The sequence below is a fragment of the Urocitellus parryii genome, chromosome 6 (genome assembly GCF_045843805.1).
Source record: "Urocitellus parryii isolate mUroPar1 chromosome 6, mUroPar1.hap1, whole genome shotgun sequence".
Lineage (NCBI taxonomy): Eukaryota > Metazoa > Chordata > Mammalia > Rodentia > Sciuridae > Urocitellus > Urocitellus parryii.
The window spans coordinates 175,038,075-175,099,672 of NC_135536.1; the positions used below are offsets into that span (position 1 = coordinate 175,038,075).

At 48.9% G+C, this 61,598-nt stretch overlaps 1 protein-coding gene across 3 annotated transcripts; it reads right to left on the bottom strand.

The window, feature by feature from the left end:
- Positions 1–39,363: 39,363 nt before the first annotated feature.
- Commd7 (COMM domain containing 7) lies at positions 39,364–59,200 on the bottom strand. Of its 3 annotated transcripts, none has more exons than XM_026402081.2 (9): positions 59,073–59,200; positions 51,857–51,910; positions 51,666–51,768; positions 43,334–43,390; positions 43,220–43,257; positions 42,377–42,467; positions 42,119–42,168; positions 40,935–40,983; positions 39,364–40,068 (listed from the first exon to the last, which is right to left on the bottom strand). In XM_026402081.2, the coding sequence occupies exons 1-9, from the start codon at positions 59,154–59,156 to the stop codon at positions 39,992–39,994; spliced, it is 603 nt and encodes a 200-aa protein (XP_026257866.1). In that variant the 5' UTR covers positions 59,157–59,200; the 3' UTR covers positions 39,364–39,991. The 3 variants fall into 3 exon arrangements, with proteins under 3 accessions (XP_026257866.1, XP_026257865.1, XP_077655744.1); XM_026402080.2 differs by having other exon boundaries at positions 43,334–43,453; XM_077799618.1 differs by lacking the exons at positions 42,119–42,168; positions 42,377–42,467 and having other exon boundaries at positions 43,334–43,453.
- Between the last annotated feature and the right edge of the window lie 2,398 nt (positions 59,201–61,598).

A 61,598-nucleotide genomic window follows, 5' to 3' on the forward strand; every position in this document is an offset into this window, starting at 1 on the left:
CTGCAGTTGGTCACGCTGCCACCTGGACCGTCTCTAAGGGCATCATGAACCCAGGTGAAGCGCTTAGCGGGGTCTGGCCTGCTTTCAGCAGGGGGTGAGGGTGGCCTGGCTCCAGGTCTCCCCTCCTCCTCCCAGGGGCGCTGGCAGCAGCTCCCTGAAGCTGGCGCTCTGAGGACGACTGGAGAGGTGAAGGGACTTGCCCAAAGCCACACAGCTACGCAAGACACCTCCCTGGGTCCCTGGAGTGGAATGAAAGGTGAACTTCTACTGCAGGCGGAGTGCTGAACCCGTCACCAGGGAGGAGACCGAGATGAATTTGGGACTCAGGCTGCCTCCAAGGGGCCCGCACTCTGGAAAGGGAGGAGCATCAGCAACGGGGCCCATCCGAGGGGGATCCCAGCGCCTCTCCATGTGGGGCTGCGGGGACCCTCAGAGGGGGTGAGCTGCTGCTTGGTGTTGGAGCTCCGTCTGCAGAGCGGGTCGTGGAGAAAGGTCCCTGATTGTATTTGGAGGGTAGAAGGGCATTGAAGAGACCTCCCTGGTGCTTTGGAAAGTTCCAGCAGTCCCTGATGCCCCTGCAACCTGCCTCTGTGGCTCTGGGGTTGGTCACCCAGGTATCCGGGAGGTCCAGGCCCAGATGCAGTGATTGTAGAGACCACACTGCCCATGAACCCTTCCGTGTCCACTAAGGGCTGTAATGCCCCCTCTTCCAGGTAGCCAGGCAGCCACTGGGATGGGGGCTTCAGCTGCCCGTGGTGGTGGAGGGGAAGTACAGTGGCAGTAAGAGAAATATGAGAACCTTTTTTTTTCTTTTTCTTTTTTTTCCTGCCAGGGATTGAACTGAGGATGGGCTTTACCACTGAATCACCTCCCCAGCCCTTCCTTAGTTATTTAATTTATTTTTTAAATAGAGAGGCGTCTCATGTGCCTATAATCCAGTACTCAGGAGGCTGAGACAGGAGGATGGCAAGTTCAAAGCCAGCTTCAGCAGCTTACCTAGACCCTGTGTCAAAATAAAATATATATTTTTTTTAAAAAAAGGGGGCTGGGGCGGGACACAGTGGAGCACGCCTGTCATCTCAGTGGCTTGGGAGGCTGAGACAGGAGGATCGCGAGTTCAAAGCCAGCCTCAGCAATGACAGGCCCTAAGCAACTCAGTGAGCCCCCGTCTGTAAATAAAATACAAAATAGGGCTGGGATGTGGCTCAGTGGTCGATGAGTTCAATCCCTGGTACCATTGATGGAAACCATTGGAGGCTGAGAACCCCAAGTCCGATGGCCTCTCTGGGAAGCCTGGGGTCTTAGGCAGCCAATCAAAGCAGCTAGGGGTGATGGCTGGGTCACTGGCCCCCGGGGAATGACGCCATCCCGTTGTCCTCAGAGATCAGGCCTCAGTCAGACCAACGGGGCAGCGGTGGGCCCGGGCATGGCAGCCCTGAGAGCTTGTCTGTGCCAGCCAGGGAAGCCAGGGGACATCGGCCCGCCCGCCCCGACCTCCCCAACCCGCGCACCGAGCCGGCCAAACGCTGGTCTGGGGCGCCGCCTGGCGGCCGCGCTGCACACAGCGGGGATGCGGCAGCTGTTGACAAGTTTATTGGCTGTCAAAACTGGAGGACTTCAAAGGGGACCAGCCTTCCCACGGTAGAGATGGGAAAACCAAGGCTGAAAGGAAGTGGCTGCCCAGGGTCACTCAGCAACGCAGTGGCTGAGCCAAGAATGGAAGGCCCGGCACGGGATGCAGCTGGGCCGAGAGCTCGCCCAGGCGGCCGGAGCCCGGGCTCCATCCCCGCGCCCCGCCCTTCTAGAATGGCCTCTGCAGCCCGGGGACTTTTCTTGGAGGGTCTCAAAGCATTGCACGCTGAGGGAGGAGAGGGGACTGTCCAGGAAAATCCCCAGCGCACGTGGGGCTGAGCAGCGCTGTGCTGAGCATGTAACTCCCCACCCTGGACAGAAGGGGGCCCTGCCTCAGAGCCCAGGGCTCCCACGTTGGCAAGGGTGGGGCATTAGACCCCCCTGTCTTTCCCTGCTGGAAGGGAACCGTGAACAGACCAGTATTTTCCGAATTCCTAAAAGGGCCTTTCTATAGCTAGTATCATATATAATGGTGAAAAAAAACTTGATACATTCCTCCTGAGATCAGGAACAAGCAAAGATGTCCACTCTCACCGACTTCATTATTATTATTTTGTTCCAGGGATTGAACCCAAGGGTGCTGAAGCATTGAGCTGCATCCCCAGCCCTTTTCATACTTCACTTAGAGAAAGAGTCTCATAGATTGCTTACAGCCTCGCCAAGATGCTGAGGCTGGGCTTTGAATTTGCCATCCTTCTGCCTCAGCCTCCCAGACTGCTGGGATGATAGGTGTGCACCACCACACCTGGCCACTGTCACCACTTCTCTTCAATACTGTACTGGAGGCTCCAGCCAGGGCAATTAGTCAAGGAAAAAGAAGTCACCCAGATTGCAAAGGAAGAAGTAAAACTATCTCTATTTGCAGATAATGTGATATTTGTATATAGAAAATCCTAGGCAGGAATGGAGGTGCATGCCTATTATCCCAGCTCCTTGGGAGGCTGAAACAGGATGATCAAAAGTTTGAGGGCCAGCCAGACATGGTGGCACACACCTGTAATCCCAGCAGTTTGGGAGGCTGAGGCAGGAGGACTGCGGGTTCAAAGCTAGTCTCAGTAAAAGTGAGGGGCTAAGTAACTCAGTGAGACCCTGTCTAAATAAAATACAAAATAGGGCTGGGGATGTGCCCCTGAGTTCAATCCCTAGTACCCCCAAAATAAATAAATAAATAGATAGATAGATAGATAGATAGATAAAAGAAAGTTTGAGGCCAGCCTCACCAACTTAGCAAGACCTTGTCTCAAAATTTAAAAAGAGGGAGACAGGGGCTGGGAATGTAGCTCAGTGGTAAAGTGCCCCTTGGTTCAACCCCTATTACCAAAAAGACAAAGAAAATTTTAAAGAATTCACTAAAAAAATATTAGAACTAATAAATGAATTTAGTAAAGCTGCAGAATATATTTTTAAAAAGCTGTATTTTTTTTCACTTGCAACAAACACGTCAAAATGTAACTAAGACAATAATTCCAGGGCTGGGGTTGTGGCTCAGCGGTAGAGCGCTCGCCTAGCACGTGCGAGGCCCTGGGTTCGATCCTCAGCACCACATAAAAATAAATAAAGAAAGGTCTTGTGTCCATCTACAACTAAAAAATAAATAAATATTTTTAAAAAGACAATAATGCCATGTACAGGGGCTGGGGAAGTGGCTCAAGCGGTAGCGCACTCGCCTGGCATGTGTGAGGCCCGGGTTTGATCCTCAGCACCACATACCAACAAAGATGTTGTGTCCGCCGAGAACTGAAAAAAAAAAAAATAATAATAATGCCATGTACACTAACATCAAAGAGAATAAAATGCTTAGGAATAAATCTAACAAAAGAAATAGGAAGCTTGTATTATGAAAACTACAAACCATTGTTGAAAAAAATTAAAGATGACCTAAATAAATGAAAAAACACTCCCCATCCATGGATCTGAAGACCTAATATTGTTAAGATGGCAAGACTTCTCAAACCGGTCTTCAGATTCCCACGATCCCCAGCAACATTCCAACTTGGTGTTTTGTTTTGTTAATGGTACTGAGGATGAAACCCAGGACATTGCACATGCTAGGTAAGCCCTCCTCTGAGCCACAGTCCCAGCCCCACAACTTGGTTCTTTGCAGAAACTGACAAGTTGATTCTAAAGTTCAAAGGGAGGGGCTGGGGCTGGGGCTCAGTGGTACAGAGCTTGCCCAGCATGTATGAGGCTCTGGATTCGATTCTCAGCACCACATATAAATAAATAAAGGTCCATTGACAACTAAAAGAAATATTTGTTTAAAAAAATAAATACAGTTCAAAGGGAAATTCAAGACATTCAGGATACCCAAAACAATCTTTTAAAAAGAACAATGTTGGGGGGCTGGGGATATAGCTCAGTTGGTAGAGTGCTTGCCTCAAATGCACAAGGCCCTGGGTTCAATCCCGAGCACTCAAAAATAAAAATAAAAAAAGGACAATGTTGGAGGACCACACTTCTAATTTCTAAAGTTAGTACCAAGCTAAAGTCATCAGGACAATGTAGTAGTACGTAAGAACAGAACTGGAGGTCAATGGGACAGAATTGAAAGTCCTGAAGTAAATCCTCACTTTTGTGATCACTTGATTTTCAACAAGGTTGCACAGACAATTTAAAAGAGAAAGGACAATTCTTTTCAATAAACGGTGCTGAGACAGTTGAATATCCACATGCAGAGAAAAGAAGGTGGGCCGGATGTGGTGGTGCACTCCTGTCATCCCAGCGGCTTGGGAGGCTGAGGCAGGAGGATAAAGAGTTCAAAGCCAAAAAAAAAAAAAAAGAGTTCAAAGCCAGCCTCAGCAACAGTGAGGTGCTAAGCAACTCAGGGAGACTCTGTCTCTCTCTAAATAAAATACAAAATAGGGCTGGGGATGTGGCTCCGTGGTCAAGTGCCCTTGAGTTCAAACCCCACAACATTAACTTCAAATGGATCATATTCCTACAGGTAAGAGCTAAAACTATAAAACTCTTTTTTTTTTTTTTAATATTTATTTCTTAGTTCTCGGCGGACACAACATCTTGTTGGGATGTGGTGCTGGGGATCGAACCCGGGCCGCACGCACGCCAGACGAGCGTGCTACCGCCTGAGCCACATTCCCAGCCCTATAAAACTCTTAGAAGAAAACATTGATTTAAATTTTCATGACCTTGGATTAGGCAATACCTTCTTAAATAGGATGCCAAACGCATAAGCAACAAAGAAAAAAAAAAGCTGATGAATTGGGCTTCTTCAAAAATTTTAAAAACTGCTCTGTACAGGACATCATGAAGGTTACAGGCGGCTCACACCTGTCATCCTAGCTACTCGGGAGGCTGAGCAGGAGGATCACGGCTTTGAACGCAGCCTGGCCAATGTAGTGAGCCCCTGTCTCAAAATAAAAAAGTAAAGAGTTGACGGTCTGGGGGTATAGTTCAGTGGTGGAGCACTTGCCTAGTATGGGGAACACCTTGAATTCAATCCCCAGAACTACAAAAAAAAGAAGGAGGAGGAGGAGGAGGAGGAGGAGAAGAAATAAAGAAAGAAAAAGACAATGATCCATAGAATTAGTGTGTGTGTGTGTGTGTGTGTGTGGTTTTGTTTTGTTCTGCTGTGCTGGAGATTGGACCCAGGGTCTCCCACCTGCCAGGCCACTCTACCACTGAGCTACATTCCCAGACCTCAAATCATAGTTATTTTCCCCCCTTTGGTACCCAGGGACACTCAACCACTGAGCCACATCCCCAGCCCGATTTTGTGTTTTACTTAGAGACAGGGTCTCACTGAGTTGCCTAGTGCCTCGCTGTTGCTGAGGCTGACTTTGAACTGGCGATCCTCCTGCCTCAGCCTCCTGAGCTGCTGGGATGACAGGTGTGAGTCCCCAACACCCAGCTCACAACTCGTATTTCTGATAAAAGATTGTAACCAGAGTATATAAAGAACTCAGCTCGATAATAAAACACAACCCAATGAGAAAAAATGAAAGAAGGGATCTGACTAGACATTTCTCCAAAGAAGACATGAACAGCCAATAAGCAGATGGAAAGATTCTGGAAATCCTTATTACTCACGAGGGAGATGCAGAGCAAACCCACCCGGGACTCGACTTCACACCACCGTGGTGGCCCTGACGAAGGCAGGTGATGCAGACATTGACAAGGATACCCAGACACCATGGCCTCAGACACTCCCAGCAGGAGTGTGAACTGGAGCTGCTGCTTCAGAAACCAGTCTGGCAATTCCAAAGGTCACACGGATGCCCATAGACCCTGAAAATCCACACCTAGAAGGCAGATGCCAAGAGAAATGAAAACATACATTTGGAAAAACAAAACACCCTTCCATGACTCTCCATAACAGCACTGTGCATGACAGCCAAAAAGTGGAAACGACCCAAAGGTCCCTTAGCTGGTGAGTGGATAAAGGTGATACCCATACAACGGAACATTACTTAGCAATAAAAAGGAATGAGGTGCAGGATCGTGCTATGATGTGGAAAAAGCCATGAAAGTATTAGGCTTAGTGGAGCCTGGTGCAGAGGTGCACACCTGTAATCCCAGCAGCTCAGGAGGTCGAGGCAGGAGGATCACAAGTTTGAGGCCAGCTTCAGCAATTTAGTGAGACCCTAAGCAATTCAATAAGACTTGGCCCAAAATAAAAAATAAAAAAGGCTGGGGATGTGGCTCAGCATTCCCTGGGTTCAATCCCCAGTGTCTTTCCTCCCCACCCCACCCCCAAGTGTGTATATATATATATATATATATATATATATATATATATATATAGTGCTTGGTGAAAGAAGTCAGTCACACAGGACTGGATACTGTATAACTTCATTTCTATAAGATGTTCCACACCGCAAATCTGTAGAGACAGAAACCAGATTGGCGGTTGCCTGGGGATAGAGGAGATTGGGAGAAATGGATGTGGGGTTCTTAGGGAATTGGTGAAAATGCTCTAGTGTGAAGCATGGTGAGGGGCATATAACTCTGAATATACTGGAAACCTTTGAATTGTAAATGTCAAATATTAACTACATGGTATATGAATGGTATCTCAATAAAACTGTTTTGGGTGGTGCTGGGAATTGAACCCTGGGCCCACACACAGGCTAGGTGAGCACTCTGCCCCTGAGCCACTTCCCCAGCCTTTTTTAAATTTTAAGACAGGGTCACACTAGGTTGCCCATGCGAGCCTCAAGATCTCTGTCCCCCTCCGGGTTGCCACGGTGACAGGCAGGCCCCACAGGCCTGTCTACTGTGCCCACAGCTCACTTTCAGAAACTTTATTATAAAGTGGTGCACCAGGAAGGATGTGTGATGATTTTCATTGCAGGAGGGGAGCGTGGCTTACTGGTAAAGCAGCACACGTGCACACACGCACACACACACACACACACTCATCTACACAACCACATTTTTTTTCATTACAGAATTATTTGTAACAGCAAAAGCATGAACATAGCTTAAGTGCCCGTCAGAATGATCAGTTATGTTCATTTCTATGAGGGAACAATGGAGTTATTAAAAATGATGCAGAGGGGCTGGGGACATAGCTCAGTTGGTAGAGCGCTTGCCTTGCATGTGTGAGGCCCTGGGTTTGATCCTCCACACCACATAAAAAGAAATAAATAAAATAAAGATATTGTCTCCAACTACAACTAAAAAAATATTTTTAAAAAATGGCGGAGAGAGCTAGGCATGGTGGTGCTCACCTATAATTCCAGTGGCTCGAGAGGCTGAGGCAGGAGGATCACAGATTCAAAGCCAGCCTCAGCAACTTAGTGAGACCCTGTATCAAAATAAAAAGGTCTGGGGATGTGACTCCGTGCTTAAGCATCCCTGGATTCAATCCCCAGTACCAAAAACAAAAACAATCAAAAAGAAAAAACCTGTAGATTAAAAGGTACTTAGGGGCTGGGGCTGGGGCTGGGGCTCAGAGGTAGAGCGCTTGCCTTGCAGATGTGAGGCCCTGGGTTCGATCCTCAGCACCACATATAAATAAATAAATAAAAATAAAGATATTGTGTCCATTTACAGCTAAGAAAGTATTTGTTTGGGGGAAAAAAAGATACTTAAGGGCTGGAGATATAGCTCAGTTGGTAAAATGCTTGCCTTGTATGCACAAGGTCCTGGGTTCAATTCCCAGCACCACCAAACAACAACAAAATATTACTTAAAACGCCTTTCTTTAAAAAAAAAACATCTAAGGAGACACACTTGGGTGAAGCAGCAAGAAAAGTTGGGTAATGGTTAATTAAATGGTGAATTCGGGCAGGAACTTATGACTGAGACCGGCCCAGGGGTCCTGGGGAGGCTCACAGAGTTGTGTTAACTTCATTGGCTTCTTTGGGGCCTTACAATAATTCCTGTGACTGAGCAATGATTTTATATGTGCTTTCTGCATGTTATATTTTATAATAAAAATTTTTAAATAAAATGTACTCATTCCAGATTTTTATAAGCAAGCAATATAAGATTCCATTCTTAGGGGGGAAGGAATCTGTGTGTGCACACGCCCCAAACCCCTGGACACTCAGGACGTGGACTTTCCCTTTCTATTTTTTCCTTGGTCACCATACATTCTGATCCGGCTCTGACACTGTGTGAGCGAACAGCTGTGAGACACTGGAGCCGTGGGGACAGGGCAGGAGATGACCACGGTCCACTGCCTGCCCCAGCGGGACCCAAGGCCCAGTTCCTACTGCGGCTTCCTGGTGCCTCCGGGGAAGCTGGGGCAGGTGTCCTCAGCCATCGCCCACCCTGCCCCAGAGATGATCTGATGAAGGCCACCCGCTCCCACTGCGTCACCGTCCTAGGTGGGCAAGGAGGGGGTGCTGCAGGCAGGAGGCCTGGCGTGGGGCAGGGGGAGCGCCTTGCCCGGAGCTCAGAGGGCACCTCAGGCACCCCAGGCACCCACTCGCTATTTCCCAGATTAAAACACTGAGACCGAGAGAGGGAAGCCACTCGCCCCTGCTCCCGATGACCCTGGGACAGGATGAGGTGCAGAGCCAGAGCCTGGCCAGACGTGGTGGCACAGGCCTGTCATCCCAGCTGCCGCAGTCTGGCTGGGCACAAGATCATGAGCCACTCACAGCTTTGTAGATTCAAACAGCAATTCTTTATTCCCGAACTCACACCGGCACTGTACAAACACGTTCTGGGGAAATCCAAGTTCTGCCGCCCAAATTCACATACTCCACCAGGCTTTGAATCCCCCAAATTTTCTGAATTCCACGAGAACTCAACGGGAACTCAGGCAGCAGGATACGCCCTATTCCCAGCAGCAATAACCTTAAACCTGGAACCGCCCTAAACCCAGATTGTCCTAAACCGGGATACTTCTAAAACCTGCAGGATACACCCTAAACCTGGATCCACCCTGGTCCTTGAGCAGGGTCACCTTTCTCAAACACACATGCAAGGTCACAGCAAATGTCCAAGGCAAGTTCATTTCCACGAGTCCTTCCTCTAAGCAACATGGGGTACGCTGGCAAGGAAATTTCGATGCGTCATTCCTACTTGGCAATGGCCCTCAGCACCCAGCAGCTTGGGAGGCTGAGGCAGGAGGACCTTGAATTCAAAGCCAGCCTCAGAGACCCTGTCTCCAAATAAAATACAAAATAGGGCGGCAATGTGGCTCAGCGGTTAGGCCCCGCTGGATTCAACCCCATACCAAAAAATATGCAAAAGGCCAGAGCCTGCGGCCTGTGCTGCTCTGCAGGAGCCTCGCCCACCTGGAAGGTGATGTCAGTGATTGTACTGTGATCCCCAGGGCACAGGTGACTAAGTGCTGTCATCCACCCCATCTCCTTGGCTCCTCTCAGTCTGAGTCTAACTTTATTTCCCCCAATTTACACCTGAGGCCGAGGGACCCGAGTGGCAGGTCGAGGGCGAGGTGTGGGTGGTCTCCGGCGCCACCTGTTCCTGCGAGGGTGGTCGTGGGGCAGCTGGGGGAAGCTGGCCTAGGCTGTGCGGCAGGGGGACAAACAGCAGCTCTTCGGACAAGCTGGGTCCCTCTCCCAGCCCATCCCCAGCTGCAGCGTGTGCCCTTCCAGCAGAGAAAGGACACCGAGTGACAGAGCCACGGCGTGCTGCCAGGGACAGCTGCCAAGGTCTCAGGGGACCTGTAACCCTCTACTGCCTCCCCGGGCAGCCTCAGCCCAAGACCAACCCCAGCCTCTCCGTCAACCAGTGGCCAGCTCACACCAGGCAGCTCAGACCATGGACAGAGCCTGGCCCCTGCCAACAGGAGGGGCTGCTTCGTCCCCAAGGCCGACCACCTACCCACACAAGGGAATCTGGCCCGAACCCCAAAAAACCCTTCCAATACTTTACATCAACCCCATTTACAATATTTACAGAAGAGACAATGGTGGCTCAGAGAGGGCAAGTGAGTTGTCCAAAGTCACACAGTCAGAAGTCCTCAAAGTTCCTGGTTGTCAATTTAGGCCAAGAAGAAGGAAAAGAGGAAAGGACCCTGTGGGGTCACTCAGAGGGAGGAAATGAACCTGCTGTGGGGGGGGACGGGGGAAGGGGGGTCTGTGCCACCCGTTCCGTCCCTCTCAGCACGTGACTTCATCCAGTCACTCTTCTCCACAGAAGGACCCGCTCCGCGTGCCAGTCCCTCTGCTGGACACTGGGGAGGACTCAGAGATCAGCAGGGCTCCTCTTTGCTCTCACAGAACTCAGTGTTGAATGGAGAGGGAAACTGAGGCAGGCAGGCAGCACCGTGTGCCTCCATCCGCTGGTGTCCCCGAGGGTCTGCGAGGCCACGCTCAGTGCTGGACGGCGAGGGCACCAAGCACATGGGAAACCCGAGACCCTGCCCTCCTGAAGCGTGTGTTCTAGAGGTTTCCAGAAACCCTGCTTGCACAGGCCCTGAGCTCTGAACACCACGGGGACTTGGGAAGGCCGGAGGTGACGCAAACCTGGGGACTCTCTGAGTCACCTCAGGCCTGGTTCCAGGCTGCAAGCAGAGACCAGGAGGGTGGGGAAGGCGGACTGGTGCCTCCCCAGGGACCCATCAGGGCCTGGGGAGGCCAGAGCTGTGCAGAAGGGTCACCTGAGTGACTGGAAGGTCAGTAAGGGCCACCCAAACAGGGTGCAGCCATAGATTCCTGGGGCGGGGGGCACATCAGAGCATCTCAGGGCGTCTCAGGGGATCCCTGGCTCCTTTTCCTTTATTTTTTTATTTTTATTTTTTTGTTCTAGGGATTGAACCCAGAGGCCTTAACCACTGAGCCCCGTCCCTCTCTTATATTTTTACTTTGAGACAAGGTCTTGCAAAGTTGTTGAGGCTGGGCTGGAACTTGCAATCCTCCTGCCTCAGCCTCTGAATTGCTGAAATTTCAGGTGTACTGAGCCCAGCTAGATTTATGTATTTTTATTTATTTATTAAATTAGTAGTAGTAGTGGGGATTGAACTCAGGGGCACTGAGCCACATCCCCAGCCCTATTTTGTATTTTACTTAAAGACAGGGTCTCACTGCATTGCTCAGCACCTCACTGTTGCTGAGGCTGGATTTGAACTTGAGATCCTCCTGCCTCAGCCTCCCAAGCATCTGGGATGACAGGTGTGCGCCACCACACCCAGCTAAGTGGAATTTTTTTTTGTTGTTTTTAAAGAGAAGAGAGGAGAGAGAAGAATTTTTTAATATTTATTTTTCAGTTTTCAGTGGACACAACATCTTTTATTTTATTTTTATGTGGTGCTGAGGATGGAACCCAGCGCCCTACGCATGCCAGGTGAGTGTGTGACCACTTGAGCCATATCCCCAGCCCATGGAATTTTTTTTTTTTAATTCTCAAATTTCTTTGGTTTAAAATAAAAGAATAATCCAAGTAGGAAAATGAACAAACAAATGGAAGAAAATAACTAAATTATTAATAGGAAATTATAATTCTATTAAATAGTTTCAAAGAAAACTGTAATGCTCTGAGGGAGTGTTGGTGATCTAATGTAGTGTGGGGAGGCCAGCTACAGAGCAGGATGACAATAGAAATGCACTCATGTCCACGGGGGTGGTCTGCACAGGAAGATAGGACTCGGGAGAAATAGGATGGGCACCAACTACCGCCATCTCTGGGCACTGTGGGGACAGATGATCGTCATTTTCTGCTTCTACCTTTCTGTAGTTTCCAGATTTTACAATGAGTATGAATCATGTTTATAATTAGACATAAAACAAACAAGTTTGAGCTGGGGCCAGGGCTGGGTGGACCGAGGAGAGGGCAGCCGGGCCCAAGCCCATCCCCTGAACCCCTGCGTGGAATTGGGTGGCCGCTGGGCTCTGTCCTCAGGAGGCCAAAGGCAGCCAGCAGCGAGGTTGTGCGGCCCTCCAGCCCCCTCTGCCAGGCAGGAACCTGCTACAGGACGGAGGAATCCAGCCCCTGCCCTGGAGCCTCGGGAGGGTCACCTGGAGGCCATACATTTCCTGATAGGGACACCTGCCAGGATGAACCCCTCAAGGGTGCAGGACCAGAACATGGGCTCTTGGCTGGGTGTGGTGGCACACGCCTGTCAGCCCAGTGACACGGGAGACTGAGGCAGGAGGAACACAATTTCAACGCCAGTCTCAGCCACTTGAACTTAGCAAGACTCAAAGCAACTTAAGGGGCAAGAGGTAGCGTGCTCGCCTGGCATGCGTGCGGCCCGGGTTCGATCCTCAGCACCACATACCAACAAAGATGTTGTGTCTGCCGAGAACTAAAAAATAAAGATTAAAAATTTTTAAAAAAGGGGGGGGGCTGGGGTTGTGGCTCAGTGGTAGAGCACTTGCCTAGCATGTGTGAGGCACTGGGTTGGATTCTAGGACCACATATAAATAAACAAAAATAAAGGTCCATTGGCAATTTAAAAAATATTTAGAAAAAAAATAAAATAAAAAATAAAAAGGGCTGGCGGTGTGGCTCAGTGGTTAAGAGCCTCTAGGTTAGATCCCCAGTGTCCCCAAAAACCAGAACAAAAAACCAGTCATCTACTACATGAGAGCTGCACCACCCCCTCCCCCTCCCCCTCCCCCTCCCTCTCCTTCACCAGATTGAACCCAGGGAGCCAACCTCAGCCCTTGTATATATTTTACTTAGATTGAACCCAGGGGCACTAACCACTGAGCCACACCCCAGCCCTTTCCTTTTTTGTTTTTATTTGGGGACAGTGTCACTAAGTTGCTTAGGTCCTGGCTAAGTTTCTGGGGCTGGATTTGAATTTGCGATTCTCCTGCCTCAGCGTCATCTGGGATTACAGGCCTGGGCCACCGCTTCAGCCAGCCACCTCCTTTGTTCCTGGCTCTTCTTCAGGGAAGGGGCAGTGGCAGGGCTGGGGGAGAGCTGGACCTCCCAGTCCTCTCCCCAGGGACCTGGGCAGGCGCTCAGCTTCCCCGTGTGGGAATGGGGTGCCCGCCCTACCTGGTCTCCAGACCCCCTTTCCACCCAAAGGCTCTCGATTTCTTCTAACCTGGGAGGTGAAGGCCAAGGGTGCTGGCTCTGGCTAGACCCTCCAGCTGGCTCCCGAGACCAGTGTCGGGGAAGCAGGGTGGGAACCCGGTTCCCGCGCCCGGGAGCCCTCCAGCGCCGCCTGGTGGCAGGTGCCTCCTCCTGCAGCCCCTCCTTACTCACCACTGGGGAGAGACCTGACCTGGGTCGCAGGTATCTGGACAGGTGGCTCCAGCTCTCCAAAGCCAGAGTTGGGAAAGACCCCCAGATGGTCCCCTCACCTCCTTCAAGCCTCAGGAACAGCCCCTTCTAGGTGCTGACAGCTTTTGCCTTCCTTGGGGGGTTTGTTGGCCATCTGGTTGCCTGGTGGCTCCCTGGGACCCTGGGAGCCCTTGAAGCCCACAGATGTTTCTCCCAGAACAGGGGGTGCTCCCCTCCCCCCAGATCTGGCCAAGGGTGTGGGCCAGGATGAAGAGAGGACCAGAAACCCTCGGTGGTCCTCGGGAGTGTGAGCCCCCTTGCTCAGGAACCCAGGCCCGGCCCTGGCTTTGGTCCCCCCTGGACGGCAGCAGGCCTGCAGATGTGGCTGGCCGTGGGGTGGGCACTGGTCACCAGGACGACTCACCGGGCCCCAGCACCTATGTGCCACCCACACAGCCTCTCCTCTGGCGTTTGCTGCCCCAAACAGTGAGCAAAAAATCCTCTTTTAGAGTGGAGCTGGACAACCTTCCAAGGTCATGTGCTGCACAGTGGGTGGAGATGGACCTGGGGCTGCCCAGTGGAGCCCGCTGCACCCTGCTGCACTGGCAGGTACCCAGGGTCTGGTACCTGGTGCCTGGCCCTTGACCCTGGCTACAAAATGAGGTCTTGTGATGAAACCTGAGGCAGCCTTCAGCCCCTGCTCAGCCACACAGCAGCTTCCCAGAGCCCAGCGCAGGCCCAGAGCCCCTCTCTGATAGCCCCTGAAACCTGCTGGCTCAGGTTGGGGTGCAGCTCCTTGTAGAGCTTAGCCCGGGTGCCCACCTCCAGCACCCCAAATAAAGATGAGTAAATGAATAAATAGGAAAAGAGAATGGAAACACGGTTGCACACGCCTGTAATCCCAGTGGCTCAGGAGGCTGAGGCAGGAGCATGGGGACTTACTGAGGCACTAAGCAACTCAGCGAGACCCTGTCTCCAAATAAAATATAAAAAGGGCTGGGGATGTGGCTCAGTGGCTAAGTGCCCCTGCGTTCAATCCCTGGTACCAAGAGGGGGAAAAAACAAAAAAGGTAAAAAGAAACGTGGAATGAATATTAATAATGTTTTTTATGTGACACAATATATCTAAGGTAGGATTTTAATGTATAATCAGTATAAAGATTTTGATGAGATAGGTTACACCCCACACATACACTTTTTTTTTTCTTTTTTCTTTTTGGTACTACAGCTTGGAGGTCCTGTCCTGCCTTTTAAATGGACAGCACCTCTCCATCTGGACTGGCCACACTTCAAGCGCTCAGCAGCTACACATGGCTGGTGGCCACTGGATGGGATGGCGTGGGGTTAGAGCAAAGAGGACAAACTGTGAGATGAGCCAGAGAGGTGGCCAGGGCTCACCCCAGATTTGATTCCAAGAGCTCAGAGAAGGCACGGGAGGGTTTGAAGCGGGTCAGGGTAGGAGCTGGGGCCTTCTTCGGAGGCTGGCCCTAGCTGTGCCTGGACTGCTTCAGAGCAGCGGAAATTGGCTGCCCACAGAGACACCAGGCTGAGGCTGAAGGTGGCCTGGAGCTTTGGATGACAGCCGGTGGAGTAGACCCAGGAATGCTGAGAAGGCGCAGGCGCACAGAGACAAGCTGGCTTCCTGCCCCTGGCCTGGGCTGTCTTCTACCCAAGGACACGGTCCCCACACCTGCCGACTCCTGGGAGAGCTGACAAACCTCAGAGGACCCCGCCACAGACATCTGGCCAAGAGCTCTGTATTGAGACATCGTTTGTCACTGTTGGGGGGGATGGAGTGTGTTACTGGAGATTGAATCCAGGGGTGCTTAAGACTGAGCCCTAGTCCCCTTTTTTATTCCTAAATTGCCCAGGCTGGCCTCAAACTTGCAATTCTCCTGCCTCAGCCTCCTGAGGATTACAGGTGGACACCACCACACAGGGTCCTGGACATTTTTACCTAAACCACACCCTTTGTCAGAGCTATATTTATTCTAGACTACACATCCTGGTGTTTAAATTATAATCTGTTGTTATAATAAAGTTATGAGCGTCTGGTTCACAGGATTTCACAGACCAGTGATATCACCAAAGAAACTCTGCGAGACCTGCAACAGGACAAAAAAAAAAAATGTTATTCTGCCAAAGAAGGCCCTCAAAACCAAAGAACAAAAGTTAAAGCGGAAGTCCACACACAGAAGAATGAAATTTATTTTACAAACCATTCACAAAAATCCCCTCAAGGTATCAGACCTGAAATTAGCCAGGCACAGTGGCTCACGTCTGCAATCCCAGAGACTCAGGAGGCCAGGGCAGGAGGATCTCAAGTTTGAGGCCAGCCTCAGCCACCTAGAGAGGCCCTAAGCAACTCAGCCAGACCCTGTCTCAAAACAAATAATAGTAGTAAAAATAAACAGCTGAGGACACAGCTCAGTGGTAAGGCACCCTGGGGTTCAATCCCTAGTTCCCAAAACAAACAAATAAACAGACCTGAAACTATGAACTGTGCAGAAAGGGGCTGGGCTGCAGCTCCAGGAGGAGAGCTCACAGAGCCCCTGGGAGGCTCCAGGTTCCCAGGGTACCGCCTGCAAAACAAAACAAAGCCAAAACATTCACAGAAGAAAACACAGGGGGAGCCTCATCACACTGATCTTGGCACTGATTTCTTGGCTATGACACCAGAAGCACAGGCGACAAAAGCAAAAATAGATAAGTGACTACGAAAATAAAAGCTTTTATACAGCAAAGGAAACAAGGACTGGAGTGGAGAGTCAACCTGGGATGCAGCGGGAGACTCGGCAAACCGTGCATCTGAGAAAGGGTCACCACCCCAGGTGGATCAGAACCTCCAGAGCCAAAGACAGCAGCCTGATTGGAAAATGGGCTAAAGGAGCTGGGCGTGGTACACACACCTGTAAATCCCAGAGACTCGGGAGGCAGAGGCAGGAGGATTGCAAGTTCAAGGCCAGCCTCAGCAATTTAGGGAGGCCCTAAGCAACTTAGTGAGACCCTGTCTCAAAAAAAAAAAAAAAAAAAAAAAAAAAAACCCAAAGGACTGGGGATGTGTAGATCAGCGTTGTGTAAAGCATCCCTGGGTTCCATCCCCAGTACTTAAAATTGAATTTTTAACCTAAAAATTATAAGACATACAACAAGCTGTCTTCTAGCAAGAACCTTATATCATACACACGCAAAGGAAGGTCCATCTCAAAATAAAGAATACTAGCCAGGTACAGTGATGCAGGCCTGTGCTCCCTACAACCTGGGAGGCTGATCACAAATTGGAGGCCAGCCTCGGCAATTTAGGGAGGTCCTGCAACTTAGTGAGACCCTGTCTCAAAATGAAGCATAAGCCGGGCACAGTGGGGCACACCTGTCATCCCAGTGACTCGGGAGGCTGAGGCAGAAAGATGACAAGTTCAAACCCAGCCTCAGCAATTTAGCAAGGCCTTAAAGCAGCTCAGTGAGACCCTGTCTCTAAATAAAATACAGAATAGGGCTGGGGTGTGACTTGGAAGTTAAGTGCCCCTGGGTTCAACCCCTGGTACCAAAATAAAAAAATTAATAAATAAATACAAACAGCTGGGATGTGGCTAGTAGTTAAGCACCCCGTTCATTCCCTGGCACCAAAAAAAAAAAAAAAAAAAAAAAAAAACTACTTCATCTTTCCAATGAATCACAGTGTGTCTGTTTCTTTCTCTCTTTCTCTCTCTCTTTTTCGGTATCAGGGATTGAACCCAGGATCGCTTAACCACTGAGCCCCATCCCCAGCCCTATTGTGTATTTTATTTGGAGACAGGGTCTCACTGAGTTGCTTAGGGCCTCACTTTTTCTGAGTCTGGCTTTGAACTCTCCATCCTCCTCCCTCAGCCTCCCCAGCCACTGGGATGAGGGGCATGCACCACCTGGCCCAGCCTCTCCTTTATTTTGTGGTTTTTATTTTATTTTATTTTTTTTTTAAAAGAGAGAGAGAGGAGAGAGAGAGAGAGAGAGAGAGAGAGAGAGAGAGAGAGAGAGAGAGAGAGAATTTTTAATATTTATTTTTTAGTTCTCGGCGGACACAACATCTTTGTTGGTATGTGGTGCTGAGGATCGAACCCGGGCCGCACGCATGCCAGGCGAGTGCGCTACCGCTGAGCCACATCCCCAGCCCCTATCTGTGGTTTTCATTCTCTTTTCCTATTTATTCATTTACTCATTTGGGGGGTGCTGGAGGAGGCGCCAGGGCTACGCTCTACAAGGAGCTGCACCCAACCCGTCTCATTCCCCCTCATCCCCGTCTTCCCCAGGCCCCACCAGGCCTAGCACTCTGAAGTCCAGGGAGAGAAGCTGCAGTCCCTCCTCTGCCTGAAGCCCAAGTCCCCCGCACAGCTCACGGATCCAGAAAGAGCCTCTGCTGCCTTCCGGACTCTGCCACCTTCCTGCAGGCTGCCAGCGCCCACGTGGGGCGCTGCCTACCCCTCTGTACCCCACACCTGGGCAGGAGGGCACCAGGCAGGAGCACTGGAGGAGTCCCTGGTGACCTGAGAAGGGGAAGGCTGGGACCAGGAAGAAGTGGCCTGAGGGGGGCAGCAGAAGACCTCCCTCCAGCGGACAGCCAGGGGGAAGGCACATTCCAAGTGGCACACCCCTGTAATCCCAGGGGCAGGTGGGCAGAGGAAGCTGGGGGTCGGGGACCTCAGGAGAGATTCCCACCAGGTGAGACTCAGGGCTGGAGTCAAAGGGCAGGAAGAGGCCGAGCTGGGCCCCAGAACCTCAGATAAGCCCAGGCAGGAGGCCCACAGCCCCTGCTGGGCAGATTCAGCTGCCCCCTCCTCTCCTCCTGCCTGTGCCGGATGTGGCAGACCCATAGCCAAGCAGGGAAATCAGAGCCACCCAGCCCTGGCTGCCCAGATGGGGGAAACAGCACTCTAGTGGCCCTAGAGGCCCAGGTGGGGCTCCAACAGGCCCCAAAGGAGAGGGAGACTCGGGCTTCAAAGGCGAGATGAATCTCCAGTGGCCTCTCACTCCCACCCCTGCCTGAACCACTCAGGGTCCCATCCACGCTTCAGGATGAAGACAGGGGCATCACAGCCCGAGGCCCTGGCCACTGAGCCCTCCCACCTGCAGGCTTCTCAAAGGGTTCGCATCCTCTGTGCCTGAACCACATTTTGGTACTGGGTATTGAATTCAGGGCACATGACCACTGAGCCAATAAACCCAGCCCTTTCTATTTTTTGAGACAGACATCACTAAGTTGCTGAGGCTGGCCTCAAACTTGCCATCCTCCTGCCTCAGCCTCCTGAGTCTCTGGGATTACAGGTGTGGGCCACTGCGCCTGGCACAATGAATGACATGTCTATTTGTGAGATTCTTCAAGTGCACAGGACACATGGGCCTTGGCTCACTGTGAGGACCCCTACATGAATAAGAGAACCACTTGAGGATTAGGAGCTCTGTGATGGTGGAGTGAAGAGAGAAGCCCCAGTTAAAGGGGCTGGAAAGGAGAGGGCAGCAAGGGGTTTGGGGACCAGAGGGGCTTGGAAAGAAAGGACAGCTGATACCCACTGGCTGTGTGACCAGGCGGGGCCAGCCAGCCCTGCAGGCACTGCCTCCAACAGCCTCCCAGGTTGGGCTGTGACTAGGTCTGACCACACCCACCGGGAAGGCCTAGGACAGCAGGACCCAGGAGGGGGACCCCCTGTTGAGAGCAGATTGGTTCCTTTGAACCTTATTTGATGTAGCTGTTAATTGAGCCCTTTCATTTTATGGACAGGACATGTGGGGAAGTGACCCACCAGGTCCCATCTTAGTGTTTAATGTTTAAATGAATCAAAAAGGGAGTGTAGCCAGGCACAGTGGCACACCCCTGTAATCCCAGCAGCTCAGGAGGCTGAGGCAGGAGGATCAGGATCTCCAGCCTCAGCAACAGTGAGGCTCTAAGCAACTCAGTGAGACCCTGTCTCTAAATAAAATGCAAAATAGGGCTGGGGATGTGGCTCAGTGGCCCAGTGCCCCTGAGTTCAATTCCAAATAGCCCCCAAAAAATAAATAAATCAATAAGGGGGGAGTGCAGCCCGAGGTGGTGGCACACACCTGCAACCGCAGAAATTTGGGAGGCTGACCAGAGGATTGTAACTTTGAGGCCAGCCTCAACAACTTGGGGAGCCCCTGTCTCAAATTTAAAAAAATAAAAAGAGAAGGGGATGGGGCTGGGATTGTGGCTCAGTGGTAGAGCGCTTGCCTAACCCATGCGGGGCCCTGGGTTCGATCCTCAGCACCACATAAAAGTAAATAAATAAAATAAAGGTATTGTGTCCAACCACAACAATAAATATTTATTTATTTATATTTATTTTTTAGTTATAGTTGGACACAATACCTTCACTTCACCCATTCATTTCCATGTGGTGCTGAGGATTGAACCCTGGGCTTTTACATGCTAGGCAAGCGCTCTACCACTGAGCCGCAATTCCAGCCCTATAAAAATATGAAAAAAAAAAAAAGAGAGAGAGAGATAGAGATGTAGCTAAGAGGTAAAGCGCTCCTGGATTCAATCCCCAGTACCAATAAGTAAATATATGAAAACGTAAAGGCGTGTAAATTGGTGCAATGGTTTGGAAAGCGAACTCCGTGTAATCTGTTAAGGCTTATGTCTGGCAACCAACCCTGCTGCTTCTAGGAACTATCTGACAGAGAGTATGTTGTACTTGGATTTATTAGTCTGGCACTCAGACAGCAGGGGAAAGCACAATACACTGTTTTAATAAGGGAGGAAGGCTTTCCTCATGGTGATGCCTGCCTGTAATCCCAGCTCTCCGGGAAGCTGAGGCAGGAGCATCCTAAATCCAAGGCTAGCCTTGGCAGGTTTGCAAAATCTTATCTCAAAATTAAAAAAAATAAAAATAAAAATAAAAAGGGTTGAGGATCTAGCTCAGTGGTAAAGCATCCCTGGGTTCAATCCCCAAACCAGAAAGTAAATATGGTAGGAAAAAAGCCAGCTAGAAAACAGTGTTTTTTTGGGGGGGCTGGGGATGTGGCTCAAGCGGTAGCGCGCTCGCCTGGCATGCGTGCGGCCCAGGTTCGATCCTCAGCACCACATACCAAAAAAAGATGTTGTGTCCTCCGAGAACTAAAAAATAAATATTAAAAAAAAAAAAAAGAAAGAAAGAAAACAGTGTTTTTAGAATCCACCACCAGGAGGCGCTCTAGGGCCAGGGGCCGGGGTCAGGCTGTGAGCCCAGGAGGCCTGGATTTAAATGACAAAAACAAGACAGTCCCCAGTTCTTCTCAAAGAACTTTCCAGCCACTTCCTTCATCCCACCCTGGAAGTTTTTATTAGAGGCAATAGCTTCATGTTTTGAGTCCTCTCTGTCCTTCCTCCCAAACAACTCCCTTTCCAAAAAACAAAACATAAGGGGACCCATGTCCTCAGGTGGCCCTGCTGGGTTGGTGGCTGCCCAGGCTCTCAGAGTTCCTCCTTCAGTTCATTGGAATTTGGAGCTGGACTTACCCATGTCCTTCCTGGGCCTTATGAGAAACAGGTGCTATAAATCTCATATTCCTATGATCAGATGCGGATCAGGCTGGGCACCCTCACACCAAAGCCGCACCCCAGGAGAGATGGGGGGGGGGGGTTTAAAGGGAATTGAATGAAATAAAGCCTGGCCTGGGGCTGTATTCTGAGCCCTCTGGATGGACCCCGGCCTCCTCCTCAGCTCTCCGCCCCTTGTCCCTGTTGCTAACCCGTCGTCCTCCATCCTGTCTTCTGTAAACCTGCCACCGTTTCTTCTGCCTGGGTTCTGCCTCTGTGTCCCCTGCCTGCCTCAGGTCCTGGGCACCCCCATGTGGGCCAAGGTCCTACCACCTGTCCCCCCATCCACTTTGTCTCTACCTGAAGGCGTCTAGGCAAGAATTCTCACCTGTCAAGAAGAACGGAAAGATTCCTTCCTAGGCTAGGCATAGAGGCAAGAGCCTGTAATCCCTAGAGGCTGAGGCAGGAGGATCACAAGTTCAAGGCCAGCCTCAACAATTTAGTAAGGATAAATTGTTTGATCCCCAGTACAAAAAAAAAAAAAAAGAAAAAGATTTTTTTGTGTTGGTACTGGGGATGGACCCAGAGGCGCTCCACCACTGAGCTATATCCCCAGCCCTTTTTACTTTTTACCTTGAAATAGGGTCTCACTAAGTTGCTTAGGGCCTCATTAAATTGCTGATCCTCCTGCCTCAGGCTCCTGAGTTGCTAGGATTACAGGTGTGCGCCACCATGCCCAGCTGGAGAGGTTTGATCTGGATCAGGGGCACAAGGGTCCCCTGCCACTCTTCCAAAGTCCAGGGGAAGCCAGTTTCCATGTGGAATCCCCCGACTCTGGTCACTGACTAAGGAACAAATGGTGTCCACTCCAGGGACCCAGCGCACCTGCTCATTCATTCCTTCAACAAATATTGACTCAGTGCCGAGCTCTGGGCTAGAGAGAGGAAGACAATAAAAGGGGAAACCACCGGTGAGTGCCTGGTTGCACACAAGGTCAAGTGCCATAAAGCATGATGGGCGTCCTGGCCCGGGAGGGGCTCTTGGAGGACGCCCTTGGGGCTGGGCCCTGCCTCCTGAGAGCAGGAGAGGGAGTGAAGTCACAGAGGGGCCAGCCAGAGGGGGCAGCAGAGGCTGGACGGGCCAGACTGCCTGACGGTGGGACACAGCTAGTTAGATGCTCTAACCTCCTCCTCCTGCCTCCACCAGCTCAAGGCCCTTTGTTCAATGTCCTTGCTCACTGTGAGTGGGGTCAAGTGTCCACCCTGGGGGCTCCCAGGGCAGGGGCTACAGCTTATCCAACCCTGAGGCCCAGTGAGCAGCAGGGGCTTAACAGAGGTTTGTTGGATGGGCTCTGGGCATCTCCAGCCTGTAGGACAGTACCTGGCGGGAGTTCCGAGGCGGCCCAAGGCCACAGGCTCCCCCAATGCTTGGTGGACAGGCAGACTTGGGCCTGCAGGAGGGCATCTCATGGGTACCCACGGGACTTCTGGCCCTCACTGCTACCTGCTAATAGTCACCAAAAAATGCTGGGTGCGATGGCCCACGCCTGTAATCCCAGCGACTCGGGGGGCTGAGGCAGAGGATCCTGAGTTCAAAGCCAGCCTCAGCAACTGCAAGGTGCTAAGCAACTCAGTGAGACCCTGTCTCTAAATAAAAAACAGAATAGGGCTGGGGGTGTGACTCAGTGGTGAGTGCCCCTGGGTTCAATCCCTGGTACCAAAAAAAAAAAAAAAAAAAAAAGCAGGGTCTTGGCCGTGCTGAGAGCATTGTGAGCCCCTAAAGATCCCTGAGCCCAGCTCCTGGTTCCTCCCAAGTGTTTCACCTCTAATTTGTCGATCTGTGGCTGCAGTGCTAGCTCAGACCTCAGGGGTGCAAGTTTATAGAGTGGCCTGACAAGATGTCCTTGGCAGAGCAGGATGAGGTGGGCCACGCCTGTAATCCAAGGAGCTCTGGAGGCTGAGGCAAGAGGATCATAAATTCAAGGCCAGCCTCAGCAATTTAACAAGGCCCTAAGCACTTTTTTTGTGGGGCTGGGGATTTGAACCCAGGACCTTGGACATTCAGAGCAAGCACTCTACCAAGTGAGCTATATCCCCAGCCCAAAACCCTGTCTCTAAATAAAATGTAAAAAAGGGCTGGGGATGAGGCTCAGTGGTGCCCCCTGAGTTCAATCTCCAGTACCAAAAAAAAAAGATGTCCTTGGTCCTTGGCACTCAGAGGATAGGACTGGCCAGCTCTCCTGCAGGCCTTGTCCCCTTGTCTGAGCCTGGGAGGTAAAACACCCCACCCCACAGCACATAGCCAACAACCACAGTGGAGCACCTCCTAGGTTGGGGACTTTTGAGAAAGCCCAGGGGGGAGGTGCGCTGGGAGTGGCCCTGGGCCTCGGTGGTTGGTTTATCAGCTTTCACAGAGGAACAGAAACCAGCAGTTCAGGATGTGGCAGGTGCGAGTAGAAGAGGAAGGGCAGGGTAATCAGCCTCGTCCTCCCCAGACTGTTTGGGTAACATCCCACCTCGGCTGGCATTAGGGGGTTTCTGAGTGACCATAGCACCCCCACTCTGCAAGGAGGAACTTGAGGCAGAGGGTGAGCAGCCTCCTCCCCTCCTCCCTCTCCTAAGACTGTCAAAACATTCTTCCCCAAATAATAGGTGTCAGCTGGAGGTGCTTGCAGGACTCCAGGAGTTCATACCTCACTAGGGAGACAGATAATTAAGTGCAGGGCATCATCTGCTGCTTGTATGGAAGTCCCTCAGTCCCTGGGGCACTGTGGGGGGACAGAGATGGCTATATCCATCTGGGGGACAGTGTCTGGCATCATGCAAAAGGTGTGCAGGGTGAGGCATGATGCCATCCACGGAGCCAGCCACCCCCAGCAGCCATGGCTGCAGCCAACTGATTGACCGGAAGTGCCAACCACACACGCTTTGCTGCGTTTGCTTTTCCAACAGCCCCAGAGCAGGCACTGCTCCCATTTCAGAGATGGAGAAACTGAGACTCATAGGGATGAGGAACTTGCCCACAGGCTCCTAGGCAGTAGGTAGGGATGGGAGGAGGCAGCTGGCACGATGAGTTGGTCCTCCTAGGAAGCAGTGAGAGCAGCTTCTGCCCCTCCCCCGCCCCACCCCTGTGTTTAAATTGCCAACCTGTCCTAAGGGCTATGTGCATTGGCTTCTGCCCATTTCTAGCATCAGTTCCCCTTGCTATTTCTACCTCTCTCAGCTACTGGGGTGGGGGCTCTTCCTGGAGACTTGGCACAAAGACCAGGACAAAGGAGCAGGCTCGACTTGGCCTGCAAACAAAACTGGTAGGAGGAGGAGGCCTGGACCAGATGCTGCTCCTCAACTAGATTTTCTCAGCCTCCAGAGGCCAATCTTCCTCTCAGCTCCCTCTCTGCGGGCAGCCAGGGCTTTCATGTGTGCATCACCAGAGCCAGCCACCCAATCAACACAGAGAGAGGAAACCTGAGGCTCTTCCTTCTATAAGTGTGTCCCAGAGCCCTGGAGCATCCCTTGTCCCCCCAGAATGGAAGCAGAACAGGATGCATGGTATTTGGGCATTTGTCCTCTGAAGCCTAGGCAGGCTAGTGACTTGCCCGAGGACACCAGGACCTTGGGCTGGGGATGTGGCTCAGCGGTAGCACGCTCCCCTAGCGTGCATGCGGCCCGGGTTCGATCCTCAGCACCACATACAAACGAAGATGTTGTGTCCGCCGAGAACTAAGAAAAAATAAATAAATGTTAAAATTCTCTCTCTCTCTGTCCCCCCCCCCACTCTCTCTTTAAAAAAAAAAAAAAAAAAAAAAGACACCAGGACCCTTCCAGGCTCAGCTTTTCCAACAGTGCCTATAGGAGCTGGGTGAGCCTCAGGGGGCAAGAGAAGGGTGAGCTGCAGGAAGGTGCTTTGGTGGCCGGAGTCTCCAGACCAGTGGTGGCCAGCCCCCCCCCCCCCCCCCCCGCAAAGCTCTGGGCCTTGGTGAGGTCATTCAGAAGGAAACAAGCTAAAGCACCAGCTTAGCTTATCATGGCATATGTGAGGCAATGGCGGAGCAGAGAGAGGACACTGCCCAAGATCACATGGACTCACCAGTCCCCCACTTCACTTCTGGTGCCCAGTAAGAGGGCATCTTCTGCCCAATTCACCTTCCTGTGGTGCTAGGGATCAAACCCAGGGCCTCATGCATGCTCTTTACCACTGACTCACACCCCATGTCCTCGATTTTTTTTTTTTTTTTTTTTTTTAGTACTGGGGATTGAACCCAGGGACGCTTCACCACTGAGCTACATCCCAAGAACTTCATTTTTTTTTTTTTTTTTTTTTTTTGAGAGAGGGGTCTATAAATTGGTGAGCTTGGACTTGAGCTTGCAATCCTCCTGCCTCATTCTCTTGACCCTGACATGGCTTTGGGATTGGGCAGACTTGGTGTTTAGAACTCATGCTGGGCCTGGTCGTGCAAGCCTGTAAGCCCAGTGACTGGGGAGGCTGGGACAGGAGGATCACAAGTTCAAAGCCAGCTTCAGCAATGGTGAGGAGCTAGGCAACTTAGGGAGACCCTGTCTCTAAATAAAATGCAAAATAGGGCTGGGGATGTGGCTCAGTGGTTGAGTGCCCCTGAGTTCAATCCCCAGTACCAAAAAAAAACAAAAAACAAAAAAAAACAAAACTAGTTTCCAGGACTGGGATACAGCTCAATGGCAAAGCCCTGGGTCCGACTCTCCAGTAAAAAAAAAAAAAAAAAAAAAAAAAGGACAAAAACCCCAAAAAACTAGTTTCCTATTTAGTTGCTGTGTGGTTAAAGCAAATGAATCCCCCCCTTTTTTTTAACTTTCTAGTTTTTTTTTTTTTTAGTTGCAGTTGGACATAATATCTTTATTTTATTTATTTACTTTTATGTGGTGCTGAGGATCCAGCCCAGGGCCTTGCACATGCTAGGCAAGTGCTCTACCGCTGAGCCTCAACCCTAGCCCTGCTCCCTTATTTTTTTTTTCTCCCAGGGTTTAAACCCAGGGGTGATTAACCACTGAGCCACATCCAAAAGCTTTTTTTTTTTTTTTAATTTTAATTTTAATTTGCGCCTTCCCCCATTGCTAAATTGCTGAGGCTGGCTTTGAACTTGCAATCCTGCCTCAGCCTCCCCAGATGCTGGGTTTACAGGTGTGGGCCACTGCACCGGGTGACAACTGCTTCTTAATGTTGCAGCAGGACTTCAATGAACCCAGGTGTCTGCAGAATGGCGCGCTCTGCAGGGGTCCCTGGGGGGACTGATGGCACGTATCCCCTCCTGCTGCTGTCCCTCTCTGGTGGCGAGTACTCGCAAGTCAAAGCCGGGGTCTTCTGCCTGCGCCTTGAGATGGCCGGCCTCAGGCCCAGGCTCAGGCTTCTGGGGCTTCAGGGGTCCATGGACCGCGCCCGCTGGAGGATGCCGGGGAGGGACGCGGGGCAGGTGCAGCACGCGGGAGGCCGGGTCCCTTCCCCTCCCCCCCCTCCCGGCTTTCCTACAGCCACCTCGTGGCCACCCCTCCCCCCGGACCTCCGGGGCGGGGGTGGCGCCGGGGGAGGGGTCCCGGGGACGGCCCGACCCCGCGCACAGACCCGGCTGCGGCAGGCGGCGGCGGGCGGTGGAGCAGACAGTGCTGACCGCGGCCTCGAGGTGGAGGGCGGAGGAGAGCGAGGCCGGGTCCTCCCCCCCACAGCCCGCCCCGACAGCTAGGAAAAGCTCCCAGGGACAGAAACCGCCAGGGACGCGCAGCGGCTCCCCGGAGCCGGGCCTTCCTCCCCGCCGCCGGCTGCCCGCGGCAGATTAGCCTCGGCTCCGGAAAAGCCGCTCTCCAGCCCGCCGGGGGCTGCGGCTGCGGGGCCTCTGCCTGTCAGGAAGCCATTCATAACAAACGACACCCAGCCCCCCACACCGTCCCCCCAACCACCGTCCCCAGCCCCGCAGCCCTGCCGCCTCTGGTCCCCGTCCTCCCCCCGCCCCCAGCGGCCACACCGCAGCCCTCTTCTCCTCTCCTGGGGGGAAGAAGGATGAGACCACGTGAAATAAGGCCAGCTCGGCCCCAGTAAATCATGTGTGCCGGTCGCCTGCCCTGGGGAGGAGAGCCCAGAGAAGAAGGGCAAGGACGACACTGGGTTATGAACAAATGGCAGCCCCTGGCCCTCTAAGGGGCTTCCCTGCCACCACCGCAGAGTGGTGGGTACCTCCTTATCTTCATGAGTGAGTAGCTAGAGGTTCCCAGGAAGCCGGGCAGACATAGATAACTGGGTCCCAGGAAGCCCTGTAGGCATGGATCACTGGGCCACAGGCTAGTCAGGTGTGGTAGCACAGGCCTGTAATCTCCGCCACCCGAGGCTGCAGCAGGAGGATTGCGATTTAGAGGCCGGGTTTAGCGTTTCAGCAAGACCCTGTCTCAAAATAAAAATTGAAAAGGGCTGGAGATGTAGCTCGGTGGTAAAGCTCCTCTGGGTTCAATCCCCAGCACTAAAACAACAACCACAACAAAAACTAGGTGACTGAGTCACTCTGCAAAGGAAATAGGGTCACAGAGGGGAAGAAACTTACTGTGGGTCTCCTGAGAGTTGGAAATGCAGATAACATCACTGGAATTCTGAGACTCTCCCTTACCTGGGATCTGCAGCAATGCGGCACAGGTTGGTCTCCTGCTGAGGAATTTAATTCAGAAGCAGAACCCTGCCTGCCTGGCCCTCTAACTTCCACTTCATTCCACTCCCCCTGCCTTCCTTCTCCAGCTGCTCTGGCCTCCTTGTTTCTCAAATACAGAAAGTATGGCTCTAGCCTCAGGGCCTTTTCGAGTGCCAGTCTTCTGTCCTCCACTTGTTACACATCAGGTTCCTTATCATGCTGCAAGACGCAGTCCTTCAGCTCCTCAGAGACCTCCTGACGTGGTAAACCACCCCCCCACACACACATGTTATTTCCCATCTGTCATGAAGGTAGTTCCAGTCCTAATTCATATTACAAGTACATTGTGTATTTTGCCACCTCCTGTCAGCCTTCCCAGGTGGAGGAAGCCCATGGAGTTCCTTTTGCTCACCAGGGTGTCCCCAAGGCCCTGCACAATCATTCTCCAGGTGAATTCTATGGTGCAGCTGCACACAAAGTAGAACCTTCACAAATATTTGTTAAATGAATAGTTGAATAACTTACTGCTGTAAACTATCAGAACACCTCGAGCTCGTACCTCTGGCCATACCACCTAATCAATCACTTAAATTATCTTATTTTTTTTTTTTTTTCTATTTGATGCTGAGAGAGGCTCAGAAGAACACAGAAAGGGCTAGGGTGGCCTTGGGAGCTAGGAGCCCAGGTGCAGTTCTGTTCTGTTCCACCAGGTAGGCTTCCTGATCGCAGGGCCTGTTGGTGGTGGATGGGAGCACACTCCACAGATTAAGCCCCTCGGGAGCCATAGAAGTCCTTAGACACTTGCTGCTTTCTGAGAAAAAAAGTTTTGCCCTTCTCATCAAGATCTAATCAGCATTTCCAAGCATCCACCAGAACTTAGTCCTCCATCCGAAATCAAGGCAAATGTATCCAAATGATAGAATCAAGGGTTTTCAACATTGATTTGTAAATTTTTAGGGGGGTACCAGGGATTGAATTCAGGGACACTTGTTTACTGAGACACATCCCCAGCCCTATTTTGTATTTTAGAGACAGGGTCTCACTGAGTTGCTTAGGACCTTACTTTTGCTGAGGCTGGCTTTGATCCTCTTGCCTCAGCCTCCTGAGCCACTAGGATTACAGGTGTGTGCCACCTACCACACCTGGCTTGATTTGTACATTTAAACCATGTGGTCTGTTAATCATGCCCAGGTTGGGCTGGACTGCTGATGTAGCTCCGTGGAAGAGCTTGTCTAGTACATACAATGGTATGCATGTTCAACACTCAGCATCACACACACACACAAAGCAGAGGTCCTGGTCACGCCCTCTTCTAACCCATTCCTATTCATGGGTCTGAGCTGGGGCAAGGTGAGCCCCCAGGGAGATTCTGATGCACACCAAAGACCAGACAACCTCTGCTTTAGGTTGATGATTTGAAACCCTGGTCATACATGGGAACCCTCAGGGGTATGGAGCCTACAAATTCGGATGGCAGGACATCAGAGGGCCCTGGCTGGGGACCTGACAGTGGCATTTTTCAAACATTCTCCTGGTAAATTCTATGGTGTAGCCAGGGTTAATAATAACTGGCCCGCCGAACATGGTGGTGCACACCTGTGATCCCAGTGGCTACGGAGGTTGAGACAGGAGAATCTCAAGTTCAAAGTCAGCCTCAGCAAAAAGCGAGGCGCTCAGCAACTCAGTGAGACCCTGTCTCTAAATAAAATACAAAATAGGGCTGGGGATGTGGCTCATTGGCTGAGTGCCCCTGAGTTCAATCCCTGGTACCAAAACAAAACAGAAACCACTGGCCCAAATGCTTGCTTTGTAGACTATTCAAACTGACCCAATTCAAAGGACCTGGATCATCTGGGGGAGGTGAATACTTGGAATCAGAACCACCCAACTGTATCCCCAGCCCCACTGGTGAACACAGACCAAAGAATTACTGTGGGCTGTGCTGGGTACTCTGGCCAGGAGGACAGGGCCAGAGGGCACGGGGTGCTCCTGCCTTTCTCCAGGGCCATCTGTCACTGCACTGCAGCCGCTGTCCTCCCTGAGAGCAAGACACTGCCTGCCCAGCAGCTAACCCCTCACCTGGCAGGTACAGGCTCTGGGGAGCAGAGGTAAGCAGGACCAAGTTATGTTTTCACATGAGTCCAATCAGAATTAGAAGATTTCAAAAAAGTTGAAGACCCTGGGCAGGACTGAGAGGGTCCTACCAACCCGAGGAGCAGAAGGTTCCTTCAGGAGCTGTTGGTCACTTGGTCAAAATCCAGACTGTGCCCATGTTCCAGCTGAGGGCCTTTGGACAATCTGTTTAATCCCTCTGAGCCTCAGTTCCTTCGTCTGTACAATGGAGATCAGTATAGTTCTAACTTAGGGCCACTCACACCAGGAAAATACATGGATGCAATGCTGCACTTACCGCCTGCCTGGCAGACGGAATCCTTCAGAAATCTTGGCAATGATCATTGTCATCACTCACAGAACAGCAGTGCTGGAAAGGTCTTGGAGATCATCTCAATTAATGCCTACATTTTGTAATCAGGGAACCCAGGCGGGAAGGAGGAAGGCTTGCAGGTACAGGGCGGCACCCTGTCAGGGTGCCCCCATCGGGGCCACCAAGGAGGGCTCTGGAGTGCTGCAGGGAATCAGCCAACACGGACTCTCTGGCCTGGCAGAATTCCAGCCTGGACAGTCTAATGACCCGGAGCCTGACAGGCTCCCAGATCTCGGCTCGTTCCAGGCAACGTCCTTGTGGAGCATATTTTAGGATCAGCAGAAACCCACAATGCTTTGGACCGAGCACTTTCCCTCTTCTTGCTGAAGCCCAGGGGTATTTTCTAGGAAATTGAGTCCATCTGTTTCTGATTCATTTGTACTTAACTCATCACCAGGCTGTTTTGTAAGGGCCCTTTGATGTGAAAGCAGCCTGATTCCATAAGCCTCTCTAAGCCTTTATTTAGTCAACAGTAGGTAAACGCCTCTTCAGAGAGGCCAGAGGCAGCTTCTTCATCTCCCTCTGCACATAGGCCAGGGGGAGGCCAAGGGCGCCCAGTGCCTGTCCAGCAGCTCCACCCGCCCGCCCTGCCTAGCACCTGTCAGCCAGGGCGGAGCGCCCCTGACTCCGCCAGCCTCAGGCTCCAGGACTGGCTACCTCTTCTCCTGAGTGCTGGGACCCCAGCTGCCTTCCCTCCCTCAGCCACAGCCTGTCTGTGTGGATTTACGATTTCCTGCATGTGGCTCAGTTTCTTAAACTTGATGTCAAGTTCCCAGACGATGAGGGGCCAGGTCACTTCATTCATTGCACCCCACCGGCCCTGGCACCATCCTTGGCACACAATTTCAGGGACCATGATTCCAAACCAGAAGTCTGTAGAAAAGCTCACAGGTGTAGGGTCCCCAAAGGGACAGGGGGGCAGAAAGACTATTTGAACTTGGGGCTGCTCTATACAGCAGTTCCAAGAACTTGTATTGAATTGAGCTTTTCCAGGTACACAGGGAAGAATCTCCACCTCCTCCCCTCGGACTAAAGAACACCATCAAATCTCAAACCAGCCCTGTTTCATGTGGCGAGATGGGAAAACAGAAGTACTGTCCAATCCAGGAGGACAGAGGAAACTCTTCACCAACCCATGTCAAGGGTGACTTGACATGGGAGGGGAGCCAGGGTGCTGTAGAGGACATCCCTAACATCCTCAGGTTGACTTCAATGCCTAAAACTCACCCAAAGGCATCTGCTGGAGGGAGACTCTTGACAGGTTCTCATTTAGCTGGTTATGTTCCATTTATTTATTTATTTAGCAGGACTAGGACTGGGGATTGAGCTCAGGGCCTCACGCATGCTAGGAAAGCACTCTACCACTGAGCTACAACTCGGCCATTCTAGTTTGTTTCTTTTCTTTCTTTCTTCCTTTTTTTTTTTTTTTTTTTTTTTTTGTACTGGGATTGAACTCAGGGGCACTTAACCATTATGCCACATTCCCAGCTCTTTTTAATATTTTATTTAGAGATAGGGTCTCACTAAGTTGCTAGTGAGAGATAGGGTCTCACTAAGTTGCTAAGGCTGGCTTTGAACTCAAGATCCTCCTGCCTCAGCCTCCCAGGCACAAGTCACTGCACTAGGCCCTAGTTTCTTTCTTTCTCTTACTCTCTCTTTTGAAATTTTTTGTTGAGGGTAGATACCAAGGATTGAACTCAGGGGCCCTTGACCACTGAGCCACACCCCCAGCCCTATTTATATTTTATTTAGAGACAGGGTCTCACTGAGTTGCCTAGTGCCTTGCTTTTGCTGAGGCTGGTTTTTTTTTTTTTTTAGAGAGAATTTTAACATTTTATTTTATTTTTTCTTAGTTCTCAGCGGACGCAACATCTTTGTTGGTATGTGGTGCTGAGGATCGAACCCGGGCCGCACGCATGCCAGGCGAGCGCGCTACCGCTTGAGCCACATCTTCAGCCCCTGAGGCTGGTTTTGAACTCCCAATTCTCTTGTCTTAACCTCCAGGAGCTGTACGCCACCACACCCAGCCCTAGTTTATTTCTTTTTTTTTTTTTTTTTTTTTTTAATATTTTATTTTTTAGTTCTCGGCGGACACAACATCTTTGTTGGTATGTGGTGCTGAGGATCGAACCCGGGCCGCACGCATGCCAGGCGAGCGCGCTACCGCTTGAGCCACATCCCCAGCCCCCCTAGTTTATTTCTATGTGAACTTTTTTTCTTTTGTTTTATGCTTTTTCTTATACTGGGGATTGAACACCAGGGTGTTTTGCAACTGAGCTACATCCCCAGGCCTTTTTATTATTTATTTATTTATTTATTTATTTATCTTACAGGGGTGGGGGGGTGGGGGGGATTGAACTCAGGGGTACTTGACCACTGAGCCATATCTTCAGCCCTATTTTGTATTTTATTTAGAGACAGGGTCTCACGGAGTTTTTTAGGGCCTAAATTGCTGAGGCTGGCTTTGAATTCATGATCCTCCTGCCTCAGCCTCCTGAGTTACTGGGATTACAGGCTTGTGCCACTGGGCCTGGCTTTGTTTTTTATTTTGATGAATGGTCTCACTAAATTGCTGAGGCTGGCCTCAAACTTGGAATTCTTTTATCTCAGCTTTGTAAACTGCTGGGATTACTCATGTGTGCCACCACACCCAGCTATTTATTTATTTGTTTATTTATTTATTTATTTTGAGGTGCCAGGGATTGAATCCACAGGGATGCTACCAATGACTACACCTCTAGAATTTTTAAAAATATCACTGTTTTGAGGCCGGGCACAGTGGCGCATGCCTGTAATTCCTGTGGCTCAGGAGGCTGAGGCAGGAAGATTGCCAGTTCAAAGCCAGCTTCAGCAAGGGCCAGGTGCTGAGCAACTCAGTGAGACCCTGTCTGTCTCTAAATAAAAAATACAAAATAGGGCTGGGGATGTAGCTCAGTGCTGAGTGCCTGAGTTCAATCCCTGGTACCCGCCTCTAAAAATATCTTGCTATTTTGAGACAGGGTCTCTCTAAATTGTGCAGGTTGGCCTCACACTTGTTATCTTCCTGCTTCAGTCTCCAGAGTGGCTATTTAAACATGTTTTTCCTCCCCCAGGAGAGTAGGTTCAAGCCAGCTGCAGTGGCACAAGCTTGCAATCCCAGCAACTCATGAGGCTGAGAGAGGAAGCTCAAAAGTTTGAGGCCAGCCTCAGCAATTTAGTGAGTCCCTGTCACAGCATAAGAATATAGCAAAAAAAAGGACTGAGGGTGTAGCTCATGGTAGAGTCCCCTTGAGATAAATCCCCAGTACTGAAAACAAAATCCCATGTTAAAATTTAAACAAACAGGGCTGGGGATGTGGCTCAAGCGGTAGCGCGCTCACCTGGCATGCGTGCGGCCCGGGTTCGATCCTCAGCACCACATACCAACAAAGATGTTGTGTCCGCCGAAAACTAAAAAATAAATATTAAAAATTCTCTCTCTCTCTCTCTCTCTCTCTCCTCTCTCACTCTCTCTTTAAAAAAAAAAAATTATAAAAAAATTATAAAATTATAAAAAAAAAATCTCTCTCAAAAAAAAAATTTATTGGGGCTGGGGTTTTGGCTCAGTGGCAGAGCGCCTGTCTCACACATGTGAGGCACTGGGTTCAAGCCTTAGCACCACATAAAAATAAATAAATGAAATAAAGATAGTGTGTCCATGCATATTTAAAAAAAAATTTATTTATTTAATTAATTTTTTTAAAAGATTATTTTTTTTAAAAAAAAGAGAGAGGAAGAGAGAGAGAGAGAGAGAGAGAGAGAATTTTAATATTTATTTTTTAGTTCTTGGCGGACACAACATCTTTGTTGGTATGTGGTGCTGAGGATCGAACCCGGGCCGCACGCATGCCAGGCGAGCGCGCTACCACTTGAGCCACATCCCCAGCCACCCCCCCCGAAAAAATTTTAAACAAACAAAAAATACTCCCAAAAACCTTACTGAACTGTACACTTGATTTTTTTTTTTTTTCTTTTTTAAACCAGGGATTGAACCCAGGGTCACCTGACCACTGAGCCACATCCTCAGCTCTTTATTATTTTCAGATAGGGTTTCCATAGATTGCTGAGGCTGGCTTTGAACTATTGATCCTCCTGTCTCAGCCTCTGGAGCCCCTGGGAGTACAGGTATGTGCCACCAGGCCCAGGTTTTTTTTTTTTTTAAACATTATCACCAGGGCTGGGGATGTGGCTCAAGCGGTAGCGCGCTCGCCTGGCATGCGTGCGGCCCGGGTTGGATCCTCAGCACCACATACCAACAAGAATGTTGTGTCCGCCGAGAACTAAAAAATAAATATTAAAAATTCTCTCTCTCTCTCTCTCTCTCTTCTCTCACTCTCTCTTTAAAAAAAAATACACACTTGTGCACACACACAATTACAACTACTAATAAATAAGTTCTATTAAAAATATAAAAAAAAAGAAGAAACCACAAGGTCAGAACTGAATAATGAGCACTCCCTCCCCACTACACTCCTCCAGGGCCTCCCTACTTCAGTAGGGACAGTCCTTCCTCCTGCGAAAGAAGACAGGCATTTCTGTTTCATCTTCTCTTGGTCTGATCACTTATTTATTTATTTATTTATTATTTTTTTTTAATATTTATTTTTATTTTTTTAGTATTTGGTGGACACGACGTCTTTGTTGGTATGTGGTGCTGAGGATCGAACCCGGGCTGCACGCATGCCAGGCGAGCGCGCTACCGCTTGAGCCACATCCCCAGCCCTGGGATCACTTATTTATTTATTTTTCCCTTAAGACCAGGTCTTGCTATTTTTCCCAGGCTGGGCTTGACCTCTGGATCCTCCAGCCTCAGCGTCCCAGGGAAAACCTTACCATCTTTGGTTTGGTTTAGTTCGGTTCTGGAGATTGAACCCAAGGGTGCTTTGCTACTGAGATACACCCCCAGGACTTTTTATGAGACAGAGCCTTAGCTAATTTGTTGAGGTTGACCTCAAACTTGCAATCCTCCCTTTGGGGCGTCCCAAATTGCTGGGATTACAGGTGTGCATCCCTGGGGTTAGATCATTTAACAAAAACTAGAAAACTCAAAAAGAAAAGGGCCGGGTGTGGTGGCACACACCTGTAATCCCAGCAATTTGGGAGGCTGAAGCAGGAGGACTGCAGGTTGAAAGCCAGCCTCAACAATTTAGTGAGGCTCGAAGTGCTGAGATGTGGTTACAAGGGCCCCTGGGTTCAATCCCTGGCACCAAAAAAGAAAAAGAATGAACTGTAACCAAAGACTAAAGCCTAGGACAGGAACAAGTGAATCAATAGGAGGATGAAGTGCCTGCATCAGAGGATCCTGCTGGAATCCCCAGCAGGAAATCCCCTGCAGCTCCTGGTCAATGCTCCTTCTCCAATAGATGATGTTCCCGACAAAATTCCAATACCCCAAAGGGACTGGAGGAGTTTATGGAGTCCATAATGGCTCTCACTATCCAAAAGGAAGTGAGCACTTGAATAGAAAACAGGCTGTTGTTATCTGTGTCCAGGGTTTATCTTTAGCTCCTCAGGGCCCAAGGAGCTCCAACAAGGGCTGTGGGATCAGGCAGCAAAGGCTTGGCCTGCTCCTGGAAGATGGCTCCGGAAGATGGGTGCCCAGCCTGGCCACCTCACTCTTCAACTCTTCTGTTCCATCTCTGCTCCATGTTAAAACTGAACAACAGGCGGGGCCGGGGCCACTTGCTTGTAATCCCAGCAACTTGGGAGGCTGAGGCAGGATGATCATGAGTTAAAAGCCAGACTCAGCAACTTAGCAATACCCTGTCTCAAAAAATAAATAGATAAATAAATAAAATTATATATATATATATATATATATATATATATATATATATATATATATATATATAGAGAGAGAGAGAGAGAGAGAGAGAGAGAGAGAGAGAGAGGGGCTGGGGATGAGGACATGGCTCAGTGGTTAAGTGCCCCTGGATTCAACCCCTGGTACACACACAAAAAACAAACAAACCAACCAACCCTGCCCAACAATCAGAACAATTTTCCCAGATTGATTCTTTTTTTAATTTTTATTTTTAGATGTGGATGAACATAATACTTTTATACTTCTATTTTTTTTCATTTATTTACATGTGTTGCTGAGGATGGAACCCAGAGCTTCACATGTGCCAGGTAAGCGCTCTGCCACCGAGCCACAACTCCAGCCCTTCCCAGATTTATTCTTATAAAGCGAGGCAGGTTTGTGAGGTCCTAGCATGGAGGATCTATGCCCAACCTCATTTCATCTCAACAGAGAACAAGTGGGGGTGAGAGGAGGAGTGGAGCTGCAGATGCTCAGCAGAGGGTTCACCAAGCTGAAAAACAAGTTTCTTATCAAGAAGCCTGAAGGCTACACTGGACATAGTGAATCACACCTGTAAACCCAGCAACTGCAGAGGCTGAGGAGGAGGATCATAAATGGAGGGCAGCTTCAGCAACACAGGGAGCTCCAGCCTCAAAATAAAAAGAGCTGAGCTGGGAGGCTGAGCCAGGAGAATCCTGAGTTCAAAGCCAGCCTCAGCAATGACAAGGCGCTAAGGAACTCAGTGAGACCCTGTCTCTAAATAAAATACAAAATAGGGCTGGGGATGTAGCTCAGTGGCCAAGTGCCCCTGAGTTCAATCTCTGGTACCAAATAAAAAAAAAAGAGCTGGGCATGGTGGCATATGCCAGTAATCCCCATGACTCAGGAGGCTGAGGCAGGAGGATCACAAGTTCAAAGCCAGCCTCAGCAATTTAGCCAGGTCCTAAGCAACTTAGTGGGATCCTGTCTTAAAAAATAAAAAGGTGGGGCTGGGGATGTGGCTCAAGTGGTAGCGCGCTCGCCTGGCATGCGTGCGGCCCGGGTTCGATCCTCAGCACCACATACCAACAAAGATGTTGTGTCCGCCGAGAACTAAAAAATAAATATTAAAAATTCTAAAAAAAAATAAAAAAATAAAAAAAAATAAAAAATAAAAAGGATGGGAGGGAAAGGGAGAGAAAAGGGAAATTGCATGGAAATGAAGGGAGACCCTCATTGATATACAAAATTACATATAAGAGGTTGTGAGGGGAATGGGAAAATAAACAAGGAGAGAAATGAATTACAGCAGATGGGGTAGAGAGAGAAGATGGGAGGGGAGGGGAGGGGGGATAGTAGGGGATAGGAAAGGTAGCAGAATACAACAATTACTAATTGGGCATTATGTAAAATTGTGGATGTGTAACCAACGTGATTCTGCAATCTGCATTTGGGGTAAAATTGGGAGTTCATAACCCACTTCAATCTAATGTATGAAATATGATATGTCAAGAGCTTTGTAATGTTGTGAACAACCAATAAAAAAAATAACAAAAAAAATAAATAAAAAAAAATAAAAAGGAGGTGCAATGAGGCTCAGTGATAGAGCACCACTGGCCTCAGTCCCTAGTACTTCTGTAAAACAAACACAAAATCACTCATAGGAAAAGAATCCTGGAAACAAAAAATTACAATAAATTGAAAAGGAGTAGCTCCCAGCTTAGTGGAGGAGGTATCTCGTGCTAAGTGATCTACTTGGTAACTCAGGTGAGAACTGCACCCATTTTAAGACAGTCCTCTCCTACCTGTACTGGGGACTGAACCCAGGGGTGCTTTACCACAGAGCTATATCCCCAGCCCTTCTTACTATTTTTGGGTACTAAGGATTGAACTCAGGGGCACTTAACCACTGAGCCGCATCCCCAGTCCTATTTTGTACTTTATTTAGAGACAGGGTCTCACTGAGGTGCTTAAGGCCTTGCTAAATTGCTGAGGCTGGCTTTGAACTTGTGATCCTCCTGCCTCAGCCTCCGGGGTCCCTAGGATTATAGGTATGTGCCACCGTGCCTGGCTTATTTTTTTTTTGAGACAGGGTCTTGCTTAGTTGCTGTGGCTGGTCTGAATTTGTATTCCTGCCTCAGCTCTAAATATCTAGATTTCAGATGTGTCCACGGGCGCCTGGTGGAGCTGTGGTTTTGAGGTGAAGGAGGTGCCAGAGGTCACATGGTTAATAAGCAAAAGGGCCAGTATGGGAACCTAGGCACTCCAACTCCAGAGCTGCACTCCTGGCCCCTGCAGCAGATGGATGAAGGCCCAAGAGGTCCTGTGAGACCCTCTGAAGTGTGTGGAAGCACTGTAGGTCCAAGGGGACAAGAGGAGAGGGCCCATGGCTTGAGATCCAGTACAGGGACCTGCTAGGGGACAGTGGAGATGGAGTGTTGGAAGAGGTGGGCAGGGCCACACTGTTGGGGGTTGGGCTTCATCCTGGATGCCATGTGGAGCCTGAGCAGCTGGATTTGTGGGCTCACATAAGACCAGCAGGAAGTGGGCAGGGCTGCAGAAGAAGCTGAGGCTGAAGACAGGTGGGGTCATCTGGAAGCCACTGTGGTGACCCATCTGACCTGGGCAGGGCAAAGAGCTGCTGGCCAGAATCTGTCCAGTGGCCAGCTGAGAGCAAGTGCTGCAGTGTCCTGAGAGACCGGCAGCACTGGATGTGCTGAGGTCCCCCAGAGTTCTCAGGATCCCCATTTTTAGGCGCCCAGAGATTAAACCCAGGGGTGTTTGACCATCAAGCCATGTCCTTAGCCCTTTTTATTATTTTCTTTATTTTTTAGTTGTAGATGGACACAATACATTTATTTTGTTTAGCTTTTTTATGTGATGCTGGGGATCAGACCCAGTGCCTCACACATGCTAGGCAAGTGCTCTGCCACTGAGCCCCAGCCCCAGCCCCCTTGTTTTTATTTTGAGACAGGTCTCACTAAGCTGCTTAGGGCCTTGCTCCATTGCTGAAGCTGCCTTCAAACTTGCCATCCTCCTGCCTCAGCCTCGGGAGTGGCTGGGATCATAGGCATAAACCACTCTGCCTGGCTAGGGAAGGCCTTAGCTCTCTGCTAAGCAGATGAGTTTTTAATCCATGCACAAAGAAAACTGGATTTAGGGCTGGGGCTCAGAGATAGAGTGCTCATGTAGCACTAGCACGTGCTAGGCCCTGGGTTTGATCCTCAGCACCATATAAAAATAAACAAAATAAATGTATAAAAAAATTCTTTAAAAAAATTGGACTTAGACCTTTTCTTCAGAACCTGTATTATTTATCATCTAACCAACACAGGTGGTCAGCTAGATCCCAAATAAACATTAAGACAGATGGGCAACCCACCACCAGCACCACCACATACAGAGCCCTCTCTGTCCGCCACCTGTGCAAACTGCCCCTCCACTGGCCATAAACAGGCTTCTGCTTTGGGTGAGGGGAGGGTAATTAGCATGTTGCCTTTTTTTTTTTTTTTTTTAGTATGGGGGATTAAACCCAGGGGTGCCAGGGGTGCTTTACCACTGAATTACATCCTTAGCCCATTTTATTTTAAAAATATTTTAGTTGTCAATGGATCTTTATTTATTTGTATGTGGTGCAAAATCAAACCCAGTGCCTCACACATGTTAGGCAAGAGCTCTACCACTGAGCCGCAACCCCAGCCCCCTGCTTTTAATTTTTTTTTTTTGAGATAGGGTCTTACTAAGTTGCTGAGGCTGGCCTTAAACTTGTGATCCTCCTGCCTCAGCCTCTTGAGTTGCTGTTGAGTGTTTATTTCAAGTGATGGCATCGTTTCTTTTTTTTTTTTTTCATGTCTTTATGTAGCCCAGATACCGGTTTCTTTTTTTTTATTTTTAAAATATTTTATTTTTTAGTTTTAGGTGGACACAATATCTATATTATTTTTATGTGATGCTGAGAATCAAACCCAGTGCCTCACGTATGCTAGGCAAGTGCTCTATCACTTGAACCACAACCCTGGCCCCCAGGTACCATTTCTTTACTGTGGAACTTTGGTGGGGAGATGAGGCCTCCCCCCACCCAAATCTGAGGTGTAGTCAGTAGCCTGTTGGTATCTAAAACTTGTCTGGAGATGGGTGGTGGTGATGTTCCTGGCGATTCTCTGGGCTGGGCTCTGTAAGTACTTAATCCCCTTGTTTTTCAGAAGCCTCTGTGCACCTGCACTCCCCAGAGCCAGCAGGGCCACCTGGAGAGCCCATGGCCAGAGGAAGGTGCCTTGAGAACAGTCACCAGGGAAGGGAAGGTGACAGAAATCAGCTCAAACACTCCATGCTGGTTCTGGCTCGCTCCATCTCGTGCAGGAAGCTGTAGAACTGGGGCAGGGTTAATTCTGGGGAGAAAAAAAATCCAGTTTGAGGTAAATGTTTCCAACTCTATAGAACCACACAACCACCAGGAGAGTCCATTTCTACTGAGTTGTTTTTTTTTTTTTTTCCCTGTACTAGGGATTGAACCCAGGGGCGCTTACCACTGAGCCACATTCCCAGCCCTTTTTAATATTTTATTTTAAGACAGGTTCTCCCCAAATTCTTTAGGGCCTCGCTAAGTTGAAGCTGCTGAGGCTGGCTTTGAATTTGTGATCCTCCTGCCTCAACCTCCTGGGTTGCTGGGATTACAGGTGTGGGCCAAGACTCCCAGTCAGGGATTTTTTTGTTTTTGTTTTGTTCTTGTTTTTGTGTGCTGAGTTTGGGGGACCCATGCCAGGGCCAGTGCATGCTAGGCAGCACTCTACCGTTCAGCCACATCCTCAACCACAGATTGTTTTCTCTTTTGGCTTAGCACATACATCTAAGTAGCTCTAGATGGGAAATTGGTCACAGTAAAGGACAGAGTCCTGAACACAGAAGGTTCTTGGCTCCCTAAGAAAAATGGGGGAGTGTGTGAAATGGACCACTCCACAGCACAGAGTCAGGAAAGCCTAAGGGGAGGCTCAGCCAGAACCTCTGGTCTTCATCATGCTTGGAGCCTCCCAAGCCCCCACAGTTCCCTGTTCACAAAGGCCCTTCAAGGGCAGGGTCTGCAACAGGCTGGTGGCTTAGCAAAGCTCTGGCACCAGGTTTCCTGAGGGGGAAGGTCAGGGGTGGCTCCTGCACAGCCTGGTGGAGACCCTCTCCCTGGAGACATGGCTGGTGGTGGGTCTCCCCAGCCAAGGGACAGAAGAGAACCTGGGAAAGGCTCAGCAGGATCCATACTCACCTAGGTACACATTTTCAGTTTGATTTCCTTTTTTAACCACCAACTTTAACTAAAACAAAACAAAACAAAACACCAAAAACAAACAAACAAACAGACAAACAAAAACCCATAAATTAAGAGGATGACAACTGGGCAAAGAAATTCCCCAAAACCCTTTAATCCAAATTCAATGTCAAAGCATTCCAGGGCTCTGCTCCCAAGCCCCAACCCATCATCACAGGATGCACAGAAGTGGTCCCCATCACCCCCCATAGGAGCTCTGACACTTCCCATGATCACAGGAAGAACCAAACTTTCAGGAATAATATTAAGATCTGTTAATTTTTTTTTTATACTGGGGATTGAACCCGGGGTACTTTACACATGAACTACATCTCCAGACCTTTTTGTTTTGAGATAGGGTCTTACTCAATTGCTTAGGGTCTCACTAAGTTGCTGAGGCTGGCCTTCAACTTGTGATCCTCCTGCCTCAGCCTCCCGAGTTGCTGGGATCACAGGAGTGTGCCATTGCACTGGGCTAGGATCTGTGAATCTAGAAGTAGGCAAGTCAGTGACCATGCCCTTGGTGGATCACACTTCTCTGATTTAAATTCAGTGGAATAAGTATTTACACAGACATTTAACATTGAACCCAAGGCCTCACACATGCTAGGCAAGTGTTCTACCACTGAGCCACACTCGTAGCCCTCCAACATAGTTTCTTTGGGGATTGAACTCAGGGCCTTGTGTATGTGAGGAAAGGCAAGCACTCTACCAACTGAGCTATATCCCAGCCCAGTTTCTTCTTCTTCTTCTTTTTTTTTTTTTTTTTTTGGTATAGGGTATTGAACCCAGGGTCAATTCACCCCTGTGCTAAGCCCCCAGTTATTATTTTTTTCTTAACTTTGAGATTAGGTCTCACTAAATTGCTGAGGCTAGCCTTGAATTTGCAATCCTCCTGCCCTGCCTGCCCTGGATGGAATACCTGGGATTTAATGGCTTAATAATTTTTTTTAACCAATAATTTCTTTTTACCCATTTTCTTTTTTTTTAAGTTGTAGTTGGACACCTTATCTTTATTTATTTATTTTTATGTGGTGCAGAGGATCGAATCCAGGACCTCGCACATGAGAGGCGAGTGCTCTAAGGCTGAGCCACAACCTTAGCCCTTTTTCCTCATTTTCAAAGATCAAGAGAAGACTTACTTGTAAAAAAATACTGCCCACTTTTTCTAATTCACTGCTTCCAGATGTCACTGTGATACAAAAGAGAAAAATAAGTGAAGAAGTGACTGATGAAGGATTTCCCAGAAAACCCTGATTTTACAGGTTGTCCCCAGGAGCTGTGTGAGTGCAAGCTGGCCCAGGGGGATGGGGAGGAGCAGCTGCTGGCCCCAGGACTAGGACTCCCAAACCCTCCGGATCCTGCAGCCAAAGGACCTGGAGCTGGCTCTGACCAGTTACCTCCGAACTTCCACTCCATGTCGATAAGCTGGTTGATCATCAGGGTCTGCCCCAGGGCCCACTGAGCAAGGGTGGGGGCGTTCTGTTTCCACTGTGAGCAGAGCAAAGGCCAGAGTCACAACATGGGAAAAACGCACCCCCTCTCCATGCCGCCCCAAACAGCAGTTCAGTATTTACAGGGAGTGGGGAGAAGACAGAGCCAAGGCTCCTCCCCACTCACACACCTGGGGGGTAGGAGAGGTGTGGAGCAGGGAAGCTGAGGTGATTGTTTTCTTCCCTTCCAAGACTTAACCCATGTTGACCCCAAAACTATATTTATTAATCCCAGAAGCTCAGGACGCTGAAGCAGGAGGACTGTGAGTTCAGAGCCAGCCTCAGCCAAAGGGAGGCCCTAAGCACTCAGTGAGACCCTGTCTCTAAATAAATAAAAATAGGGCTGGGGATGGGGCTCAGGGATTGAGTGACCCTGAGTTCAATCCCTGTACCAAAAAAACCAAACAAACAAACAAACAAAAAAACAGGGCTGAGGGTAGAGTTGGTAGAGGGCTTGCCTCCCATGCACAAAGCCCTGGGTTCAATCCCCAGCACCACACACACACACAAAGAAGAAACAAAAAGCAAAAAAACGACCAAACAAAAAACTTTATATTCCATCAAATTAGAGAAGAAAAAATGTGACATGCATGACACCTACTAAACAAGGCGGGTCAGAAGCCCGGTGTCACTGGTTGGTGTGGCACCCAAAGAAATGAGGCCTTGAGGGTCCTACCCATCAGCACTTCCCCTTTCTTTCCTTTCCACTGAAATAAAAGCACCCCATCCTAACCTTGATGAGAACTATACCTTTTCAGAAAAGTAAGTGGCTTTCTCCTCGCTGAGGCCTGCAAGAGAAAGGGGGCTCATCAGCATAACAAACAGCCCAGCGGCCCTCCCCCAGCAGCCCTGGGCGTGACCTACCCAGAGTTAGGAAATCCGCCCGGACCTGCTCCGCTGTGAGACTCCTCTTCAAGGCACCTGGGAGGCAGGGGAGACAGGGCGAGAATGAATCAGCTGCAACAAGTATTTGACCGGCATAACCTGGGGGATGCAGAGGACAAAAGGCTTATGCACCAGGAAGATTGCAACCCAGCAGGGGGAGGGGAGACACACCTCTGAAACAATGCTGGTCACTGTACAAGTATGGAGAGGCCCTCCAGGGAGGGTGGGAGAAGCTGGTCACTTACACTGATTTATTTTTATTTAAATACAGGGTCTCAGTTGCTGAGGCTGGCCTCAAACTTGCCATCCTCCTGCCTAAACCTCCACTGAGTCGCTGGGATTACAAGGTGTGTACCACAGTGCCTGGCTGTCACTACCATTTTAACTAAAATTAAGTAAAATTTAAAAGCCTACTGTTGCGCTGTTTCAAATGCTCAGTAGCTACACAGGGTCAGAGACCACTGCACTGGACAGTGCAGATTATAGGCCATTCCCATTTGCCTAGAAAGTTCTATGGGAAGTCAGTGATTTGGCAGCCTGAGGCCAGCCTCTGCAACTCAGTGAGGCCCTAAGCAAGTTAGTGAGACCCTGTCTCAACATAAGAAATAGCCAGAGTGGGTGGTGGCTCCGTGGGAAAGCATCTCTGGGTTCCGCTGGAGCTCCATGGGATGCACATGCCTGTAATTCCAGCTACTTGGGGAGGCTGAGGCAGGAGGATCACAACTTTGAGTCCAGGCTGAGAATAAAAGAGACAATTCGGGCTGGGGATGAGGCTCAAGCGGTAGCTCGCTCGTCTGGCATGCGTGCGGCCCGGGTTCGATCCTCAGCACCACATACCAACGGGGGTGTTGTGTCCGCCAAGAACTAGAAAATAAATATTAAAAATTCTCTCTCTCTCTCTCTCTCTCTCTCTCTCTCTCCTCTCTCACTCTCTCTTTAAAAAAAGGCCAATTATTTAAAAAAAAAAAAAAAAAAGAGACAATTCTACTAGACAGTGCCATCTGGCCTCTACAGCTCACAAGTGACTTGCAGGGGGCTGTCTCAGCTTCCCTCCAGAAGCCCTAGAACACCCCTCCAGGGGTTGCTTTGTCCTGCTTTCAGCTGCAATTCCTGAAGACAGAATGTGGCCAGCAGTCTGGGCTTCTCAAGGTTTCAACTTCAGAGGGCAGCCTAGAGTCACAACTGGACAAGCGCTCTGTGACTATCCACTTCTCAATCACCAAAAAATAATTAAATAAAGGATAAAAAGACACCCAGGGCTAAGGCAGGGCCCTGAGCCTACACCCTGAGTCCAAGTGCCCACCCCCACCCCCTCCAGGAAAACAATCCCAAAGGCTGTGGTGCCGGTAAAAATCCACCACATAAACAAAGAGAGGAAATCTTTTATCTCCAAGATCAGACTGGGCAAGGAAGCCATGGGGAAATAAAAACGCAAGACCCCAGGAAACCCCAGCCATAGGCTCTTGAGAGGGGAGACTTCCCAGCCATGAGATGCACCCATGACCACCAAGGGGACAGTGCACTCATGACCACCAAGGGGACAGCTCCCTGGTTTATGGCCAGAGCAGATCTTTTTTTCTGCAAATACACTACCACTGAAATCTCCCTCCAGCCCCTTTTATTTTCTTCCTTCTGTTGTTTCAAAATTCTCTAATGGGGGCTGGGATTGTATGTAGCTCCGTGGCAGAGAGCTGCCTGGCATGTGTGAGGCACTAGGTTCCATCCTCAGCACCACATAAATAAATAAATAAAATAAAGATTTGTGTCCATCTACAGCTGAAAACACCTGATAAATAAATAAATAAATAAATAAATGGGACCGAAGGTATAGCTCAGTTGGCAGAGTGCTTGCCTAGCAGGCACAAGGCCCTGGGTTCAATATCAAGCATCAACAAAAATTTTTTTTAAATACATAAATAAAGGTTCATTGACAACTAAAAAAAAAATACATTAAAAAAAGTCTAATCATGTAAAAGTAGGTTGTTGTTGTTTTAATGTGAAAGTGGTAAAATTGTGGGCATTTTTTTCAGGGGGGGCTACCAGGGATTGAACTCAGAGATACTCAACCACTGAGCCACATCCCCAGCCCTGCTTTGTATTTTATTTAGAGACAGGGTCTTGCTGGTATTACAGGCTTGCGCCAGGGCTCCCAAGACTTTTTTGTGGAGGTGGGTACCTGGGATTGAACTCAGGGGCACTTGACCTCTGAGTCACATCCCCAGCCCTATTTTGTATTTTATTTAGAGACAGGGTCTCACTGAGTTGCTTAGTGCCTCACTGCTGCTGAGGCTGGCTTTGAATTCATGATCCTCCTGCCTCAGCCTCCCAAGCCACTGGGATTACAGGCGCATGCCACTGCACCTGGTTGTACATTTTTATTAAGAAAATAAAAGTTACTTTTTTGAGCAAGGCCACAACAGCCAGTCAGTGGCAGAGCCAAGTGGCTTTCAGGTCAGACTGGCACCAAATTCTTCCTGCTCCAGGTCATCCTGACAGGCTGTCCTGGCAGTGCCTCAACAGTGAAGGACAGGAAGGCTCACTGAGCTCCAGGCCCAGGAGCATGCTCTGGTCTCCCGCAGGCAGGAGGCAGGAGCCAGACTTAAAATGCATCTGCCTCCTGGGAGGCCTCAGGATCTCAACTTCTTCAGTTTCTTCCTTTGGTGATTCCTTTGTTCTGAGCAAATGCCAGCCAAGGCAGGCCTCCAGCCCTGGACCTAAGGAGGCCTTGGGGAAAACTCCTGAGACAGCCTAGTGTGATGGCTCATGCAATCGGGATTGCAGCCGGAGAAACTTAGGGAGACCCTGTCTCAAAATGCGGGGCGGGGCAGGGCTAGGGACTTAGCTAAGTGGTAGAACACCCCTAAGCTCAATCCCTAGTACTAAAAAACACAAAAATACCAGAAAAACCCAGGCTTCACTAGTGTCTCTACTGCAAAGTTATCTGTAGTCCTAAAAGATGACATAACCATAATGACAATCATAATAAAAGCAGCAGGGCCAGCCATCACGCACTCTGGTCAGCACTTTACATTCATTAGCTTTCTCCATCTTTCTAGCAAGCAGCTTGAGGTGCCCTCAAGCTCCATTCCATCCTTGATGAAACTGATTCTTAGACAAGTTCAGTCACCTGGCTCAAGGTCTCCCAGCTCTTTTGCAGCCACAGGGAGTAAGGGAGGACTTTCTGGAAGGCCACCCAGCAACCAAATGCAAGGTGGAGCCCTATGTGGATCCAGATGGGAGCAACCAACCACCCACACACTCACTGCACTAGACAATGGGGACATCTGAGCACTGATAGTTTCCTTTCAGATGATAATGACATTGTGGTTATCTTTTAGAGATAGTACTTAGCAGTAAAATGGTACAACTGACATTTACTTTAAAATAACTCAGTTTGGAGAGCAATAAAAAAGGGGTGGGTGCAGATGAAACAATTTGGCCTGAGGTGGACAGCTGCAAAGTGGGGTTCTCTTATGAATTGCATACTTGCCAGGTGTGGGTGGTGCATACCTCTAATTCCAGTAACCCAGGAGGCTGAGGCAGGAGAATCACTTGAGCCCAGGAGTTTGAAGCCTAGGCAACTTAAGTGAGACCCTGTCTCTTAACAACAACAAAAAAAGCACTTTTCAAAGCTTTTACTTGAGATCCCTTCTGTCCCCACCTCCCAAAAAGGAGGGCTGCACAGTTCCCAGTGAACAGACACTGGTCCAGCAGCTTCTTCCCTACAGAACTTTCTGGAGGCTGAGACATGGCAGTGTGTGTGAGTCTCCAAGGTTCCAAGGCTAGGGCTGGGGAACAAGGAAGTCCTGGCTCTGTGTGGCCACTGAAGCCTTGTATTGGTGGACATGACATGCCGACTGGGGAGTCCCTGGGAGGCCCCCTCAGCTCTGACAAGCGGCACTGTTGCAATGGCGTCTTACCAGGTAAGCACAACCAGGGTTCCGGAAGAGAAGGGGATGGGACCCAAAGGCTCTTACTTTGTGGATTAAACGGTAAAGGGTCCTGGGTGCCAAACTAAAGACTCCATTACAGATGGTAAGGAGCTGGGAGCAGCAACAGGAACCACGCTGGGGCCCTTAATGCCCTACCTAAGCCCCAAGGCTGAGAACTTGTCCTGGGATGGCGCCTTTGGGACTGGAAAGACAGACATCAGAGGACAAGGCAGAAGAAGGGGCCATGAGACTTCCAAGCTGCAATCTCAGATGCTTCAGAGATGTTCTAGAAGAAACAGAGGATCAGGCAGGAAGGCCCCGCAGGACAGAGTGTAAAAGGAAGAGAAGCTGAGAGTGGACTCAGAGGTTCAGCAGATCAGACCCCAGAGCGCTCTACCCAGAACCTGACCAGTCAAGAGGCAAGTTCAGGTCCCCATCAGCAGGTGATGGAAACTTGACAGTGAGACACAGGGCCGAAAGCTGGCTGGTCAGTCAACCAATAAAGGCTTGAGGACTGAGAGTGCAGCTCAGGGCTCAGTGCCTGGCACCTGTTCAGCGTGGGCAAAGGCCTGGGTTTGATTGTCAGGGACACACACACACCCCTCATTTACGCTCCTCCTACTAAAATGTTTTTCAGGGGCGGGGGCTGGGGCTCAATGGTAGAGTGCTTGCCTGGCCCATGTGAGGCACTAAGTTTGAACCTCAGAACCACATAAAAATAAGTAAAATAAAGCTCCATCTACAACTAAAAACATTTTTTTTTAAATTTTTTTTTAGGTACAGGGCCTCAAACAATGTGCTCTGTTAGTGCTCAACCACTGAGAACCTCCCCAGCCTGGGATTTTCACTTTTGATTCCTCCATAGCTCTGCATTATTTAAAAAGTTTGTAATAAAAACGTGTTCCTATATTAAAAGAAACTTCAATTTCTCATTCAACCAAGAGGACAAAAAAATGCAAGAATCACAGAAATAGATCAGAAAATTTTGCAATTGGAAACCTCTAGACTGTTCTGGTTTCACCCTATAGAATCTAAGGAGCATAATACAAGGCAAAGAAGGGATTTTCAGTTTGGTGCAGTAGTGCACGCTGAGGCAGGAGGATCACAAGTTCAAGGCCAGTCTCAGCAACTTAGTGAAGCCCTAGATGACTTAGCAAGACCCTGTCTCAAAAAGTAGCTGGGGATATGGTTCATGGTTAAGCACCCCTGGGTTCAATCCCTGGTACAGGAAAAAAAAAGGGGGTGGAAGGGAAGGGAAGGTACCACCACAGGGACAAACAAATTAAGCCCCCAGTTTCTTCATTTTTTTTTTTTTTTTTGGATTGAACCCAGGGTTGTTCTACCACTAAGCTACTTTCCCAGTCCTTTTTAAAAATAAAATTTATTTAGAGACAGGGTCTAAGTTGCCCAGGCTGGCCTTGAACTTGGAATCCTTCTGCCTCACCTGAGTAGCTGGGGTTGCAGGTGTGCACCAGTGTTTGGCTCAGGATGCTGGCCTAATTCCTCTCAGCCTGGTCAAAATTACTCACTCTTCAAAACTAGGCTCAAAGTTACCCTTCTCTCTCCCCCTTCTTCCCTCCATACCCTCTCCTTCTTTCCTCCTCTCTCTCCCCCTTCTTCCCTCCCCCCCTTTGCAGTACTGAAACCAGGACCCCTGTGCATGGTAGGCCAGTAAGTGCTCTACCACCAAGCTCCATCCCCAGCCCTCACATTTGTCTTTAAATAAACTATTAGTTAATTTTCCATATTAACAGTAGCAACCTGGTAGACAATACATAGCCAAAAAGCAAACAATTAGACCAACTTGGAATCCTACCTTCTAGATATGGCCACAGCTAACTTTGTTCTTTGCCCCCATGCTGAGGAATCCAACCCAGTGTCTCAAATCAAATATGCTAAGCACACACTCTACCACTGAGCTACATACACCTTCCGTTCTTAAACTATTATTTTTATGATCAGTGGCCAGGCTTGCTGGTGCGTGCCTGTACTCCTAGCAACTCGTGAGGCCAAGGCAGGAGGATCACACATTTGAGTCCAGCACCTTCAACTTAACAAGATGCTGTATCAAAATAAAAAATAAAACCAGACATGGTGGTACATTCCTGAAATCCCAGTGACTCCTGATACCAAGGCAAGAGGATTGCAAGTTTGAGGCCAGTCTTGGCAATTTAGTGAGGCCCTAAGTAACTTAGTAAGATGGTGTTTCTTTTTTTCTTTTTTTTTAGAGAGAGATGAGAGAGAGAGAGAGAATTTTTTTAAATATTTATTTATTTTTTAATTCTCCGCGGACACAACATCTTTGTTTGTATGTGGTGCTGAGGATCGAACCGGAGGCGCATGCATGCCAGGCGAGCGCACTACCACTTGAGCCACATCCCCAGCCCCAATCAATAGCATCTTTTAAATTAGCGAATAATAGAAAAAAAAAAAAAAACACCTTTTATTAGGGCTAAGCATTTTATTTACATGATCTCAATCTGTACATGTTCCCCCACCTTAAAAAAAAATTGCTTAGTTGGAGGGAAGATCACTGCTCTGGAGCGCCACTTCTAGGGGTGTGGAGATATCAGGCACCTGGCTGACTCAGAAGTGTGTGTGTGTGTGTGTGTGTGTATGTATTTTTTTTTTGTAGCAGGGACTGAACTAGGGCACTTACCAACTGAGCCACATCCTCAGCCCTTATTTTTTATTTTGAGACAGGATCTCACTAAGTTGCTTAGGACCTTGCTAAATTGCTGAAGCTGGCTTTGAACTTTGGACTCTCCTGCCTCAGCCTCCTAGGCTGCTGAACTATAGGCTTGGGCCACCATGCCTGGCAGAAGTATACCTTTTTTTTTTTTTTTTGATAGCAGGGATTGAACTCAGGGACACTTGACCATTGAGCCAGATCCCCAGCCCCCTTTTGTATTTTATTTAGAGACAGGGTCTCACTGAGTTGCTTAGCTCCTCACTTTTTGCTGAGACTTTTGGGCTTCAAACTTGCAATCCTCCTGTTTCAGCCTCCCAAACTATTGGGATTACAGGCATGTGCCACCGTGCCTGGCAGAAGTAGACAATTAAAAAAAAAATTTTTTTTTCTTTAGTTGTAGATGGACTAATACCTTTATTTTATTTATTTTTATATGGTGCTTAGAATCCAACCCAGTGCCTCACACACACTAGGTAAGCGCTCTACACTGAGCCCAGTCGCAGTCCCAGCCCCAGCCCCAGCCCCAGCCCAGAAGTATGTTTTTTTTTTGTTTGTTTGTTTTTTGTTTTTTTTATTGGTCGTTCATAACATTACATAGTTCTTAATACATCATATTACACGGTTTGATTCAAGTGGATTATGAACTCCCGCTTTTACCCCGTATACAAATTGCTGTATCACATCAGTTACCCTTCCATTGATTGCCATATTGCCTTTCTAGTGTCTGATGTATTCTGCTGTCTGTCCTATTGTCTACTATCCCCCCTCCCCTCCCCTCCCCTCCCCTCCCCTCCCCTCCCCTTTTCTCTCTCTACCCCTTCTACTATAAATCATGTCTTCCATTTGTATTCTCAGAAGTATGTTTTTGACCACCATGTTTCCCTGTAAAGAATGACCACGGCTTGTTAAAACAATCCCTTGCTACCAGGCAATCTGATGGTTTCTAATTTTGTTCCACCATAAATAGTACTACAATGAACATCCCTACAGCTGAACATTCCTGTTCCTGACCTCCTCCCTTCCACTGGGAACGTTTCCTGATTGTTCTAGGCAAACTCTGTTCCTCAAAACATCTGTAGTATACTTGAGCAAGTTGGCCCAAGCCTATAATCCCAGTAATTTGGAAGGCTGAGGCAGGACAATCACAAGTTCAAGACCAGCCTGGGTAATTTAGAGAAACCCACCTCAAAATTTAAAAAATAAAGGGCTGGGGATATAGCTCAGTTGGTAGAGTGCTTACCTTGTATGCATAAGGCCCTGGGTTTGATCCTCAGCACCGCACACACACAAAAAAAATTATTAAAAATTTAAAAATAAAAAGGTCCAGGTGTGGTGCTGTACACCTCTAATCCCAGCAGCTGAGAGGCTGAGACAGGAGGATCGTGAGTATACTTGGATGACTCTCTGGACTCAAGAATGCTCAGGTGCTGGGCGCGGTGGTGGCACAAGTCTGTAATCACAGGGCTAGGGAGACTGAGATAGGAAGATCATGAGTTCTAAACCAGCCTCAGCAAAGGTGAGGTTCCAAGCAACTCAGTGAGACCCTGTCTCTACATAAAATACAAAATAGGACTGAGGATGTGGCTCAGTGGTCAAGTGCCCCTGAGTTCAATCCCTGGTACCCTCACCCCTCAAAAAAGCATGTTGGGTAACATCTCCAGCCACAAGTGCTGATGGAGCTACTCACCATTGGGAACCAGGAGGAGGCTTTTCACGATGCTTCTGAGAGGGCCCAGACTGATCTGATTGGTGGTGGCAAATTCAGACAGTTGAGCCAGAAACCTTTCCACCTGAAAAGAGGGACCAGGAGTTCACTTTCGAAGTTCCTCAGTCCTACTGACCTGTGCTTCGCAATTGTCCTTATCACAAAATACTTACCTCTTTGGGCTCGATTAGGAAGTGGAAAATTACTTCTGTTAGGGCTGAGAACTGCTGTAAAGAGAACAACACAGAACATCAGTGCCATCTTTACTATGGGTCAGTGTGCCACATCCCATCCAACCCCTTCAGGTAAAGGACCAGGAGCAGAAAAGCCGCTGGGATTACAGGTGTGCACTACTGCACCTGGCCAAAGACCTGATTTGATGATTTTTTTTTTTTTTTGTGGTGCTGGGGATTGAACCCAGGGCCTTGTACATTTGAGGCAAGCACTCTACCAACTGATCTATATCCCCAGTCCTGCTTTGATCATCTTCAAGTTACAAACAATCAAAATACTCACCAATAGCATCCATGTATCTGCACCACTATATATATATATATTTTTTTTTAAATACTTTTTAGTTGTTAATGGACCTTTATTTATATGTGGTGCTGAGACTCGAACCCAGTGCACCACCATATTGTTGGTAAGGCACAGATGTTTTATTGAGATAGTCAGGAGACATAGAGAGCTAAACTGTGTGCGTGCACCCATGCAGGGACACACACAGATCTCTGGGGTTCAAATACACAAACACACAGTGAGAAAAAATCTGAAAGGGGAAATCACCAGAACAGTAAGAGCAGTTACTTACGGGCTGGGAACATAGTTCAGGGTGACAAACTTGCCTAACGTGTGGAGGCCTGGGTTCAATTTTCAGCATGGCCAGGGCCATAGGGAGAATGTATTTATGTGTGGTAAGATACTTTTAAGATATTTCTTTTAATTTTTTGCAATGCTGAAAATTGAATGAACCCAGAGCTGGTATCCACTACTGCACACCTGTAAACCCAGCTCTGCATATTCTATTTTTTTTTTTTTTTGTACTGGGGCACTTTACCGCTGAACTGCATCTCAGGCCATTTATATTTTTTTATTTTGAGACAGGGTCTGGCTAGTTGCTGAGGCTGGCCTTGAATTTGCCATCCTCCTGCCTCAGCCTTCTCCGTAGCTGGGGCTATAGGACTCCATGTGCCCAGCCCTGCTTTGCTTCCCTCTCTTCCGTTCTACTCCACACTATATCTTTGCTGATTTGGGGGTTGATCCCAGGAGTGTTTTACTTCTGAGACACTTTGCAACCAGGCATGGTTTGGGGCACTTTGGCCAAGGCATCTCTCCAAGTTGCTGTTGCCTTTGAAAAATTTTTACTTGGGGTCAGGCTTGCCAAGGTTGGCCTCAAACTTGTCATCCTCCTGCCTCCTGAGCAACTGGAATTACAGATATGCGCCACTGTGCCCAACAGGATAATTTTTACTTTCTGTTTGCCTATCCATATTTTCTGGGTACCCCTAGCACCACTGCTCACAATAAATACCTTCTTATTTATATAACAAAATAGTAAATTTTCCCAGGTACAGTGTCACGTACCAGTAATCCCAGCAACTTGGGACGCTGAGGCAGGAGGGTCACAAATTCAGGACTGGCCTCAGCAACTTGATGAGGCCTTAAGCAACTTAGCGAGACCCTGTCTCAAAATAAAAAATAAAAAGGAGTGGGGATGTGGCTCCGTGGTAGAGCACCCCTGGGTTCAACTCCCAATACAGAAATGAACAACAGTGAATTCTAAAACTTTATTACAACGCTGTTTTGGAATAGTCTCTTGTTTTGTGCTTGCAAATCTTTTTTCTAGTGCTATTTTTTGGTTAAGGTGAACACTTGTGTTTCCCACAAATTCCTATGTTGAAGCCCTAATGCCCAGTGTGATTTTTTTTTTTTTTTTTTTTTGGAGTTCGGGACTATGAGGTGATGGAGGTTAAATGAGGTCACAGAGCAGGACTCCAGCCCTGGGAAGCTTTATGCATACAAGGCAAGCACTCTACCAACTGAGCTATATCCCCAACCCTATACCTGAGCTTTTACTGTTTTATTTTTTAAAATTTTTTGGGATACCAGGGATTGAACTCAGGGGCACTCAACCACTGACCCACACCCTCAGCCCAATTTTGTATTTTATTTAGAGACAGGGTCCCATTGAGTTGCTTAGCACTTTGCCATTGCTGAGGCTGGCTTTGAACTCGCAATCCTCCCATCTCAGCCTGGAGAGTGCTGGGATTACAGGTGTGCCCCACCTTGCCCAGCAAACATTTTATTTTTTTATTTTTTTTTAAAGAGAGAGAATTTTTTAATATTTATTTTTTAGTTCTCGGCGGACACAACATCTTTGTTGGTATGTGGTGCTGAGGATGGACCCGGGCCGCACGAATGCCAGGCGAGCGCGCTACCGCTTGAGCCACATCCCCAGCCCTCCTTTATTTCTTTAATATTTTTTTCCTGCAAATATGTAAAACTGGCAGGACATGGTGGCGTATGAATCCCAGCAGCTCCAGAGTCAGGAGGATTGCAAATTCAAGGCCAGCCTTAGCAATTTAGCAAGGCCCTAAGCAAAAAGTGAAACCCTGTCTCAAAATAAAAAACAAAGGGGCTGGGTTTGTGGCTCAGTGGTAGAGCGCTTGCCTAGCATGTGTGAGGCACTGGGTTTAATTCTCAGCACCACATATAAACAAATGAATAAAATAAAGATCCATCAACATCTTAAAAATAATAATAGTACTAAAAAATAAAAACCAAAAAGGGCTGGGGATGTAGTTACCAAAAAAAAAAAAAAATCTTTTTAATTAAAAAACAAAAAAAAAGTGGAACTGTCAGCTCTTTTGCTGAATATCCTATGTCACTCAGAGCTTTCTGAAAATTGGGTCAGCTAATTAGAACACCAAGCCCTCTTCCACTTCTAGACCCAGCCCGATACTGAGGCTAAATCCTACTTTCCTCATTGGGTCTCATCCTCCAGTGTGGTCCCAAGAGGAGCTTCCTGCTAATCTGCTGTGTTGCCTGCTCAGACTTCCATCCCTAGTTCCACTTTCCCAAATCTTCCTTATCTTTCAAAACCCTACCAAGATATCATGATCCCCCAGAAAGAAAGGGATCTATAAGAGGAAACCACAGGATGAAGCAAGACAACCTAGAGAATAGGAGAAAATACTGGCAAACAAATCATCTGATAAGGGGTTAATAATCAGAATCCAGCCAGGCACAGAGGTGCTCACAAGTAATCCCTGTGCTCTAGAAGCTGAGGCAGGAGGACCACAGTTCCAAGACAGTCTCGGCAACTCAGTAAGGCCTCAGAAACTTAATGAAATCCTGTCTCAAAACATAAAAGGGTTGGAGATGTGGCTCACTGGTTGAACGGCCCTGGGTTCAATCCCTGGTACCAAACAACAACAACAAAACCCCAAACCAGAAATCATAAGGCACTCAAACAACTCCATAGCAAGACAACAAATAACCTAAATTAAAAATGGGCAAAACAGCTGGGCACATATTTGTAATCCCAGTGATGTGGAAGAGAATTGAGAATTGTCAGTTTGAGGCCAAGCTCAGCAGTTTAGCAAGACCCTGTCTCAAAATAAAAAATAGAAAGTTCTGTGGATGCGGCTCAGTGGTTAATCACCCCTGGTTTCAATCAGGCTGAGTGGGGTGGCACATGCCTATAATCCCAGATACTAGGGAAGCTAAAGTAGGAGGATTCCAAGTTTGAGGCCAGCCTCAGCAACTCAGCCCCTGTCTGAAAGTAAAATTGTAAAAAGGGCTCAGGATGGAGCTGAATGGTGGAGAGCTTGCCTAGCAAGCTGAAGGTAGAATCCCCAGTACTCCCAGGGAGGGGGGGTGGACAAAAGAAAAAGGGACCTTCTCTGATTCTCAACTTCTCAGGCTTCCTCTTAGAAGCTGGCCTGGGGCACCTAGAATTTGCAACCTCAATGAGGAACAGAAACTTAGCAGCAAGAAAGTTCCTTGTATAGTTTTGCCTAGTCACAACACTGTAAATATTGCAAAGTGCACAGTAAGGATTTCTTGCATAGTTGCCTCTCCCTGGAATGTTCCACCTGGGACTATCCATGCATATCAAAATCTTAACTAGTATCCAGGGCCAGTAAACAGGGGAAAGAGAAAGTTCATTCTAGATGGAGAAATGCAAAACAAGGAGATAACCATTTCTTATTTATCAGATATGCAAACACAAAAGTTTGAGGAGGAGACCAGTGTGGGCAAAAGGACAAGGAAGGAGACAGGTCCCCACACTGTTGAGGAGAAGACACACTGGGGCGAATTTTCTAGAGAGCCATTTTACAATATGTATCTTTTTCTTTTCCTTTTTTTTTTTCTTTTGATACTGGTGACTGAATGGGGGAGCACTTAACTACAGAGCCACATCCCCAGCCATTTTTATTTTTTTATTTTAAGTCAGGGTCTTACTGTTCTATATGTGTAATATAAGAATTGTGATGCATTCTGCTGTCATGTATTTAAAAAATAAAACCAAAAAAAAGACAGGGTCTTGCTAAGCTGCTTTGCGCCTCCCTTAATTGCTAAGGATGGTCTCAAACTTGCAATCCTCCTGCTTCAACCTCTGGAGCATCAGGATTACAGGTATGCACCACCATGCCTCGCTGTAACTGTTTTTTTTTTTTCTTTAGTTGTAAATTGTAGACACAATACCTTTATTTTATTTTTATTTGGTGCTGAGGATTGAACCTAGTGTCTTATGCATGCGAGGCAAGCACTCTACCACTGAGCCACAACCTCAGCCCCAGCAGTAACTAATTTTTAAGTGATCATATCTCACTTCAAGGAACATATGCTTCAGGTATGTTCCAGACATGCTAACACAAAGCTGTTCTCCTCCTTCAAAGCACTGTTCAGCTGGGCATAGTGACACACACCAGTGATCCCAGCAACTTGGGAGGACCATAAAGGAGGATCACAAGCTCAAAGCCAGCCTCGGCAACTTAGCAAGGCCTCTCTGAAAATAAAAAATAAAAATGGCTGAGGATGTGACTCAGTGGTTTAGCAGCCCTGGTTCAATCCCCAGTACAAAAACAAAACAAAATCCAGTGAGGAGGAGAATGCCTGTGAGGCAGGAGGATCATGAGTTCTAAGCCAGACTCAGCAATGGGGAGGCACTGAGCAACTCAGTGAGACCCTGTCTCTAAATAAAATAAAAAATAGGGCTGGGATGTGGCTCAGTGGTCTGAGTGCCCCAAGTTCAATCCCCAGTACCAAAAAAAAAAAAAAAAACAAACAAAAAACCCAACCATGGACTGGGGATACAGCTCAGTTGGTGGAGTGCTTGCCTCACATGCACAAGGCCCTGGGTTCAATCCTCAACACCACAAAAAACAAACAAAACCAATATTATTAGTACTCAGAGAAAAACCTTAAGACAATTTAATTAATTCAGACCAGGCTCCCTGGGGTCAGTGTGAACAACATATGGAAAGCCTCACCTCAACTAACTAAATAAATAAAGAGCCAGGTAGAGTGGTAATCTCAGTGACTCAGGAGGTTGAGGCAAAAGGATTACTAGTTAGCGGCCAGCCTCAGCAATTTAGTTAGTCTCTGTCTCAAAAAATAAAAAGCGATGGGGGCTGTCTCTGCGTCTGGAGTTGGCCTGCATTGTCTCTGGAAGGTGTATTCCTTATTTTCTGATTAAGATTTCACCTGTGCATGGTAAAAGAACTGCTTCAGATAAAAACATTGTACCATTAGCTGGGCTCTGGGAGCAGGCCTGCAAGCCCAGCTGAGGCAGGAGGATCACAAATTCAAAGCCAGCCTCAGCAAAAGCCAGATCCTAGGCAACTCAGTGAGATGTCTCTAAATAAAATACAAAATAGGGCTGGAGTGCCCCTGAGTTCAAATTCCCAGCACCAAACAAACAAAAAAAAACACCCCAAACACCATATCATTAAGCCAGGCACACTGTAATTTCAGTGATTTGAGAGGCTGAGACAGGAGGATAGCACCGTGGAGGCCAGTCTTTACCCTGTGCCAAAACCAAGGAACCAAACAAAAAACCCACAAGAAACTTATTAAAATGACTATTTCCGGGCATGAGAAAAATACACATTTTACTTATACCTTTGTATACTGCTCAAATTTTTTGTGTGTACTGCTTTCATTTCTACCTACATGAAGTGACTGTGGACCATTTTTTCCCTTTATTTATTCATTTACTTTTTTAAAATTTTAGGACAGGGCCTCCCTAAACTGCTTTTTTGGACCCTGACAAATTACTGGGGCTGCCCCTGAATTTGGTATTCTGCCTCAGCCTCCCAAATCACTGGGATTACAGGTGTGTGCTACCACACTCCACCCCTTTTTTCCTTGATAATTTTCTGAATTTATTCTCATAACCGAACTAAAAATAGGGTGGGTGGGTTTGTTTGTTTTCCTGGTTTGTGGTGAGGCATTCTTGTAATTCCACCCATTTGGGAGACTGAGGCAGGAGGATTAAATAGGAGGCCAGCCTGAGCAACTTAGCAAGACTGTGGATGTGGGTCCCTGGTAACCCCTGACCCTGGTTCAATCCCCAGTATTAATAACACTAATAAATATATGTGGCCACTAGAAAACATAGTATTCGATCTGTGGCTTACAATTTCTTTCTTTTTCCTTTGTGGTGCTGGGGACTGAAGCTAGGGGCCTTGCACAGGCTGGGCAAGTGTCCTACCACTGAACTATCTCCCCAACCCCTCCAACTTACTCCTGCTGGACAATGCAGGCTTAGACCATGCTTGGCATTACAATCCAGGTCACCGAGAAAACAGAGGAAGTGCCCTTTTGATCCACCAAAAGGGGTGTTAGGAAGTGGTGGAAAGGAAAGGAGAGGAAAGACAAGGGCCCCACCTCCTGGGAAGCTATAACCCAGTAGGAGACAGAGTGGTGAGAAGTGTCATTTTGTCCTCTTTAACTCGGCTGCCTGGGCGGTTTGAAAGGGGCATCCTAATAAGCAGGGGAACAGATGCCACCAGGGCGTCCAGACTTTGCTGGCTGCTGCAGAAGAGGGAGAAGAAGGCTTTTCCTGCTCCACCACCAGGACCGGGGCCTCCACCTCGGCCTCGCCTTGGACATTTTGGAGACCGGGGCCTCCAGGTGCTCAGACCCCTGGTCCCCAACGCGTGCTGGAGTCCCGCGCTCCCTGACCTCCCACGGTTCCCCGAGGGACAGCTCATCAGCGCCTGCGCTGTGTCGTCCTCCGAGGACCCCACAGTCTTGGGGTCGCAGGCCGCCCGAGAAGTCTCCCGCCGCACCTCTGCGCCCCGCAGCCCCGAGATCCCTCGACTCAGCCCCGAAAGGCCCCGAGCTGGCCGCAGCCGGCCCCGCGCCCCTGACGCCCACCTGCGCGCCCAGCTGGTTCAGCTGCTGCATGTCGCCGCCCACGGCCTCGGGCACCGCGTCCTGCGTGCAGTGCAGGCGACCCATGGCCCCGGCCGCCCCGCAGGCCCCGCTGCCGCCGCCCCGCCGCCCCGCCGCGCTTCCTCCTCCGGCGGCCTCGCCGCGCTTCCGCAGCCGCACTTTCGCCACGGCCGCGCCGCCCCCGCCGCGCGCGCCCCCGGCCTCCCGCGGCTCGGAGGAGGGCCCTGCGCAGCGGCGCGGTCACGCGCGGGAGTCCCCGCCAGGACCCTGGCTGCGGACTCTGGATAAGGTGCCTGGCCTCCCTTTACTGTCTGTAAAAGGACCCCGGGGTGGCTGCTCAAAGACGCCCATTCTGCCAGAAAGCTGAGAGCTTCGCCTCCAGGAGGTCTTCCATCGTGGCTCCTTGCTCTCAGTGTCATCACCTTTGTTATTAATCATTCACAAAACTTTATTTCTTGCGGTGCTGAGGATTGCACCCAGGGTCTCACTCCTGCTAAAGTGCTCTACCGCTGACTTAGCGTGAACAGCCCTCAGCCAGGATCGCATGCCCACCCGACGCCAGGCCTTGGGACTAGAGGTGGGAACGACCACAGGCAGGCATGGCCCTCAGGGAGGAAAGCCACAGCTCCCAAACTCTGCAGGGCATCAGAGACTTGGAGGGCATGTGCTGGGCCTCCCCCAGTCTGAACTGGGAGGCCCCAGGTGAAGCCTGAGAATTTGCATTTGTAACGAATTCCCTTGGAACCACTTGAGAACCTGCAGAGTAGAGGAATCTGACCCATCAAAGGTTACTCAGAAGGACTGTGATTGTGTGGGCTGGTGGTGGTCAGGTGGGAGTGAGGTTATTGAAACAGTAAGCATCTTTGTAGCCCTCAAACCATCTTTTTTTCTTTTTGGCAGATGAACACTGGGAATTGAACCTAGAGGTGCTCTACAACTGAGCTATACATCTCCAGACTATTTTTACTTTTAGACTGGGCCTCTAAATTGCTGAGGCTGGCCTTGCCTTAAGGTGTTCCTTCTTCAGCCTCTCAAGCAGCTGGGATTACAGGAGTGAGCCACCATACACAATCAGCCCTCAAACTCTGTATTTTTTTTTTTTTTTTTTTTTTTTGTGGTGGGGTACCAGGGATCAAACCCATGGGTGCTTAACCACTGAGCCTCATCCCCAGCCGTGATAGTTCTAGCTGAGTTGCTTAGGACCTCACTAAATTTCTGAGGCTGGCTTTGAATTCTTGATCCTGTTGCCTCAGCCTCTGGGATTACAGGCAGAGGCCACCAGGCCTGGCTCTCAACTCTTCAAAGCCTATGTTCTCTCTTCTTAGGGATCCCTCCCTGCCCTCGGCTGAGTATTGATCTGATTCACCTCTTACATATGAGAAAACAAAAGTTTGCTACCTGAATTCTGGGACCTGACCCCCAAACCCAAGGGCTTCATCTAGCCTTGAGTCCAGCTTGAGGGCTTGGAGGCAGCACTAGAATCCTGCAGGGATGATGGGGCAGAAAAAGTGACTGGCCTTCTCCAACAAACCTCCTCTCTTCTTGCCTGAAAGTCCCTTCTGGAAGGGTAGGAACAGAAGGTTTCTGCCCTGAGGTCAAATCTGTGTTCAGTCTTCATTTCAATTCATGTTTTATTCATTCAACAAATATTGACACCTGTCCTGAGCCAGATTCCATGATAGGGGTTGATTGAGCCTATATTAAGCCCATAGCGACAAAATTAGATGCAGTGCCTGGCCTCTGAGGAGTCACAGTTCATTCAGGGAGACAGACAAGCACAAATGAATCCCATGCACAAGTGACCAAAAAATTTACTTTCTGATACTGGGAATTGAACCCATGGGCCCTGAGCTACTTTTCCAGCTATATTTATTTTGAGACAGGATCTCTGTAAGTTACCAAGACTGTCCTCAAACTTGTGATCCTCCTGTGAGGCTCAGGGGTCCCTGGGATTACAGGTGTGTGCCACCACACCTGGCACATTGGAAATTATTAACAGATGCCAAGAAGCAGGGTGCTTTCAGAATGTACACAGGGTGGTACAAACCTGTTATCCCAGCTACTCTGGAGGTTGAGACAAGAAGATCACAAGTTCAAGGCCAGTCTTGGCAATTTAGGGAGGCCCTAAGCAACTTGGTGAGAACCTGTCTCAAATAAAAAATAGGCTGGGCCTGATGGTGCATGCATGTAATCCCAGCATCTTGGGAGGCTGAAGCAGGAGAATTTCAAGTTCAAAGCAGCCTCAAAAACTTAAGCCCTGGGCTGGGGATGTGACTCAAGCAGTAGCATGCTCACCTCTCACATTCTCACATTCGTGCGGCCCGGGTTTGATCCTCAGCACCACATACAAAGATGTTGTGTCTGTTGAAAACTAAAATAAATAAATAAATATTAAAAAATTTTCTCTCTCTTAAAAAAAAAAAAAAAAAAAAAAAAAAAAACAACTTAAGCCCTAAGCAACTCAGCAAAACCCTGTCTCTAAAAATGTTAAAAAGGGGTGGGGATGTA

What these genes read in the sequence shown, in the direction of transcription:
- Commd7 (XM_026402080.2), bottom strand. Translation starts at nt 59,156, where the DNA reads ATGGGTCGCCTGCACTGCACGCAGGACGCGGTGCCCGAGGCCGTGGGC. An exon ending in TCCTAATCGAGCCCAAAGAG is followed by an intron (nt 51,769 to 51,856) that starts GTAAGTATTTTG and finishes CCCTCTTTTCAG; the next exon opens with GTGGAAAGGTTTCTGGCTCA. An exon ending in CCACTTACTTTTCTGAAAAG is followed by an intron (nt 42,468 to 43,219) that starts GTATAGTTCTCA and finishes CTCTGCTCACAG; the next exon opens with TGGAAACAGAACGCCCCCAC.